At 41.3% G+C, this 72,089-nt stretch overlaps 1 protein-coding gene across 2 annotated transcripts; it reads right to left on the reverse strand.

Annotated features, from left to right (window-relative positions):
• Positions 1-12,640: 12,640 nt before the first annotated feature.
• Positions 12,641-49,450, reverse strand: LOC119514354 (phosphatidylcholine transfer protein). Of its 2 annotated transcripts, XM_037810073.1 has the most exons (6): positions 49,295-49,450; positions 22,417-22,534; positions 19,803-19,882; positions 15,989-16,160; positions 15,105-15,172; positions 12,641-13,897 (listed from the first exon to the last, which is right to left on the reverse strand). In XM_037810073.1, the coding sequence occupies exons 1-6, from the start codon at positions 49,433-49,435 to the stop codon at positions 13,832-13,834; spliced, it is 645 nt and encodes a 214-aa protein (XP_037666001.1). In that variant the 5' UTR covers positions 49,436-49,450; the 3' UTR covers positions 12,641-13,831. The 2 variants fall into 2 exon arrangements, with proteins under 2 accessions (XP_037666001.1, XP_037666002.1); XM_037810074.1 differs by lacking the exon at positions 15,105-15,172.
• Between the last annotated feature and the right edge of the window lie 22,639 nt (positions 49,451-72,089).

The following is a 72,089-nucleotide window of genomic DNA, read 5'->3' on the forward strand; positions in this document are numbered from 1 at the left end:
AGAAATAGGAACCTTCATACTTTGTTGGTGAGAATTTAAAACGGTGCATCTCCTGTAGAATACAGTTTGGTGTTCCTCAGAAAGTTAAATATAGAATTACTGTATGACCTGGAAATCCTATACACAAAATAATTGAAAACAGGGACTCAAAGAGATATTTGCATACTGATGTTCATAGTGGTATGATTCACAATTGCCAAAAGATGGAAGCAACCCAGGTGTCCATCAAGAGATGAATGGATAAACAAAATGTGGTGTATACCTATAATGGAATATTATTCAGCCATTAAAAGGAATGAAGTTCTGATACATGCAACAACACAGATGAACCGTGAAGACATCATGTTGAGTAAAATAAGCCAGACACAAAAGAACAAATATTGTATGATCTCATTGATATGAAATAATTAGAATAAACAAATTCTTGAGTCAGACATGAGAATACAAGTTACCAGAGGCTGGGGCCGGGATAGGGAATGGGAAATTACTGCTTATTTTGTTCAGCATTTCTGTTTGGAGTGATGGAAAGTTTAGTAAGAAATGGTAGCAAAGATAGCACATTGTGATATAATTAAAACCACTGAATTATATATTTGAATGAATGTGGTTAAAAGGGGAAATTTTAGGTTGTATATATGTTACTAAAATTAAAAACAACAACATGGGGTTGTACAACACAAACAGTGAACCCTAATGTAATCTATGGACTATAGTTAATAGTATAACAAAATTGTTTCATCAATTGTAACAAAGGTATCACACTAAGGCAAATTGTTAACAATTGCGAAAACTGCATATATGAGGTGTTATATGGGAACTCTATTTTTCCTCATGATTTTTCTGTAAACCTACAACTTCTCTTTACAAAATTAAAAAATACATGTAGAATAGATGTACAAATTTATATTATCAAGGAAACGAAAAACCTTTATTTGTATATGGTATGCAAACATACTTTCAACCTTACCTCATATTTGCAAACTGTTTACAAAGGACCTAAAATGGTCAGAATATAACTAGTCAATTTAAAAACAACTGTTCAATTGTAATATGCAAACTCCTCAAAATGTACACTTTATTTGCCCAGATGACTAAAATTGAAATTGACATTAATGGTATCATGAATGAATGAAAATAATAATTTAAATAACCACATACAAAACAAAAACAAAAACAAAAAAAAAAACATGGATAGAAGGATTCAGGAAGCCTTCACAGGAGGAAGGGGCATTGAACTTGGTCTTGAAGAGTATGTAAGGTTTTTGCAGGCATAGAAGGGATAAGATAGCACTGAAGACAGAGGAATTGGTACAAACAGTAGCATTAACATACAAAATCAAGGCAGGAATTTGCAATAAAGAATTTACAAGTTTGCAGCAATTACAGAGCACCTGGTTAAGATATGAATGGCACTTCCGTAACATCTATCCTATACCTGAACAAGAAGGAAACTTAGGGGTGAGAGACGAATTCCTATCCTATGACTTAATATTTGCTCAACAAAAGCATCTAATAATACATTATGGCACCTGAGTTCCTAGGGATTTTACTTTTCAATGACCAAAGGAAGAAACAGCATGAATGGGTTTTAACCAATTAATTCTGATGTGTAAGGAAGGTAATAATCAGTTATGTGAATGGTACATAAGTGAATGAAGTGATAAAAGTGGGGCAGGACATATTTTAAATTTACTAAGTGACTATGTACAAATTTTAATTTTTACAGCAACCTGGGATGAGAATACAACTACCCCCATTTTAGGGCTGAGACATTAGTGACTCATCCAGAGTTTGACACCTAGGCCATCTGCAATGCTATGGTTTTTCTATTATGTGACAATTTCCCCAGGAACGCTGAGAGAAAGAGGCTGTAGTATCCTGAAGTTCAAAAAAAGCAAGTAAAGCAATCTGAAGTCTTTAAAAGATGTGACATCTGATTCCATGGCTGAGGATTATAAAATAAATATAGCTTTTGGAGGACAGGCAAATTTTCCCCCAACATTTTATTACGAAAATTTTCAGACATACAGCAAATACCCATATATGTACCATTTATATTCCACAATTAACATTTTGCTATATTTGCTTTATCAAAATAGGCCCTTTTTTTTAAAAAAAAAGTGGAAGTCTGACTACATAATCACTATGTAGCAGTAATAATAAAAAGTATGAAAATAATTATAAAAATGTAAATAGACCATAATTTCCATGAGGTCAAAGACTTATGTTTTTTGTTCATCTCTGTGTAGCGTATGCCCAGCTTTGTTCAGTTGGCCCTTGAAAACTCTTTGTTGAATAAATGGATGACATAATCCCAGTAAGTAAAAATGAGGTGCAACTTAAGAAACTAAAAGGGTATGTATGCTCTCTGTTAAGCTAATATTTGAGGAGGAAATGTTCCATAGACAAAAGGAAACACAATTCACCAGGGACCAACATATTATCAGATTGGCAGATTGGTAAAAGACAAGAAAAATTGAACTAGCCTTTCTGCATACCCTGACACACACCCAAAAGAGGATAGAGAAGTTAAGAGTGACATGGTGAAACTCACTAGAGATTAGTGTAGTCTTTCATCTTGGTTAATGATCAATTAAACCAGTAAAGATGGGGGAGCTATTGCTTGGCAGATGTTCATATATTTAAAAGTTGGAATGTGGTGGAGAGAAACTTGATTATTATGAAACAGTAGTATAAATAAACTGTCAAAAAAGATAAACCAGACAGACTACATTAACAGAAAAAAAAAGGTGTCAATTCCAAGAAGTAATAGTTTCATTGTACTCTGAGTTTTCTTCTCACCTCTGGGAGCAATGTTATATAATAGCACTACTGAATAAACTCTAGTGTGTCTAGAGGAATAGAGGAGGGAGTTTTAGGAGATAAGGAATTAGAAAATTATTGTTTATTAGAAGCATAAAAGGAACTGGGGATATTTATCCTGAGGACAGAAATAGAATTTGATAATTACCTTCAAATACTTGAAGGGCTCACAGATACCAAAGAAAGTAGGGATAATGGTTTTAAGATGATAGATGAGCTGACTACACCTTTCATTTCTATAGCTAATCTACAGAAATGAAAGAATATGTATATAAAATATAAATATATATTCACATTTTACACATTTAAAATATAAAATATGACTATACACACATATAGACATACATCAAAACATACATAAGAATTAAAATATAAGGAGTGGAATGTAAGAATTGTTATACTTGGTGGTCCAGATATGAACAGAAAATGAATGAAATAAAATTGCAGAGAAAGCTATAGCTCAAGACTCATATGAAAGGGCTCAGTTATAAAAGATGGGAACAACAATCAAGATAATCCATGTCCAGAGGTGGTTGACCAGTTATCTCTGGTGAAAGCAGGAGGGTCTCCACTGTCTCCATCCCCACCATGCGTGCACACACACCAGAAACAGAGGAACCTGCCTTCAGATGAGTATAGTAAATGTGGGAACTTGAGACAGAGACAGGGCAGTGCCTAGGTGCTGGTGGTGACGGAGGCACCTGGAGGTGCAGGAGGTGCCCTGGAAGAGCCACAGATGACACCACAGGCTCTCCACTCCCACTGAAAATGGGGTGGAACTTGAGCCACAGCAATAGCTCTCACACAGCCTCTCAAGCAAGTAGAAAGTTGAACTTGCAATCTCAACTACATAGATGAACAAACCAAACATCCAAGAAAAGTCTATACCATGAAAAAGACAATAGATTCAATGAACAGAAGAACTTATACCCAAAGAAATAGAGTTAATAGAGCAATTAGAACAGAACTTGAGGAAAGGGACTATATATGTTCTATATTACTTTTGAGGGTAAAACGCAGACCAATAGGTAAAATTAGGAGGGAGTTAGTACAGCCTAGAGGAAGAATTTTTCAAATAATTGCATTTAGCCAACAATGGACTTTGATGGAGTATACACAAGCTGTAACCCTGACCCTATCCTATATTAATCAAATGCTCAGTTAAAGGTATAGAAGGATACAATATCAAAAGAGAGATGTAGCCAGAAAACAGCTGAGTCAGCAGACTAAAATTAATTGGCCCAATACCAGGAACAAATAAATAACCTATAATCACTGGGCCTGGCATATAGTAGCCCTCCAAAAAATTGTTTCTCAAATAAACTTGTCAAAAAAAAAAATCTTTTCACTGGTAAAATAATAGACCTAGTGTTCATTTAATTTTCATTCTAGGAGGGAAGACAGCTAATAAATTCATAGTGTAAATGCAGATAGTGATAATTTCTATGAAGAAAATCAAAGATGAGTAAGGGAATAGAGAATAATTTACAGCCAATTTTGCTCTTTTTGCTTTGTTTTGGAGGTGAAAGACTATTTTAGGTAGGGTGACATTTGAGTAGAGACCTTAATAAAGGGAGGTAGTGTATCAGTTATCTACTGCTGTGTAACAAATCAGCTTGGAACTTAGTGGCTTAAACAATAACATGTATTATCTCATCGTTTCTGTGTGTCTGGAATCCAGGCACAGTGTAGCTGGATGCTCTGTCCCAGTCTCTCAGAAGCTGCAATCAAGGTGTCCGCTGGGGCTACCGTGATCTCGGTTGACTGGGGAAGGATCTGCTTGCAATCCCATCCAGGAGGCTGTTGGCAGGATTTAGATCCTCAGGCTGTTGGACTGAGGAACTTGGTTCTTCACTTGCTGTTAGCCAGCAGCCACCCTGAGTTCCTCCCATGTGGGTCTCTCAATGCACAGCTCACAACCAGGCAGCTGGCTTCATCAGGGCAAGGGGGAGAAGAGCCAGGAAGAGAAATGTCACAGCCTGAAGGGGCTTTACCAGTCAGAAGACCAAAGAAGTTGCCAAGCATTTTCTGAAACATGAATTTTAATTGGGGCTTACTCACAGGGAAGCAGAAATCCACAGAAATCAAACGGCTTTTTTCTCGCTGGGCAGGTAATGCTTTCGTAGGGAAGTTTGCTGCACGATTGAAAGAGGACAGCAAGCCAGTTATTAGGGTTTCAGACATTCCTGAGGGTGGGAGAGCATTCTGTGACATGGGGGTGGTGCAGGAAGGAAAGATTTATAGGATGGGGCTTTGTAAATAACCACAAGAGTGATTACAACTTCGGGGCCAGGGAGCAGGTAGACTAGATTAACATTCTTGCTCTTTCGTGAGACCAAGAGTTTCTCACCTCCTGCTTACTTCCCCTTTAAAGTCACAATTTACCCTTTTTCTCTTTATTGGCTTACAAAGATGACGGATTAAACATTAGCTGCCTAGGTCATGCAGACAGCTGTGCGCCAAGGTCTGCAAGCCTGTTTTGTTCAGGCCAGGGGCTGCCACAGAAAATAAGCAAGAATGGAAGCCACAGTCCTTTATAACTTTGTCTTGGATATCCCATGATTTTTGGCTGTATTCTATTCTTTAGAAACAAGTCTCTGTCCAGCCTACATACAGGGAAGTGACTACCAGGATGGGGACCATTGGAGTCATTTTAGAAGCTGCCCACCATCTGTAGTGAACCATATGAAGATCAGGGGAAGAACATTTCAGATGGAGGGAGCTGCAAGTCCAAAGGCCAAGTCGTGTTTGAGGGCCAGAGAGAAGGCCAGTGTGGCTGGAGAGAAATAAGAAAAGGAGAAGGTGGAGCTTAAAAAGCAGGAAAGGCCAAATCCTGTATCACATGGAATTTGTAGGTCTCAGTTGTACAGATTTGATTGAGTGTGAAGAAAATCCTTTGGAGGGATTTGAGCAGAAGTAGTTAAAATAACCTTTCTTTTCTGAAATACTAGTGATATAAAATGTGTTTGTTTTGATTTTATTTTTAATGCCCTTTACGAGCAGAGCAGGGAGAAGGGTGAGCTGGAAATCCCAATCCCACGTCAGTTGTTCCATATTTTTAAGAATTCATTTATTTTACTTTTCTTAAAACTCCCAAATCTGACAAGCTTTGGATCTATAAGGTGATGATTCTAAGTCATAGCTCTTTCTAGGATTTGAGCTCCCCTGTGTTGTTTGGGGAAGAAGGATTAGTTATTTTTTAATATCTTATTTCATTTTTTTTTATTCACTGCAATCACTTGAGCTTGTTTCACTTCAACCTCTGGCAAAAGTCAAGGAAAACAAGGACCTGGGTAGAAAGCAAAGTGGTGGCTGCTCCTGACTGTGGGTGGAACCACCTAGGATCGGCTTCCCTAGCCCAAGGATCTTCAGGGGGTGGAGGCAGGCTACTTCCTCTTGGAGAACAAGCTCTGAAATTGCCAACTCCTTCTCCCTGGTTGCCTGGGTCGGTTAATCACAGCACATAGCCACCCGCTGAGCTCTTCCCTGGCCAAGCTGTTCTGCTTTGAAATTCTCCCCCGGGCCACCTCGCCCAATGATGTCAGACGGGTGAGCGCCCCGCCAACCCTCCCTCTCACAAGATGATGTGCAAGGGGAAGTGCGCGCTGTCTTTGCTCAGGAAACATCTGGCTGATCTGCTAGTCCTCCAGCGGGTCGCCGGCTGTTTTATAAGTTAGTGGAACAGAATAGGATGGGAAGACATGGAGCTTCAGCAATTACTCAACCTCGCCCGCAAGTTACAAACTAAAATGAGATGTGAGGAAACGGCCTCCCTGGCGGCCCCTCTCCAGGGACCCGGCGCCGTTGCTGCACAGTCACATTTCCGAGCTTGTAATGGAAAACGAACGCTGTTTACAAGAGCTTAAAGTAGCTGAAACGGGAACATGAGCCGAGCTGGGTAGTGGAGGGCAAAACCCTTCTTGGAAGCTTTCAGCAGTCCAGTAATTATTCAATACCAGTCCTGAAATACAGGCTCCTAAAGAAGAATATTCGCTTTCCCTTGGAAAATGAAACGCCACATTCATCAGTGAGCAGAATCCATGACCACTTAAACACAGATCCAGCCCGGCATAGGCTGTTGGACATAAAACAAAAGTGGCTGTATGTCCTCCAGCGAGCCCTAAGTACTGTTTTGTCCTGCTTGTTTCCCATGGGCTTTTTCTCAATTTATGAACCACTAGAGAGGACTGGAGTAAAAGAGATAGGAGAAAATGGATGTGGTGTGCTCGCTCCCCTCCCCCAACCTCCAGATCTATCCCTGGGGGAATACAGGTTTTCTTAACTTTCAGGATTCTGGCCTGCAAATGAAAAGGTCTTCTCTTCTAGCCCTGCTTTGCCCCATGCCTATCCCCCCACCCCCATCTCCCCACCCCCAGTTAAATCAATAGTACCTTTCTGGTGTGCAGACTTTTAGACAGAAGATATAAGTCCTCCAAAGGTGCTGAATTAGAATGGAAAAGTGAAAAAAAAATTTTTAATTATTAAAATTAATTACATAAAGCAAAAGAAAAATTACTGGGAAAATTTTCTTTTCAGCTTTAAGATTGTTTCAAATTCATTTGTTCTCAAAGTTCACTCTTCAGTAAGAATTTGGCTGGATATACAATTAAATGCAGATTTTTTTTTGCTACCCTTCTTTCCAGCATAGTGGTTGAGATCACAGGTCTTTAGAGTTGTTGCTCCACCATTCATTAATTCACTCCTTCACAAGTAGCTTTAAATTTTTTGTGTGTTCTACATATTGAGTGTTCTACATATTGAGACAAAGTTCTTTGCTGTCTGCCTTCCGCTCTCCTGCCTCCTTGCCTGGCCTCAGATGATTCCCTTTGCCTGTAACAGAAGTTCTCCCTGAGTTTTGTCAAGTTACTGTCCAAATTCATTTCATACAAATGAAAACAATAAATGCATTAAATAGCACCAAATTCTCTGCAGATGTAGTAATGCAATAGGGAAAGACTGGGTGGTTCCTTCTAGTGCAGTCACCTCTATTGCGTGATTAAACAGTGACCCACGTGACATGGGTTTCAGACACATGTGGATCAGGGAGAAGGCATTCCGGGTCGGGGAACAACTGCTACAATAGCTCTGATGCAGGAACAAGGATCACCGGGGCTGGGATGTGAGATAAAGGTGGAGAGGAAGACAGGGGCTGGAGTATGTAGGGCTTCCTAAATTAGGGCAGGGAATTTGAGGTTAATCTGATGTTATGGAAAGTGATGGAGGGTTTCTCATTACTGTAGGAAGAAATAATTGTAGGAATGTGGCAGTGAGAACCAAGAGGACCAGTTACAGGCCTTTTAAAGTGGTTCAGTGAGACAAGGAGAGTGTGGACTAAGCTGTCAGCAGTAGGGAAGGAAAGAAGTGCTTAGATTTATGTCTTGGAGGTTATGTCAGTGTGACCTGCTGATGGATTAGATTTGGGAGTGACTGGTAGGCTTATCCTGGGCAGATTACTCAACCTCTCTCAGCTTCATTTTCATCATCTGACAAAATAGCTCATGGCTCTGTGGTGAGGATGAAATGATGTAAGGCATGTGAAGGGTTCATCCTGTGCCTGGGATATAGTAAATGGTCAATAAATGTAAGCTATTATTATTTGCTATTGCTATAATTTATTTTTAAATATTTTACATATTATAAACATTTATATTTTATATATTTATTCTTTATTATATATTGTTATTTATTGTTATTACGCCAATGACACATACCTGTTTGCCTTCCCTTCTGCCTCCTTGCCTGGCCTCAGATGATTCCCTTTGCCTATGACAGAAGTTCTCCCTGAGTTTTGTCAAGTTACTGTCCAAATTCAAGACTTACTACCAATCCATTCTCTCCAAGATGTTCACTGGATTTGGAAAAACCTAATCCATGATGGTGTCAAATAAATGAAACCCAGCACCTTCAGATTGGAGAAGTTCCCACTTCTGGAAGTCATTGCTTTTGAAAGACTTGCTGAGAAAGTAGTGTTTGCAGAGGGAAAGAGAATACAGACTCTTTATCCCCAGCAAGTAAAAAAGAATCCAGGCACCAGACTGGGTGCTTTTCTTACCTCCTAGTCTTTGTTGAGATAGGAAATATTATCTCCAACTAACAGATGAAGAGCACAGGGCTCAGAGAGGCTGCATAATGTGCCTAAGGTAATGCAGCAAGTTCAATGTGATGGAATGGGAACTCGAAGCCAGGCTAGCTGACCCCAGATCTGAAGCTCTCCTATTGCTCTCTCAGTTCTTAATCCCAGTGCCTCCTTTTATTATTGTGCTGAGTGGTCAATATTGCATGATTTCTCACCTGCATCCCTTTGCTGAGAGGGTGCCTCTACCTTAATGTCCTACCTGAGGGCCAGCTCGAATGTCTCCTCCTCTATGAACCCCTGATTTTCTGGTCAAAGGGACACTCTCCCTTCGAGCTATTCATCAGCTGATATAGGCTAAGCTGCTATTTAAAAACAAAAACAAAAACAAATGCTGTGGCTTAAATAAGAAAGAAGTTTCTCTCTCTCTTAACAGTCCAGGGGTGGGAGGACTGTTTTATCATTCTTAGCCTTAGGCTTTCATCTTTGATTCCAAGGCAGTTCCTCCAGTTCTCATCACTTCCCAGCCATAGTGAAGGGGAGAAGGACCAGGTGAGTTCATGGTCTTCCTTTTAAGAGCCTGAATTGGAAGTGGCACATATTACTTATGCTCATATGCCCTTGGCCCTACTGCACTCAAGGGAGACTGGAAGGCCATGCACTCTGCTAAGACTCAATTACTTTGGAAGTAGGAGACAATAAATCCCATGGGACAGTCAGCAGTTTGTCACAAGCTCCTAAAGGATTTTGTTTCTCTCTTCTTCAGTGGTGACTACATTCTTTCCCATTATGGTAAACATTTGTGTATATATTCCATCTCCCCTATAGAATGTGAATTCCTTAATGGAAGACTCTGGGCTGTGCCATCATTATGTACCCCACTGCCTGGCACTGGGCCTCGCATTTTACATAGACAAAGAACCTCAACAGTCACTTGCAGAGCATGCTGCTTAATCCTTGCTCCATTATTTGAGTACATGTTATGTATGTCCAAATAGATCTACACAATACATACATATAAACAGATTAACAATATAAATCATTTTTCTGAAGCCCTCCCACTTTGTTGGTTCTAAACTCTGAGAACCTAAGCAAATAATGTGTCTTTAGCTTCTCAAGCAAAATATTCTTCCCTATAGTTGGGGAAGAATATGGGAAATCAATTTCTTGAGAAAGTGGACTTGCTTGCATTTTTATGCCTCTCATTTTTCTCTCCCTCTTTATGCCCCCCCCAAATGGCTCTCCTCTGATGGGCTGCATGAGGCAGTTGCCTTGTAAAGTTTGTTGTACACCAGCCTGGGCCAGAACAGAGATGCCCACCCATGGCCTTGGCCTGACCATTTTTTTTTAATCCGAGTTAAACTTCTAAGGCTGATACTCCAGTTTGAAAACTAGACCTTGGGTGTGAACTGCTCTGAATGCTGTGGATGTTTGAGAACCATGCTGAAGAATGAGTGGCTGTTAATGAATGAATAAATTTTATCAGGTCACTCCTCAGCCCAAATCCGAAATCCTTGCCCCACCTCTCAAGTCCTTTGTGATATGGCCTGACCGCCTACATCTTCGGCCATGTAAGAGACCCCTCTCCTTGGCTTTCATTATTCCAGCCACACGGGTCTTTTAGAGTTTCTCAGATATGGCGGCTCTCTTACCTGAGGGATTTTATACGAATGGTTTCTTCTGTGTGAAACTGTTTTCTCTCAGCCTTCTCCTAGCCAACTCTAACATGTTCTCCTCTAACTCTCAGACTTGATTAGTGCCCCCAGTTTTACAGCCTCAGGCACCTTTACTTGCTTTCTTTGCATCATCACCCTTTCAGCCGCTTGTTCACTGTGTCTTCCTTACCAGACTCTAAATTCCATGAGTGCAGGAACCACGTCCATCTCAGTCATCCCAGGAACCACATACCTTGCCCCTGACCAGATGGAGACCTTCAATTCTTGGTAAATATCTGTTAAGTGAATACATGTCTCGATGCATTTAAAGATAATTCCCGGAGTCGACTGGGTGGTGCTACCAGAAATGTGAGAACTGAACGGGCTCTTCCTGCTTTGTTTCTTCCAAATCCAGCTGGGAAACAAGAGGTTTGAAGGCCAGGCATTACAGATAGGGACTCTGGGTTAGGAATCCCAGCCAGAGACACAGGCCAGGACTGTCCCTGTGAAACAGGAACATTTGCAAGGGAAGTGACCCTCTGCTGGAACTCCTCTGTTCCAAGGTGGTCATTAAATTTGAATTGTTATACAGTGTGAATAATTTGCCTGTGGAAAAAATTTAGCACCGACAGTAATGCTACTTTTGTCATTAAATTTCAACTGAAATCCTGACCAATCTCAGCTGGATCCAGTACAGACTGTGCCATTTCCTTAACTTTAAAATGTAACTGTTAACCACGCCAGGAATGCAATCCCTTAACAAACAGTATCAATCCTTGATACTTTCAGGGAAAGACTGTTGGGGACCCGAAAAATGATGATTTGGGAGAATAACTGGACTTGAATCAATGTGGATTGAGCCTCTAAATCTGGACTGGTTTAGTCTTCTGGGTTAGAGTCATTTGATCAATCTTCTCTAAATCATTTATTTGCTCATTCAGATAACATTCAAGTGTCTGCTATGTACTACCCCAGGAACCATTAATCAAAGTGAAATAAATAACTGTTTCTGTCCATAAAAAGCTTATGATCTATTTAGAAAGACAGACATGGGAAAAGTAAGTGAAACAAGGTGTGGTAATATATTTACTTTCAAATTCCAAATAATACAGGCAGCCCTTATGGCAAGACATATCCTGAAGAATAGGATGCAGCCCCTGAGGTTCCAGGTCTACATTTTTTGCACCTTTGGCATCTATTATGGGCTCCAGGGTTCTCAGTTTCCAACATGACCTCCTATTTCACTGCTGTTTAGGCCTGTCTTCCACTCCAAACTACCAAGCATAAATACCAAAAAGTTGTAACTCTATAATTATAGCAAACTTTGTGACGTTTTTGGTTCTAGATGACTTACCTAGAAACCTTGTATTCTTAGTATCCTCAGAATACTTAGTAAATTATTGAACACTGTTTAAAATATGGTTTGCAAGACACTATTTCATGTTGAGTCTCTGCTCAAAGACTGTAATCTCAGGGAGTGTTTCATAAAGCGTTTACACATAAAATTTCAATTTGACCTTTCTGACATGAAGCATTTCGATTTAGTTCACCTAAAACTAAATGTTTTTCCCATTGCTTTGCTTTGTTTTGACATGTTTTTTTATTTGCTAAATAAAGTAATTAAAAAATTTCAGCTATATTACTAATAATATTTTAATGATAAATTTATGAGGTACTTGCTTGCTTGCATAATACTGTCCATATGACGACCATCACTGGAGAAGGGATAGGCACTTGGCTTAGAGGGAATCATAGGATGGTGCAGGACTTACTGGAAAGCAATGCTATCTCTTTTTGCTTGGCATGAGCCTGGGAAGATGCAGGCCTACTTAACTATTGCAATCTTTGATGCAGACGAAGACAAAGATAACTTGGAGAACAAACAGAGCTGAATTTAAATGTCATTGTTTGAGCATCTGTACCAATCCCTACCTGAGGCCACTCTGTACCTGGCCTCCCATGTAAGATCAAAATTCCCTGCTATGCTCATGCCTCCTTGAGTTGGGTTGGATTTCACTTGCAAGCAAGAGACCTGATTCATTCTCACAAAAGGAAGAAGGTATGTAAGAAGCTGCACACAGGACAAGTCTGAGTTGCTCTGTATTTATTCTGTATGGAATACACTTTTCTTCCCCATAGAGAAAACACAGAGTCTGAGGTATCCCAGTATAATAAATCCCCTCCATCTGGCATTACATCCTGAATTTCTATGCCCATTAATCAAGGTCTGCTACCTTCACACACTGGTTAAAATTTGTCCCTGAGATCATCAAAGCTGTGCCTTTGGACACAGAATATCCTGTCCTCCCCAAATTCAGGAGGAACTGTAAGAAACCGAAAGTTCTGCTGGTGGGAGAGGCACACAATTTAGGTAGGTTTCCTGAGAAAAAGTAGAGAGTCAACCAAGCCACTGATTACATTTTCCGTGGCTGTGAACTGTTATCCCTTCAATAGCCCCAAACAATCTAGAAGGGAAACTCATCTTATTGCATACAAAGCCATTTCATCGTGATGCCGTACACAAAGCATCTTTGCTTTCATCAGCTGCCAGAGCCATCTTGACGTCTCAGGTTCCAGTAAAGTGCACAGCTAGAGAGGTATGGGCAGCCTTTACCCAGTGGCATATGGGAAAGAGCAAAACCCAGACACGGGTGATCAGGAAAAATGGTATCACATTATGTGCTCAGGCAGACCTGCAATGTTTTGTCAAATGGTTTGAAATCATAGCAGCTATTGATCCCCCAAGCAGTTATTGGATTATCATCTCAAATCCCAGCCTGATCAAGTCAACACAGCATTAGGCAAATGGACGTCAGCACTGTCTTCCAGCCCTAGTGTACTGACAGCACTGAAAGGAATGCAACTTCCAGCAGCCCCTCCTGAGTTGCAAGAAATCATGTTCTGGGAAGGAGCCAGCTTGCCAGGAGCAGTCAGTCATTCTTGTGTTTTGTTGTTGTTACTCCACCCACCCATCTCCCCAAGATGGTACAATGGAATGATTGTCTTCCCTATGGAGGACTTCCCTTTTTAAAAATAAACAAGCAAAGGTTTCCCTAATCTGACCCACATTCAACAGAGGAAGAAGGCAGCTAGTCCTGGGGTGGGGTGAGTGGGAAAGGAAGCAGGCGGGTGAGCCAGGTGTCAGACAGCACTTAGGGACAACGTGCCGTAGAACGTGCAGGCCTCTGAAGACGGAAAAGTGGAGGGCAGGCTGCACATCGAGCCAGCGTGGCACTCCCAGAGACGTCATTCCAAGGATACAAGTTCCCGGCCCCCTCGCTTAGGCTTTCTTGGGGTAGTTCTGACAGGCTTTCGCTAAGTCCTTCAAGAAGTTAGGAACGCCATTCTGCAAAGGAAAAGCAACTCTTGTTTGTATGTCCTCACAGCTGATCACTCATGATGCCTCTGGATGCATCAAAAGGGAAACAAAGATGGCCCTGGGAGTATTAAAAGACAACAGGGCATGTGTCTGGATTTCAACAGACCGTTGGCAGGATAATGAGGAAAGGTGAGACGCAGGGCACAGGGGAAACTCGCCAGCAAGAGCAGCTGTTGGAAAACACTGCCTTATATTTGGGCCTTTGCTAATACAAAGCTAAGAAACTTCTGAAACACTGTGTCTTGAAAAAAAAAAGAAAACATGGGAAATGGGATGGAGCTGGGTGGTTGGATTCTTCCAAAGAAATGAGAGAAATTACTTGCTTTATAGACATTAGAAGATGGTAAAGATTTGGGAGGAGGGGTTTAGGATATATTATTATTTAGTGTTGGGCATCATGCAAGACTCTTTCCAAACATTGTGATATTTACCCGTACTCTTAGGGGAGGTAATATCCACCCATTTTTAAAAAGGAGGAAATTAAACGGCTTCCCTAAATTACACAAAGAATCAGTAGCAGAGCCAGGATTCAAAATCACATCGAATGACTCCAAAGCCTATGCACTTTTCACTCCCCCAAGCAATCTGTGGAGCCCTCCAGCCCCTAGGGAGGACTTAGATAAAGGAGGCCAAATGGTTCCCATGATGCCAGGCCCCTAAGTAGTCTCTAGTGATCAAAGCTACCACTACGGTCTCCCTCCTTAATGGGAAAAAAAAAAAAAACAAACAAAAAAACTGGAGGCCTCACTGCAGTTCTGTCTCCTTACTAGAAACAACAACAAAACTGGAGCCCTCCTCCAGGCTTGGAGATATGTCTGGTTATCTCCCAGGCAAGGTCAGTCCTGTCTTACTCCTTCATAAGTGGTGAAGGGTCCAAAGACATCACTGTTCCTACAAGGAGCAGGTGCATTGTACAGATTCCAGAATGATCCTGAGGGTCTCAGGGTATTAGCAGGGAGGGGGTGGCACCCCAAACTAGTGAGTCTTTTTCTTCTGCTTCAGCCTCAGTCCTGGGTGTTGGTAACCCCAGCTCCGACTGTAGTCACTCAACTAAGCTGCCCATAAAGGAGCCTCATTATCCTGAGACAATGCGTCCCTTCAGCCTGACAGCTCTGTGGGCTAAGTTAACATCTGTCAAACACGCTTCTCCCACCCCGGCCTCTTGGGATCTCACCTTGGCGGCCCAGTTAACGAGCCAGGACGGAACTTGGCCACCCGGGTTATCAAAGTAATACATGAAAACTAGAGGAGGAAAGAAAGGACAATTCAGAAGGAAGAAAAATGCTTGGAAAATGTAGCCACAAATCCCTGCAAACTTTGTATTCAGTCCTAGAAATATGGAGGGAGGTAGCACAGATGGACTTCTCTCTTCTGACTCGCTTATGGTGCATTTATATAAAAATAATTTTGTAAACATAGCTATAGGCACATTTTTCTGCTATTTATTAGACACATGGAAAGTGCTACACACTTGGATACAGGCCCTCATTTAATTTTCATAACAACCCTAAGGAGTTGGTGAAATTAACCCCATTTTATAGATGTCGAAACTGAGACTCAGAAGAGCTAGGCAATGACAAAGGTGACAGATCTAAGAAGCACCAGAGCTAGGTTCAGATTTTGCTGAAGTCCAAAGGCCACACACTTCCTATTACCCCATTTCCGATTACCCTATCACACCCCACTCTCTGCCTGCAGCTCTTCTCCCCAGGGCTGGACCTCAGGGCAGGTAGGTCCTGAGCCTCTCAGATGTGCTGAGTGGGAGTCCTGCCGGCCCTCGCCCATCTCCAGGCCCGGCCTATCCATAGGATCAACCTGAAGTGCACTTCTAAACCCTCCGGTTCACTTTTGAAGCTCTGATTTCATCCAGACAATGCAAAAGATGGGAATGAATGGATTGAGTCAGATTTAAAAGCTACCTCGCGCTCTAGCCAAGTTCCAGGGAGAAACTCGCGTCTCTTACTGGCTGTTGATCCTTTATCTGCTTTGCACCCAAAGCTGACTTCCGGGGGCCCCGTGAACTTGGCCTTTAAGTGGTTGCACCCTGATGTGCTTTACCTTTGCTCCCCTTCTTGCCGTCACTCTCAATTGCCAGGCTCTGCTTGTACCACTTCACCCGGATCACGCCCGGCTTCTCGGCAAACTGAGGCACAGAGGTGCTCTGGGCCAGGATCACATAGATCGTTTTCCCTTCCACGTCCAGCTCTCGCCGCTGCCGGAGGTAGATGTACTGCAGGCAAGTCAAGGCACAGAACTGGGGACGTGCAGAAAGAAAGCCCACATGCTGGAAGCAACGGGAGCTGGTTCTATGCCAGAAGAAAAGGGAGCTGGTCTGGACCTCCTGCTTGGTATCTGCTCCCTTGTTCTGTTACTTCACTTACCTGTCCTGTCTCCCTACTGCACTGCAAGGCTGTGTCTCAAATCACCTAGCATTCTCATTTGAGGACATGCACTACCTACCTGTGAATGACTCCTTGATGCTTTTAATTGCACAGGGAAACCCTTCTTCTCTTCCCCGAGGAGGCACTATGAGATGGTAGAGGATGGATCACCATGAGCTGTATGATACCTTACTCAACCTTTGTGAGACTCAGTTTCCCTATCCAGAGATAATAGTGATGACTGGAACAGAATAAGCTCTCCATAAATTGTGGTGCCATTCTTCCTTTCCTGCCCTCATCCCAAAGCTCTAATTACTGACCTCTATGCATAAGAGATGATCAATCACTGTTGACTTAGGACACATGAATATTTGGTAGGCACATGTACTCTCTGTGTTAACACGGGTTCACCAAGAATAACAAAGCCACTTCACCTCAATAAACATTCATAGAATGACCACTATATCTACGACACTAATCTAGGAGAGGTCAATTAAATCCTAAGAAACAGTAAGACTCAGTACCTACTGAGGTTTTACTATGTAATAATCATGGTGTGTTTTACATATAGCATCAACTTTGATCCTTACAAAGACCCTGTGAGTTCAGTATATATATTTCCATCTTACAGACGGCAAAATTGGGGCTCAGAGAAGTTAAGAAACTTGCTCAAGATCCCATAGTCCAGTTCAAGTGAGGGAGTCTGAATTTGAACCTAGTCTGGCTCAAAAGCCTAGTTAGAATTTCAAAGCTACACAGGTCTCAAGTCTTTAATGAGTGAATTACACTGTCAATTAATAGAATTTGCGGTGGCACACTAGAAGCAATTAAAAGCCTAACCCAATCAAAAAGTCACTCTAAGTATAACATAATTTACATATAAACCCAGTTACAGCTGGATCCCATGCCACCTTAGTGTCTCCATAGCACCCAGTTTAAACTGCATGGACCGCATGGTGTTGGGTGGTCTACTGCCCACCCTCTCTTGTGCCATCATAAGCAAAGTTCTTAAATATTTCAGGGAGGAGGTGATGCCACTTTGCCTCTGGCTTTCCTCTCTGCCAAATCTCTTACTACCTTCTCACATAAAATTTTGTTCTACTCTATCCCACAACTTGCTCAGCTCATCTGATAAATTTCACCTGAAATTAACTTGATCTATTGATTGAAATTTGGCAGAACCCTTTTGAAGGGCTTGCAGTTCTGTTGTACCATACAGCATATGGCTGGAGAACCATCAGTTCACTTAGAGAAGTGAAGGTCCTTTTCTAAGGTCACACGGCAAATCAAGGAATGTGTCCAGACTTGAACCTGGGATCTTTTACCCCCAAACTAATGTTTTCTTTCCCTAGACTATTCTCTTTTCTCAAGAATTTAACAACTCTTACTGGGGAGATCTATACACGTACATGAAGACTAAAAACTTACTACGAGATGGCATGGCATTGAGAAGCCAATGAAATAGAACTTGGAGGAGACCCAAAGGTCCACTCCTACTGAGAGTACCTACCTGACCGTGAGGTCAGAGAGGTGGGATCATGTCCTGCTCAAGGTCATATATCTGGAGACAGCTGGATCTGGTCCCAAACCTGCCTCTGCACTAGTTGAGTGAATATGAGCAAAGTTCTCAACTTCTCTTTGTCTACTTCACTAACTGTGAAATGGGATTTGTGATACCTAACTTGCAAGTCATTGGCAGGACTAGAGTAAATTACATAAAATCTAAGGGATGAAATAATCAATAATTTGTTGAAATACAAACAATATGTTGTGAAAACGATCAAGCAATGTTTGGAAATTGTGCAAAGACAAACTCTTAAAGAGCCTCTAGTTGGAGGCTAGGGCAGATATATGCACTTAGATACAGAAACACACAAACACAAACACAGGCAAAACACACAGCCACACTCTCTTTCCCCAGAGAATCATTATTTAGGAACATTTGTCTAGATGCAGAAGTGCAGAATGTCAGAGCTAGAAAATAGACAGACAAGAACCCAAGTGATATTACTGCAAAGGAGAGGCTAAGCCTACTCATAATTGTGCCTAAGAGTCACCCCCAGACAATCTCTTTGTGGCTCAGATATGGCTTCTCTCTCTCTAAGCCAACTCGGCAGGTGAACTCACTGCCTTTCCCACTACGTGGGACCTGATTCCCAGGAGTGTAAATCTCTCTGGCAACATGGGACATGACTCCCAGGGATGAGGCTGGACCTGGCATCATGGGATTGAAAAAGTCTTCTTGACCAAAAGGGGGAAGAAAAGTGAAACAAAATAAAGTTTCAGTGGCTGAGAGATTCCAAATGGAGTCGAGAGGTCACTCTGGAGGGCATTCTTATGTACTATACAGACATCCCTTTTTAGTTTTAGTGTATTGGAATAGTTAGAAGGAAATACCTAAAACTGTCAAACTGCAACCCAGTAGCCTTCATTCTTGAAGACAATTGTATAACTATGTAGCTTACACGGTATGACAGTGTGATTGTGAAGACCTTGTGACTCACATTCCCTTTATCCAGTGTAATGGACAGATGAGTAGAAAAATGGGGACAAAAATGAAAAATTAGTGGGGATGGGATGTTTTAAGTGTTCTTTTTTCCTTTTATTTTTATGTTTTTTTTTTTTTTGGAGTAATGAAAATGTTCAAAAATTGATTACGGTGTTGGATACACCAACTATATGATCAAACTGTGAACCACTGATTGTACACTGTGGACAATTGTATGGTATGTGAATATATCTCAATAAAACTGAATTAAAAAGAAAGATCCCAAGTGATTATCTAATTCAGTGGTTTTTAAACTTTTAAAAAAATGCATGAGGCCTTTTGTTAAAAGGATCTTATATGGAAACTAAATATGTGAAACACTCTGCTGCTTGATTGAAACAGACAGCGAAGGAGTTGAAATCTCACAAATCAGTCACCCCATCTCCACCCTCCCCACCCAGCCCATCTCCTTTCCACTCTCCCAGCTAGTTCTAGTGGAGCTTCTTAGAGCCTTGGAGCGCAGTTAAGCCCCCCACATTTGAGTCAGCAGCTCATTTCATACACAAGGACACTGAGGTGAAGAAACATGTACCCAGTGTTTCTGCCATTAGCCACCTATGTGCTTTTGTCACTTCACCTTCCTAGGGCCCCACTTTCTCTTCTGCAGACTGAGGAGCCATACCACATATTCATCCTTCCTTCCACATCCCCAGTTCTGTGGCTCAATAATTTCAAGCCCTAGAAAACTTCTCAGAAACAGATGACGTGCCCTCCAGTGACCACAATTGCAGAAGCTCCCATGATCAGGCCCAGGAGTCACACTCTGAGGTCTCTGAAAGCCACAAAGAAGCAATACTTTCAGCAGATATTTCTGCAAAAACCAAAGACAAGCTTGTTGGCTCCTGCCAGAAACCTAACTCTACTAATCTGCATCTGATGATGGAAAAGATGCCCCAAAAGCACTTAGAAGGATGAGGAATGGTGTGCCTTGTTGAAAGGATACATCTCTGTTGGACATTGGAAAAGGGTACTTCACTTCCCAGTAGACCACAATCTCTCCATTGCATTCTTTTTCATAGAGTTCTAAAGAAGAAAAAAGAAGTTAATGCATCTGGAAACTTCTTTGGCTTCAATTAACAAGCAGCTTAGGTATGATGACTGATAAGCCACTAACTCCTAAGGTGGAGAATTCTAGAAAATGTTGGGACAATTAATTACCAACCAATGCTTGTTACCCAGGGGCAGAGACAAGTGGATAGAAAGCCAGAGAAAAAATAAAACAGCCCAATAAAATTTGCCCATTTTACATCCCAAGCAAGATTGCTAGATAGATTGTAATGAAATAAAATCAGGCATCAAAAAGCAAATTTTCAGGAGTTCTTAGATCAGAGTTACCAGTAGATGTCACTAGAGTACCAATAGTTTTGCATTTGAGACCTTTTTTCCCCCTTTTAGATTTCTAGACAGATCACAGCTAGCCTATGACCTTGGGGAGTCACCCAGTTCAGCATCTTTAGGTGTGAAATGAAGGTTCCAGAGAAGGCACTGTTTTCCCTAAGCATCTAGAAAGTGGCAGAACTGTGGCTAAACCCATTTTTTTGCTTCTTTCTCATGTTTTTTTACACTAACAAAGCTACAGTGTCCAAATGCCCTTAATACTCCATCATGCTATTGTGTGAAAAAAGCAGCAAACTTGGGGGTGGGGACAGAGCAAAGGAATTTAGTAACAGCTAGCCCTCCAACCCTTAGCAGAGAGCAAGCTTCTATCTAATCCTTTAGAGAAGGAGTGAAGCTGTGAGGCTGCTGAAATAACCAAGAGAGCCTCTTAAGGAGAGGCTGGGCTGGGTGCGTGGGCGGGGAGGGAATACATTATTTAATTTAGCATTTGAAAGAAAATCTATTAGGGGTACACCTTAGATTGCAGTGCTTAACCAGCCCATTTGTGCCACAGGCCGAAGAAAACCCTTGAAAGGAAGGAAAGGAGCGGGGATCTGTTGTTTCTGCATGTTTAGCACTGATTCTTCCTTCTAGCACCAGCACTTCAGTTTTCCTTCAGGGAATCACCCTTCCCCTACTCCTTGACTATGTGGTTCAAGAGGACTGACTTGTGACAAGAGGATGGTATATCTGGCCAGGGTCTCAGTTTGCCACTCTAGCAAGTTTATGCCAAAAAGGGATTTAGTAAAGGCTGTTAGGGAGCTCACGGAATATCCAGGGGGGCCACAGTGAGGTTTAGAGCCTCAGGATTGTTCCAGCCAAGCCAAACTGCTGGGGCCAGTAGACCCAGACACTAGAGTGAGAGCTGCTGATGCCAAGTACCAAACATTAGAGGCTCTGCAATTGTTTCCCCCAAAGCCTGATGCAAGCATGCTGCCTGCTTCCTCATATTGCTCTTTTCCAAACTGAAGCCACAAGTGTGTCTTATGGGCAGAATCTATATCATGCGGCTGTACCGTGGCTACCCAGGGGCACTGGGATGGACAATGTCAGCCTTCTCCTTGGAGAAGTGAGCCTCACTATCCCCCTCAACAGGAACAGTACTTGAAAACACTCAATGCCCGAAGACCATGGCAAAAGTCCACAGGAAATAAGCACCTGATCCAAGCTGAGCCAATGGGAGTTGATCCTGGCTGCAACCACTGGGAAAGTGGAATTCTCATCCCCCAAGGTTATTTAAATGTTAGAAGCCTGAGTCTTCTGGTGGCCCCCTTTGCTGTGATATAAGGATCTACTGGAGAACTAAGTCAGCACAAAGAAAACAAAAGAATCCTTTTGAAATTATTTAAATTCTAGATCTAGCTATACTGGGAGCCAGAAGCTCTTGGACTTTTCAAAGCCATGAATCAATAAACTCCTTTTTCTTTTCTTAAGCTGGCTTTAGTTGCCTTTTTCTGTTGCTTGTAGCCAAGAGTCCTGAATAAAGGAAGGGCCTTTGAGATTTTTTGTACCCTTTGCTAGCTTCATAAGTCTAGATGACAGAGGGAACACTCAGCTCTCCGTTGTAAGAGTGTCCCCTATTTAAGGCCATTCATACCTCCCCATCACTTACATGGTAAAATCTAAGATCTGTACCTGGTACCATACTTGGTAATCGGGGTCCTGGATGCTCCCCTTGCCTTAGGTTTTAGATTTTGCTACCCCCAACCAACCCAGCAACACCAAACTGCTTATAGTTTTTGAACATATCATGTTGTTCCAGGCTTTCCTAACTACTCATGCAATTCCCTTAGCCTGGAAAGTTCTTAAACAACTCACATATCCACTCCCACCCCCTATACACATATATATTATTGTCTGTTTGGAAAAATTTGATTCTACTTTCCAAACAAAGTTTGGATACCACCTCCTCCAAGATGCCTTCCATGACCACCTAGCTATAGGATGACAACAGAGTCTCAGAGCCAAGCAGATCTAAGAGCCAAGTGGAGAGCAAATCTGCACACAGGCAAGGAGAAAGTCTTAGGAATAGCAAAGGTACATTGCAGCCCAGCCAAAAATTTTAAAGAAAACATGATATAGTAGAAATTAAACCTGCTCTTTCCAGGGGCTAGTATAAATAAGAATGAATTCTACTTTCTAATTGGTTCAAAAATAAATAAATGATAGGTATCACTCACCTTTAACATACTGGTCCCACTTTTTTCTATAGTCTAAGTCCATGTAGACATCTGCAAGTAGAGCTGGTGGGCAATTCTCCAGTACCCCAAAGACTTTATACTCATAAAGTCCAGTGTTCTGTAAAAACAGAACAGGTAGAAACAGCCTGTTGGTTCCCAAGTTGAGAGAAAGCTGGATTCTACAAGCTTAGGAAAAATAGCTGAGGCTGGGGTTCATGCAACACCAAACATTTCTTGAGCATCTCGTTTGTGACCCTGGGGACACGATGCTGGAAAAGCTAATGAGACCCCTGCCTACGTGACTTTTATATTGAAGTACTGGAGGAGGGACTGGCTGTGGGGACAATTCTAAGTGCTATCCAGATCATGTAAATGGCTATGAAAAGGATTGTGTGATATAGGGTGCCCTGGATGGAGGTGGGAGTGTGTACCTATGTAATCAGGCCTCTATGAGGCATAACGTTTATCAGAACATCATGTTCTAAATGTGAGGAGACTACCATGGGAAGATAAGGAAAGCCCATTCCTGGTATGGGGAAGGCCCTTAGGTATACGAAGGGGCAAGTTCAAAGAAGAGAAAGTCAGGGGGCCTGGAACACCCTGGAAGGAGAAAAAGTGGTAGGAGATGAGGTCAGAGAGACATTGGGGGCTGGATTCCCAAGTACTTTGTAAACCAAGGTGAGGGAGGGGTAAGATTTAATTCTATTTGTTATGGAAAACCAATGGACAACTTCAAATGGGAGAATGACTAGATCTGATTAACATTTCAAAAATATAATTTGTATTGCTCAGTAGAAAATAGATCATAAGGGAGCAAAAATGGAAGCAGGGAGATTGGTCACAAGACCACTGAAATAGTCCAGATAAGAGATGATGGTGATTTGAACAGGAAGGTAGCAACGGTGATTGAGAACAGTTAGCGATTTGGGGATATATTTTAGAGGTAAAAGCAACAGGAATTGCTGATGGATTGGCCCTGGGAGTAAAGGAAAACAAAGAACCAAGGATAACTCTTAGAACATGTGCTCGAACACCTGTGTAGATAAGGGATCCATGTTCTCAGATGGAGAAAACTTGGGGAGGAGGGATTTGTGAGCGAGGGGGCAATCAAGAGTTTTATTTTGGGCAAACTGAGTTTGAGATGCTCAATAAACATCCCAGTAGGGATGTCATATCGCTACTGGAGTTCTCAGAGGTTATTGTGGATAGCCACAGAACATAATGAAATCCAACATATAATTTTATGAATTCTAAGACAGCTAATTTTTCAACAACCACTTCTTTTTTATTGTATATAAAAGGGAAAGAAACACCTGCTTTAAATCACATTTGTCACTTCTGTTCACAACAAGACCATTTCTAGATTCCAAAGAACAACTAGAGTTCTCTGTTTTCGTGTTAAGCCATACCCTTTCCAAGGCCATTCTCTACTAAATTGGCCCCACCCCACATTTTGAACAATGGCAATTTAGGATTCTTGAACCTTGCTTTGCCTAAAGGCTCTGTAGTTAAGATTGAAGCAATCTCTCTTAATTTCAATGCAAAGAAAACAAACACAAACCAAGCTCTTAGATGGAATCTTGCTTCCCTGTGCTAACACAATATTATTAGCTAATCATGAACAGATGAAGCTATCTTCTCAAGGATGCCAGGAAGTTATGTGAGGTTACAGGAGAAACCTGGTGAATCTCTCTAGACAACCTGTGGCTTCACGGACTCTCCTGGCTCAGGTGGCATAACCCTGGGATTAGCACATCCCAGTTTAAGAATCTCAGATATTGTGAAAGTACCTAGCAAGGAACAGAAAGTATGATTAAACTTGAATCCATAAGGATCTTCCCGCTGTAAAAGTATGTGACTTTATACCAAGGATTTACAACCAGCAAGTGACAAACTACTAGCAGATCTGAGCCCTTTACCTGCCACGGCCACCGATGTCCCAACGGGAAGACATCAGAAGCATCATCATCTCGGTCTGATGGGAGACCTTAGGACAAACCCCTCCTCCCTCCTGCCCCCACCTGAGGCTCTCACTGCCTTCACACACACGTGTGAATACAGCTATGGTTACGTACACCCCCACAAGGCACAACTACGGCAGCGACTAACAGGCTTTGGAAGGTTGAGAAGTTGCTCCTTGTTCAGGGACATTGGGGCCTCATTTTCTATACACACAGAGTGAAAGGGACAATTGTGTATTAACATAATCATCTCTCCCAACCTTACAGAATTTGGCTTTGATTAATCTCGCTAAATCAAGACAAACTGTCTCCCAACCCAGGTTCCCTTCCCTCCTGAGAGCAGTTCCAGCCCTAGTGACCTCGGTCATACACATAAGACAGAGAAGAAAAACAAAAGCCCTGCAAGGAAGAGAAAAATGGAACGGTTATGATTTGCGTGAATACAGGAGAATGAACTATTGTGACAACTTCCTTTAAACACTCCCTTCGTGGCAGAACTGAGAAACACCAGAACCCCAGAAGAACAAAATGCTCAGTAACACCTTTCCTGGTTTATCGATAACATGTCCTTTTGATGTGCCAAACAGTCAGAGCCCAAATTTCTGGATTGAAGCACTTTCTCACCCATTATTTCTTTTAAAAAGTATTCTCAGCAAACATATTCATTTTTATTTAATCTTTAAAAAACAAAGATTTTAAAATAAATTATATAAATAATTCAAATTCATTACAGGAAAATGCCAAAAAGAATAAAGAAAATAAAAATGACATGTGACCCCATAACCCACAAATAACTACTGACAATATCTGACACATTTCTTTTAATTAAACACGTAAGTGTTATCAAATGGGAATAATATGGTATAAACAGCCTTATTATTTTAAACAATATTATATTGAGGTTATGAAGAGATCACACCTAATTTAACATTCTCCTTGATATTTCTGTTCCCAAATATTCACAATAACAGTCAGGTATATTGTATTTGAAGGGGACTTCCAATCACTTTGTCCTGCTATAAATTCTTTCAATAATACTAGTAATTGTCTCTCTAAAGACATTCCAGTTTCCAAGCATTTTTATACTCATATCTCATGTAATCCCTAACACAGTCCTGCTGTGTTATGTGAGGAGAACAAAGTTCAGGGAAGTTGACTTATTACTTGCCCAATTCCTACAGCAAGTACATGGGGCAACCACAAAGAGAAGATGAGTCTTCTGACCTTCTACTCCTTCTATACCCCGCAATCTCTCCTTATTTACTCTCTCCGCACTTTTTCTCCGTTGTTAGAAAGCTCAAGCTAATGATTACGGTAAAGAGGATCCATCACTTAGGATCTCAGCTGGAAAGGGCCTTAGACCCTTGTCTAACAGAGGTCAGTGACTTGCCAAGAGTCAACTGATGATGATGTTGGCAGCAAAGCCTGGATGAGAACATGTTCCTTCCGGTCCCCAGGCCAGCACCCCAGCTCCAGACCACCCAGGATGGATCTCCCACTGAGATTCTCCCCTGAGTCACTGGGCCTGGTGTGTTTGCCCAGAAGGCCTCCAAATGTATTTCATGAATGCTGCTTCTGGAGGGTTCGGGCAAGGAGCAGGAGAAAGGCAGGGATGGAGAGAGGAGGCACATTATCACTGTGAATGGACTAGACACGGTGCTGTCTCTCCATAGTTATTCCAGACTCCTCTCAAAATCCCTGTAGCAAGGCAATATGGCACTGTGGGCTTGGAGTCACAGCCTCGGTCGGCTTCAGGCTTTTCCACCTACCACCCTCACTCCACTCAGCTGCAAAGAGTTTCTACCTAATGGAATTAAATTAGATGATCCATCGAAAGTTCTTGCCATGATGCCCGGCACAGAATAAATGCTTAGGAAATATTAGATATCCTTTGCATTAATAAGGTAGATCTAATGAGCTCATCTTTCCAGATTGAAAACTAAGGATTCAGAACTGTAATATTATGCACCTTTTTAGGGAAACTAACATCTATGGAGCATGAGCTCTAAGCAAGGTGTGTGCTGGGTGATAAACACTCACAGTAATCCTGTGACGTAAACATCATTAGCTTCACTTTATCAATGAAGAAACAGAAGCTGGGGAGGAGGGCAGTTAGGCAATTTGCTACAGATACCATTACTTTTTCAGACATTCTGTTTTTCTGGCTAAATTGTCTAACTCAAGTTGTAACATTTCATAGTAAAGGTGACTTAATGAATGAAAAAACCCAGCCATTTCTTTCCAACTGCATTCTAGGGTTAAGATAGTCTGAGAAACACTACTGCCTATCGTACGCTTATCTGTTCTACACAGAACGAATACTGAAAGCGCTAATGTGCATTTTGTCATACTGGCATTTGACATTTACAATGCCCACATAGGAATTCCTTGTAGTCTCTTCTAACCTGGAAAAAAGCACCCCTCATTTCCTTCAATTTATGGTGTTTATCTGCATTTATATCACTAACTACAAGGCAGCCTTGACGAATCTCACACATTTCTCTAATCCTGTGAATGCACCCCTGAGCAGGCATTGAATTCTCGGCCTCTCGCAGAAGAGCTAATTTCCATTCCTCAGGTGTACAGGAAACCTCCCCATTCTATGCCCAAAGAAGCTGCCCAACCCAAGCCACTCTGTGGCAAGTAAGAGATGCGGATGGGATGAAAAGTAAGCATTTCTCACCAAAGAGAATCAGCTCTAATGGCAGAAGTCAAACCTGCAACTGCCACTTGGAAGTGGGTGGCAAGATGGTTATGAAGAAAGTTGATTAAATGTAATTTGATATTTGAGATCTCCCTAAGAAAACGTGGTAGGTTTAATCCCTAAGGATTACAGAGAGCTGGGTAAAATAATAATAACAGCTAATAATGATCAACTGTTGATTGCACACCAGGCACTGGGCTGAGTGCTTTACGTGGATTAGCTCACTGAATCCGCACATTGATAATAAGAGGTATGAACCACCAGTAAACCCATTTTTAAGAGGCTTAAAGAAGTTGTAAGAAATGTCCAGAAAAGGCAAATCTATAGAGACAGAAAATAGATTAGTCATTGCCTGGGACTAGGGATGAGAACAGGGAAGTGACTGCAATGGGCAAGAAGTTTATTTTAGGGGTGATAGAAATATTCTAAAATTAGATTGTGGTGACGGTCACACAACTCTATAAATGTACTAAAAAGCATTGAATTGTACACTTAAATGAGTTAATTTTATAGTATGTAAATTATACCTCAATAAAGCCGTGTATTAAACAAAGGTTATGAAACACACTCAAGATCACATAACTAATGTCGGCAGGACCTGGATTTAAAGCCCGTGCAAGCTGACAGTGGAGCTCATGGTCTAAGACACTGCCTCCAAAATTGTCTCTGATCTCTCCGAACACTTAACTATCATTAGACAAATAATCAGCAGTCTGGTGTGCATATAGCTACAGCTAAGGTGACCATATAATTTATCACTCCAACCAGCATGCTTTGAGAGTGAAAGAAGTGCTGTAAAAATTTTCACCAAGACAACAGGTGTAAACCATGACAGTCATGGGTATATTGGTTCATAGATTCACCCTAACTACAGCTTGTAACACAACACCATTTAATTTATAAGGGGCTTTGAAATGTACCACCTCATTGGATCCCCATACTACTTCAGCAGAACAGTAATTATTTCCAGTTTACAGATGAGGAAACTGAGACTCAGATGGGATCTTAGGCTCACGAGTCCTAAAATGAGAGACATTAGGCCTCAAGAGTATACATGCCAGATCTTTTGTGTGCAGCCTACAAACTAATGGCTTTTATGATCTTAAATGGTTATATAAGTACCTGCAAAATATCCTTCATTCTGCCTCCTGACCCACAAAGTCTAAATATTTACTATTTGGCCCTTTGTAGAAATAGTCTGCTGAACACTGCATTTTCTCCACCCCTTCTAAAACATACAACCCAGGGAAACCCTGAATTGCTACTGAGTCATATTACAACTGCATACACATATGAGAGGGATCTTTGTGTCAAACTCCAAAATACATTTATATTTTATTTTCAACCACATGGGGATTTACTGTTGAAGTTCAGACTACCCTTCAAAGTCAATCAGCCAATCCTGAGCAGAGGCTGAGTAACAGTACACAGAGAAGGTTCAGAGTCCACAAAGGAGGTGATGACAAGGCAACCGAGATGAAGGTCATGCCAAAATAATCCTCAAAGGGCCAAAGTATGCATGGCTGGTAGGTGGTTGTATCTGAGATAAACAAACTAAATTCCAATGAGGCCACGTTCTGTTTCTCATGTGACAGCCGGAGCCAGTGGAGGTACAAGGTAGGGAAGAAGAAGGCAGCACAGAACTCACTGCAGGGTTCCAAAACCAAGATCCTAGATTTGTCATGGTTTGTAATCAGCTCTTATATTGAGAAAGTCCCTTAACATCTAAGGATCTCACTTTCATCCCTTATAAAATAAAAGGGTTGTCTTTAAAAAAAAAACCTTAAGGCCCCATAATTTCTTAATCGCTACACATGGCCAGAAATTCCTTTTGCTTTCTTTGAAATTTCAGAAACAGAATTAAGAGGCATTCCCGAGTGAAGGGCTCAAATGTATTGTCCCAGAAACCCAAGGACATCTTCACCCTGTTCAATTTGTTTGCAACAGTGTGGTTTACCCTGATCCCCTTTGCTTTCAATTCCATCATTCTAGTTTAAGACTCCCACCAGCTTCATTCCTGGCCTACCCACCACCCTATGTCCTGGGCATTATCTTTCTTATTTTCATGATGACCCCAGAGGAGTGAGAGTCAGCTGCGGGCTGCATGGCAGAGGCAGCAATGAACTGAGCCTGGAAGACTGGGCTTTGTTTGCAATGTAAAAGAGCAGGGAGCAAGGGTCACTCAGGAAGGAGAAAAGGGCAACAAAAGCACAAACTGAGTGGAGCACTTTGGAGAGAGTGGAGGATCTGGGAGGCAGCACTGTTGGAGGCTGGACATACATGTGGGGCAAAACAAAAGTCAGTCCTTTCTCTTGCTGGCAGTGGTGTGCTACTGGATCGTTTGAAAGCAAAAGAAAGACATGGGAAAGCAGTGCCCTAGAAAAATGATGCTAGTGAAAGTAAGAAGCCAAAGTTGATCAAAGAGTCAGAAATATTCTTTTCTGCTATGTTCCATAGGAAATGTATGGTATATTGTTAATTAGGTTTTTATTTCTAGGAAAGGTAATAAGAAAATCATTAATGGGAAAATATGTTCTGAATTCCAAACAATTTTGTGCAACGCACCTAACACCATGCCTGGAATATGGTAGATACTTAAGAAATGTCACTAAATGTTAATCTAAAAAATATCAGGGATTCCAGTTTCAGCTCCAACATGTAAAGAGCTTGGAAGTCATCATTACTGTCTTTACAAGTAGAAAGCAGAACTAACTAAAAATTAATGACTTTTCTTGGACCCACCAGATAACTGAGGTTGCAGAGCAAACCGACACCCCAACATCTGGAGAGCAAGGTGAATCCAGAGAGTCACAACTGAGATCTGCCTTTTAGAGCAGAAACCACTGGAGCCATAAACTGGTAGAGATACTTACATGGTCATTTTGATGAACTGCAGGAGGTTGAGTGTGGAATAGTGTGAGAGTGATAAACTCCTAGGAGATGCAGTCTTGGGGGAAGGGGGACCACATTTTCATGGGATTTTCTTTGGAAACCCCCCACCAGGTTCTCATGGTGAAGAACTAAGGAAGATGCTCTGATGGCTCTAGCAGGGGGTGGGGAAGAGCTACCACTGTGAAATGCCCAGAGCTTCTCCAAAACAAAGGCCTACTCTTGGGGCAAAAGACATTGCAGAGCCTATCCCGCCTGGAGAGGGCATTTTCCTGGCTCCACCTCCCTCTAGCCTTCCAGTCTTGCCTAAAGGGAAGGGAGGAAAAACTAAGAGATATGGGTAAAGGTCACAGCCCAGGGACACAGGCCCATTTAAAAGACTGACATTTAACAGAAAGATGATAGAATGCATCCTCTCCCCTGTACCTTACTGACACAATAACAGGCTCCAGTACAACTGGATTACAGCTGAAACAGCTGCAAGACCCAGACTCTATCCAAGGAGTTTTTAAGGGAGATCAAAGACAACTGGGGAGACAAAAATAAGGACACCAGAGGAATTTGAAGACTCTCATGCCTTCAGCTACAGCAAACATGAAACATAGCACAACTCCTAGACAGATTAACATAAAGACTACTTACCTCTGCTCCTATTACCCAATATATCATGTCTCACTTTCAAAAAAAAAAATTACAAGGCATGCTAAAAGGCAAGAAATAATATACTGTTTGAATAGACAAAGCAAGCATCAGAACCAGACTCAGATATGATAAGGATTTTGGAATTATGAGCCAGGGAATTTAAAATAAGTATGATTAATATGTTAAGGACTCTAATAGAAGAAGTAGACAGCATGCAAGAACCGATAATGTAAACAGAAAGATGGTAACTCTAAGAAAGAATCCAAAGGAAACGCTAGAAATAAAAACTGCTGTAACAGAAACGAAGAATGTCTTTGATGTGCTTATCAGCAGACTGGGCAAGATAAGGAGAGAATCAGTGAATTTGAAGATATGTCAATTGAAACTATCCATCCTGAGATGAAAAGAGAAAAAAAGTGGGGAGAAAAAAAAAAAAAGAGAGAAGAAAAGAATATCCAAGAACTGTGGGACAGTTTCAAAACTTGTATTATCATGCACAAAACTGAAACACCAGAGTGTGGGGACCCAGGCCCCAGGCCCCCTCTCCTCCGTAGTGAAAGTGAGTTATTGCACGTAGCCTGCTTGACCGGGACAGACATTAAAGGTCATCAGACCTCTCCAGGGGAAAAAGAATGTACAAATGGTATCAAATGGTATCATAAACAAAGCACTGAAACTCCCCTCCCCTGATCACTGTTGATAACAAATCTCCACACCCCTGTGTCACAAGACCCTGCAGAAACTCTGTTCTCACACCATATGGAATGTCTCTGTCCTAATCCTTAGAAACTGCCCCCGGCACCCCCAACTCTTTGTGGAGTGTTAATTTCCATCTTTCCCAGCTGGCCGCCACCGTGGAACCATCTCCTGTTCATTAAACTCATGTATAATTCTTGGGGCTGAGCTGGGTTGGAATACAGAGGGAGAAGAAAGAGAGAAAAGGAGCGAAAGAAATATTTGAAGTAATAATGGCTGAGAACTTTCCAAAGTTAATGACAAACACTAAACCACCGATCTAGGAAGCTCAGAGAACAACAAACAGAACAAATACAAAAAATTATACACCTAGGCATATAATATTCAAACTGCAAAACCAAGAACAAAGAGAAAATCTTGAAGGAAGTCAGAAGAAAAAAACACTTACCTATAAAGGAACGTGAATAAGAATTACATCACACTTCATCAGAAACCATGCAAACAAGAGAGTAGAGTGAAATGTTTAAAGTGCTGAAAGAAAAAAAAATCACCAACCTAGAATTCTATATGCAGCAAAATTATCCTTTAAAAATGAAAGAGAAATAAAGACTCTCCCAGACAAAAAAAAACTGAGGGAGTTCAACACCACCAGACTTTCCCTGTAAGATACAATAAAAGTAGTTCTTCAGGAAGAAGAAAAATTATAACGCTGAGAAACCCTGATCTACACAATATGAAAATATCTGTGTTGAATGTCTTAGAGCTCTTTGATAGTATGGATTTGGTCTTATTCATCAAGTGTATTACTAAGCTTAGCACAATGCTAGGCACACAATAACATGTCCTCAAAAATTGCTTGAATGAGTATGTAAATAAGTGTTTTGGAGTTTATTCTGCATTAGGATGTATTCAGATAAACAAAAAAATAGCTATGGAAAGCATCTATCCTAAGGTAAGTGCATTCCCCAAAGCACAGCAGAATAAGGCAGCTATGTTTATCTCTAGGCTTTTCTGTGTCTTATAAACAAATTTAAATTTCTGGGCTAAAATGAAAGGTCTTATTTGCATGATTTTCCCTTTCTTACAAGAATATATTTGTTCTGGTTTGCTAAAGCTACCATTATGCAAAATACCAGAAATGGACTGGCTTTTATAAAGGGGATTTATCAGGTTACAAATTTACAGTTCTAAAAGGCCATAAGTGTCCAAACTAAGGCATCAACAAAAGGATGCGTTCACTGAAGAAAGGCCGATGGCATCCAGAACACCTCTGTCAGGCTGGGAAGGCATGTAGCTAGCGTCTGCTGATCCTTTGCTCCCAGGTTCTGGTTTCAAAATGGGTTTCTCCAAAACGTCTCTGGGCCTCTGTCTCTCTTAGTTTCTCTCTCTCCACTCTCTGCTTGGTTCTCCTGGGGCATTTCTCTCCAAACATCTGAGAGTCCTCTCTTAGCTTCTCTGGGACAAATTCTAGGCCTCATCTCTTAGCTTAGTAACTCCAAATGTCCTTCTGTCAGCATCTCCCAGCAAGTCCAAACTTCCCGGCCTGTGTGGGCTCTCAGCTCTCTTAAACGACTCCAGTGATCTAATTAAGACCCATCCAGAATGGGCAGGGGTCACCCCTCCATGGAAATGATCCAATCAAAAGGTCTTACCTACAGTTGGGTGGGTCACATCTCCATGGAAACAACCTAATCAAAAGACTAATACGTTTGCCCCCACAAGATTGCATTAAAGAGCACGGCTTTTGTGGGGGGCATAATTGATTCAAACCAGCACAATACTCATTTGAGTAATTTCCCTGATGAGTAAAAGAGCTGTCCAAAAATAATGTTCAGGAATGGTGAGCAAACTATTCCAATTCAAGAGCCTGGTGGAATTCTCCTTCCTCCCATGGGGGTTACTCTGATACCAGCAGCAGCTTGGAAGACCAGGCAAGAACCATTCTCCACTTGTCATTGCCCTGATTCACCCCTTGTTCACTGAAGGTGTTCATGACATGGTACTGTGTCCATAGATCCAGGAATGTCCAAATCCTTCTCTATCAGTCATATCTCTTCTCACAGGGCTCCCAAGATAGAATGAAAATTAGAGTTCCACTTTATTAACAGCCACACTAACATACTATAATCCCCAGTGCAGGAATCTGTAGAAAGACTGGGTGAGAGCATGAACCTTGGCTTATACCTAGAGGCAGAAGTGGGGCATCCTACTCTTCCTTCTCCCCCTTTCCCACCAAATCGAAATCTTGGGATCAGCATTCTCATACTACCTCGTACCCACATGCTCACCCTGAGAGGAGAGAAGAAGAGAAGAGAGGGAGAATTGAGGTTCTAACATATCTATCTGGTGGTACACTCTGGGGAGAAGGCAGAGGAGAGAGGATGCTCTCGTCAAGACAAGAAGTAGAATCCCATCCACATGCCATCAGCTTTTACACATGGTGACCTTGCCCACCAGTAAAAGATGGCTCCTTAAGTGTCCTGCATTTAATAATTGTCTTATTGATCCCTTGGGAGAAAGGCAGAAGGGTGAGAGAAGGGGGTGGAATAATTCTGATGTAAAAGAAGCCCATGATGCAAGTTGGATTATGATCCAACCTGGGGAATGGGAGTAGAAGCTTCTCATCTGTTCGGGTAAATCTGTTCTCATGTGAGCTAAATCTGTGCCTCTCTCCAAAAGCCCAAACTTTCTCTCAGCCTGGCTGGCTAAACTGTAGTTTTTCCAGTAATGCCAGGCTTTGAATATTTAGTAGGTCAACAGCATAAGAAAGAACAGTCCCTGGGAAAGTACAGTCTGCTCCTCACCAAACTCTTTGTTTAGAAGATCTGTTAAAGGACAAAATCACAATGTAGGCAGTCTCTTCTCCCAGTGCCAGACATTTAGATTTAAAAATTTTAAAAGTCAAGGCACAGTCAGATCTTTTCATTCCAACATTTACTTTGTCTAAATCGAAGATGTGAACCTTTGCTCATGGGGTTCACATTGCATCAGGGTGTCTGTTTGCATGGTAATGCAGCCCAGAGCTCCTGCCAGACCCAACTGCAGATCACGGGAAAGGCTGTTCTAAGTGACCTGTGGCCCTTCTCTGTCAAGGGAACTTTTCAGCCTGGCTCAGGAAACGACACTCACTCCCAAGCAGCCACTAATTTAAAGATCAGAGAGAGTGAGTCTTAACTTGGACATTTCTTTTGTTTTAAGATAATTTCTTTTTTCTTCACTCTTAACTTCCAGCTTCCATTGCTTTGTATCTCTAGGGGATTCTGCTGCCTCTGACTTTACCTCTCAGTGCAGAACCCCTGGAGCACCTGGAGCTAGGCACATGAGAGATGAGGCCCATACACCAGCGGTTCTCAAAGTTTGGTCCTTGGACCAGTGGCTTCAGCATCACCTGACAACTTGTGAGGAACACAAACTCTCATGCCCCACACTCTGAATTTTGAATTTTAACAAGCCCTGTAGGTGATTCTGATGAATTTGAGAATGACTCTGCCATAAACCCTTTCAGCTAGTCCTCTCAGCAACCAGGAAAGGTAGGCATTATCCTTGCTTTGCAAATGAAGAAGCTGAGTTTGAAAAGTGAAAAAGCAATTAACCACTAGCCTCTGACTACTCTCCAGCCTCATCTGGTTCTTCTTGGAAAAAAAATGCAAGCTCACACCTGGCTGAGGGACTTAGCACTTAAGTGTTCCCTCCACTTCTAGTTTAAAACCCAGCATGCACAACTGAATCTCTTGGGAAGCCTTCAACCTTTTCTTTAAAAATGTTCTACTAGGAAGAATTTCAGACATACAAAAAAGTAGAGAAAATAGAATAATCAATTCCCATGTTAAAGGGAAGGTCTTAAAAAGGACCCAAACTGCTCCCCAGACAAATTAAATCTGAATCTCTGTGGTAAGGCTTGCTGATGTTTTTATAGCTCCCCAGATGATTCTAATGTGCCTGATGAGAAACATGCCAGATCAATCTCTCATATCACTTATATCTCAAATGCTACTTCCCCAGGAGGACTTCTCCAGACTGTCTCATCTGAAAATATATTTTTAAAGAGTTCAACCATATATATTACCCTTGCCACCCCTACATGTCATCAGTTTCTATCCCTTTATCCCACTTATTTTTTCATAGCATTTTCACCTGACATTCATTATATACTTATGGTTTTTTTTTCTCCAATGAACAATATGGTTCATTGCTCAAGAAGGAGCAGCTCTGTCTCCCTTATTCATCACTTATCCCAGAGCCTACAGGAGCAGCAGCTCGTGGGAAGCACAGAGCAAATAGCTGCTGAGTGAACAAATGAAGGACAGAGGGGCAGACTGGGATGTGAATGCAGGACTATCTGATTCAAAAATCCATGCTACAGCCACAAACCACATGGCTGCCCTGGACAAGTTTTGATTAATCTCCAAAAAGAGAATGTAGTTCTAACCTTGAAGCAGGCTGTATATTTGGTTCTGAGTTTATCAAAGTAGACAAGTTTGTGTCTAGTTACTATTATTAGGTCTTGTGTGGCTTACTTAACAACTCTGGGTCTTGTTTCCTTTGTAAATAGGAAAATAGCCCATCCCTGCCTATCTTCCAGATTAATTTGGAGGGATAAATGAAAACTTATATGTGAAAATATTTTGTAAAGTGAAACATCATGTAAAGGTAAGTTATTCCATTAAATCATGGGGAGGAAAGTAGAGAAGGAAGAAGAGAGGAAAGAAACAAAGGGCAAAGAAAGAAGAAAAAGAAAGGAAAAGGAAAAGATGATGGCATTGGCAAAATGGTTTTGAAGAAAATTTTGTAAGCCTAAAATTTGGTGATTTAATGGAAAACAAGAACCTGAAAAAAAATTAAAATGTGTCAATCAAAATTGTCCATTTGTCCAAGGTGAATTCAGGAACATATGTGTCTATTAAACCAAAAAGTGGCAATTTTATTTTGTTTTATTTTTAAATATAATTTGTTTGTTACACTGAAAACTCTTTCAAGGGTCTCTACACTTTCAATCTTTTCAAAACATGCAACAGTAACTGTGATACAACATCATTTAGAAGATGACGACAGTTTTGTTTTTTCCCACTTTTGTTTCAAGACCTACTCAACAGGGTGTCACGTGGCCCTGGCCTCGGGGTGGTCATCTCTGATGCTGACTGTGGGAGGCAAACCAAGGGGTCAACACCACCTCAGGTGTCCCATGGTGGCAAAAGTGCTGTGCACCATCAGGTCCTTAGGGTTCCATCAGTCCAACCAATGTCCAGTAGTTCATAATTAAGCCAATTATCAGGGGATCCATGGCATGACATCTGACCCACAGTGACCCTCAACGAAGGCTGAATGAATTATATAACAAATGGCCTTTGGCTTTGTTAGTCATCTCCAAAAATGAGGAACTCACCCCTCTTAAAATAGCCCATTCCACATTTGGGGAGTTTTATTTAAAACTGGTACACTACCAGTTGACCACATGGCAGTATTGAGATGCTCTAGGGAGTCATACTCCCACAAAATCTTTAAACAACTAGCAAAAACTGGCAAAGCCATCTTCCTCAAAACCGGAAAACAGTTAAAAGATTGCAGTAAGCAGGCAAGTACTCAAACAAGAGAATGCAGCTTTAGAGACCGTGGGAGAAGCTCATGGCAACCTTGCCAGCCCTTCCCCCACCCCCTCACCAGTGCAGTATCCCATTGTAGGTCCCTGGCCCTGTTCTGGAGAGCACAGGGTAACCCCTATGCACATAATGGGATGCCTGTATGTTCGTACCAATCTATCAGGTGCAGCCCAAGAGACTGAACCAGGTAACGCCCCTCTGGCTCACCCTCTCAGAACCTGCGCCACAGGTAGTAGCAGACTATAGACAGCTAATGCAGTGTGTGAAACAATTAAGCTGTAGTGGCCTGGGGCAAAGGATTACCTGCTTAAGTCATACAATAGAGGACACAGAAAGGGGAGAAAGCCTATTTCATAGCTGGTAGATGAGGCATTTGAATTCCTGTAAGTGGGGTAATTCCTGAGGTGACAAGCAAGCACAAACCCACAACAACACACGGGCTCAGAAAAGACAGAGGACCCTGCATTGCACTTACGGCTCGGGCTGACTTCGTGATAGGAGAGCTAAACTCTGAAGGACTGCACCAGCCAATGCAGAGCCGATTTGCAAGTCCGTGAAAGACTGCTTTTTGCACTGGCTGGTTTATTTTTTTGTTAGCTCCTAGCACTCAAGGGAATCTCTATCATATTACTAGCTGGATACAGAATTAAGGAACAGACAGTTTAGGAAGTAATCCCAGAGTTCATACTTTAAAATGCCAAATCATATAGTGTCCAACGAAAGATTACAAGACAAACAAATAAGAAATGACAGTCCACCCAAAGGAACCAGATAACCCAGAAACTATCAATGAAGAAACTCAGACTTTGGATATCCAAAACAAAGACTATAAAAGAAAAAAGAATGAAAAACAGTGAAAAGAGCGTAAGGACCTGTGGGAGACCACCAAGCATATTAATATATGCATTATGGGAGTCCGAGAAGGAGACGAGAAAAAGGACCAGAAGGAATATTCAAAGAAATAATGAAAGAAATCCCAAATTGAAGGAAAGACATGAATATGCACATTCAAGAAGCCCAACAAACCCCAAACAGGATAAACTTGAAGAGAACCACAACCAAATACAAAGCAGTCAAACTGTCTAAAGCCAAGGATAAGACGGAAGTTCTGAAAGATGCAAGAGAAAAGCAACATGTCCAGGGAGACCTAATACGATTAAATGCCAATTTCTCAACAGAAACTGTGGAGGCAATAAGGCATAGGATGAAATATTTAAAGTGCTGAAAGAAAACAACTGCCAACCAAGAAGTATATATCCAGTGAGACGGTCTTTCCAAAATGAGGGAGAGATTAAGACATCTCCAGAAAAACAAAATCTGAAGGAGTTTGTATTGCTGCCTGACAAGCAATACAAAAGGGAGTTCTTCAGACTGAATGGGACATTAGACAGTGGATCAAAGCAGCACAAAGAAATAAAGACCTCCTATAACGGTAACCATACGGTTAATTATAAATGCCAGTACTATTTTATCATATTTTTTGGTATGTCTCTCCACATTTTACTCCTTACAGTAAAAATTAATGTGTATATATACAATTTGTTATAAATACAACAAAAGGAGGTGGGGCTAAGGGATATAGGAACAGTGTATGTGTATGCTATTGAAGTTAAGTTGGTTTCAAATCAAATGTGATTGTTATAGATTTAGGATGTTAAATTTAAGCCCACAGGTAACCACAAAAAAAATATGAAAAATATACACAGAGAGAAGTAAGAAGGGACTCAGATGGTACAATACAAAAAAACAAAACAAAACAAAAAACCAAACACAATAATTGAAAGTAGGCATTAATGGAAGAATTGAGGAACAGAAAAAAGTGTAAGACTTACAAAGAACAACAGCAAAATGGCAGAAGAAAGTCCTGTATTACTACTAGTTACTTTAAATGTGAATGGATTAAACTCTCCTGCCAAAAGGCAGATACTGGCAGAACAGATAAAAACACATAATCCACTGTGGTAGTCTGAAGCTGAATGGACCTCAGAAGACCATGTTCTCAAAGCTAATCCATTCCTAGAGGTGTAAACTTGTTATGAGTGGGACCTTTTAATTAGGTAATTTCAGTTGAGGTGTGCCCCAGGGGGACCTTAATCGTCTTGCTGGAGTCCTTTATAAGAGCATGAAAATTCAGAAAGGCAGACACAGAAGCTGAGAGAGAAAAGCCACAGAAACAGAGAGGAAGTCACTGAAGCCAGAAGCTGAAAGCCAAGGAACCCAGAAGAGAAGAGAAAGACCAGTAGATGCCACCACAGGCCTTGCCATCTGACAGAGAAGGCCAGGTACTGCCTTGATGCCTTGATCTGGATATTTTCATGGCCTCAGAATTGTAAAGTTGTAAACTAATAAACCCCCATTGTTAAAAGCCAGCCCATTTCCAGTGTATTGCATTTTGGCAGCATTAGCAAACTAAAACACCCATATATATGCTGCTTACAAGAGACTCACCTTAAATTCAAAGACACAAGTAGATTGACAGTGAAGGGATGGAAAAAATTACACCATGCAAGTAGTAACCAAGAAAGCTGGGTTAGCTACAGTAATATTAAATAAAATAGACTTTAAGTCAAAAACTGTTACGAGAGACAAAGAATGCCACTATATACTGATAAGGTGATCAATTCAACAAGAAGATGTAATTACAAATATATATTCACCTACTAGCAGAGCCCCAAAATATATGAAGCAAATACTGACAGATTTAATGGGAGAATCAGATGGTTCTATATTAATGGCAGGAGACTCCAATATACCACTTGCGATAATGGATAGAACAACTAGACAGAGGATCAGTAAAGAAACATAAGACTTCAGCAATATTATAAACCAAATACAGAAACTTCACCCAACAGAAGCAGAATACATATTCTTCTCTAGTGCACACAGTTCATTCTCCAGGATAGTCTATATATCTCAATAAAAAATCATAAAAGTCTCAATTAAAAAAAAAAACAGTCAAAAATATTGAAATCATACAAAGTATCTTCTCTGACCACAATGGAATGAAGCTAGAAATCAATAGCAGAGGGAGAGCTGGAAAATTCACTAGTATGTGGAAATTAAACAAGGCAGTTTTAAACAACCAATGAGCCAAAAAAAAGAAATCACAAGGGAATTAAGAAATATCTTGAGGTGAATGAAAGCTAAAACACAACATATCAAAACATACTGGATGCAGCAAAAGCAGTGTTGAGAGAGAATTTTGTAGCTCTAAAAGCTTACATTAAAAAAACAAGAAAGATTGCAAACCAGAGACCTAATCTCACAACCAGAACATCTAGAAAGAGAAGAGCAAACTAAACCCAAAGCGAGCAAAAGGAAGGGAATAAAGATTAGAGCGGAGCTAAATGAAATAGAGAATTAAAAAACAATAGAATCACAAAAACAAAAAGTTGGTTCTTTAAAAAACTCAATAAAATTGATAAACATTTAGCTAGACTGACAAAGAAAAAAAAGGACAGAGGTCCAAATAACTAAAATCATAAATGAAAGGGGGGTATTACTACCAACCACACAGAAATAAAGAGGATTATAAGAGGGTACTATGAACAACTCTACAACTACAAATTAGAGAACCTAGATGAAATGGACACATTCCTAGAAACACACAAACTACTTACACTGACTCAAGAAGACAAAGGAGATCTTAACAGACCAAAAAACAGATACAGATTGAATCAAAAACCTCCCAACAAAGAAAAGTCCAAGATCAGACAGTTCCACTGGTGAATTTTACCAAAATTCCAAGAAGAATTAACATCAATCCTGCCCAAACTCTTCAAAAACACTTCCTAACTCATTCCATGAGGTGAGCATCACCCCAAAACCAAAGGCCAGGTAAAGATACTACAGCAAAGAAAACTACAGACCAATACCCCTTATGAATATAGACGCAAAAGTCCTTAATAAACTACCAGTAAATCAAATCCAACAGCACATTAAAAGAATTATATACCATGACCAAGTGGGATTTATTCCAGGTATACAAGGGTGTTTCAACATAAGAAAATCAATCAATGTAAAACACCACAATAATAGAAAAAAGGGGAAAAAACGCACGTTCATCTCAATTGGTGCAGAAAAGTATCTGACAGAATCCAGCACCCCTTCATAACAAAACACTCAATTAGGAATAGAAGGAAATTTCCTCAACAGGATAAAAAGCATATATGAAAAATTGGTAGCTATCATCATACTCAATGGTGAAAGGCTGAAAGCATTCGTTCTAAATATTGGGAATAAGATAGAAGTATGCTCACTGTCACCACTGTTATTCTGACCAAAGCAGTTAGGCAAAAAAAAAAAAAAAAAAAAAAAGCAATAAAAAGGCATCCAAATTGGAAAGGAAGAAGTAAAACATTCCCTATCTGTAGATGACATGATCCCATATACAGAAAATCCTGAAAAACCTACAACAAAGCTACTAGAGCTAATAAATGATTCAGCAAAGTGCCATGCAAAATTCAGTATTGTTTCTACAAACTAGTAATAAACAATCTGAAGAGGAAATTAAGAAAAAAAAATCCATTAACAATAGCAACTAAAAGAATATCTAAAAATAAATTTAACCACGTACATAAAGGATTTATGCATGAAAAACTATTAAATATTGTTAAAAGAAATCAAACAAGACCTAAATAAATGGGAGGACATTCCAAGTTCATGTATTGGAAGACTAATTACTGTTCAGATGTCAATTCTACCCAAAGTGATTTACAGATCCAAAACAATCCAAATCAAAATTCCAATAGCCTTCTTTGTAGAAATGGAAAATCCAACTATCAAATTTATATAGAAGGGTAAAGGGCCCCAAATAGCCAAAACTACCTTGAAAAAGTAGAACGAAGTTGGAGAACTCATTCTTACCAATTTTAAAACTTATTAAAAAGCCACAGTAATCAAAACAGCATGATTCTGGCACAAGGACAGACATACTGACCCATGGAATCAAATTGAGAGTTTAGAAATAAACCCTCACACCTATGGCCAATTGACTTTGACAAGGGTGTCAAGTTTACTTCGTTAAGAATAGTCAGTCTCTTCAACAAATGGTGCTTGGAAAACTGGATACCCACAAGCAAAAGAATGAAGCTGGACTCCAAAAAATTAACTTACAATGGATCAAAGACCTAACTATAAGAACCCAAACGATAAAACTCATAGAAGAAAACATAAGGAAATATCATGCACATCTTGCATTAGGCCATGGGTTCTTAACACTATACATCAAAAGCACAAGCAACAAAAGAAAACACAGATAAATGGGACTTCATCAAAATTTAAAACTTTTGCACTTCAAGGGGCTTCATCATGAAAGTAAAAAGACAACCTACAGAATGGAAAAAAATATTTGGAAACCACAAATACGATAAGGTAATTTAATATCCAGCATATAAACAGAAATCCTACAATTTAACAACAAAAAGGCAAACAACCCAATTTAAAAATGGGCAAGACTCGAATAGACATTTCAGCAAAGAAGATATACAAATGGCCAAAAAGCACATGAAGACACTCAACTTTATTAGCCACTAGGCAAATGCAAATCAAAATCACAATGAGATACCATTTAACACACAGGAATGGCTATTATTAAAAAATGGAAAGCAACAAGTGTTGGAGATGATGTGGAGAAACCGGAACACTCATCCACTGTTGGTAATGTTAAATGGTACACCCACTGTGGAAATCAGTTTGGCAGTCCCACTTCCAGGTATGTACCCCCAAAAATTGAAAGCAGGGATTTAGAGAACCCACTAATGTTCCTAGTGGCATTATTCACAATTGTCAAAAATGGAAGGAACTCAAGCATCCATCCACAGATGAATGGATAAACAAAAGGTGGTATATATACACAATGACATATTATTCAGCTGCAAAAAGGCATGACGTTCTGATACTTGTGAAATCAATGAACCTTGATATTATGTTGAACAAAATAAACCAGGGACACTCGGGCAAGATGGCGGCATAGAGAGGAGTGGAAGCTAAGTAGTCCCCCTGGAACACCTACAAAAAACCAGAAACAACTAGTAAATAATCCAGAATAACTGTGGGGGGACAAACAAGACCATCCATTCATCATACACCAACCTGAATTGGGAGGAATGCCCGAGAACACAGCATAAAATCTATAAGTAAAACCTGCGGAACCAGGTCGGGAGACCCCCTCCCCCATAGCCCGAGCTGCAGAGCCGCATGGTGTCACAGAGAAGCTCTCTCCCAGCAAGCGAATACAGCTCAGCTGAGCTCCAATTGGGGTTTTAAGCAGCGAGTGTGAACTGCTCACTACAGGTACGTATCCCCCAAAAACAGACAGAGGCTTTGGGTGACGACTGACCTGGGAGAGCCGGAGGGTTGCCTTGGAATGGGTCTGAAGGGGACTATCTGTTTCTTTTTTGGCTCAGTGGAGAAAGCCCCAGTCATTTTCAGTTTCCAGGGCTGTGACTCTGGGAAGGGTGGAGACACCACAAGCAGAGAGAGTGAGACCACTGAAATGCTAATGACCTCCACCTGGGGGGTCTGTCTTCTCTAGGAGGAAAGGGGTGGGGCCCTTTCCATTCAGAACCAGACCCCAGAGCCTGGGGGAACACGGCCATACCTCCTCACACCAGTCAAGAATTATAGGCTAACAGGCGTCACCTGCTGGGCAGAAAAGCACAGTGACCCGAGGCATCAAAGGGTGGAGCAATTTTCTAAGACACACCCTCAGGGAAACCAGATACTGAATATTTCTTCCCTCTGGGACCTGAGCCTGTTCTGGTCTGGGAAAACCTGATTTGGATAACCAAGGAAACCATGCCTAGACAACAGAAAATTACAACCTACACTAAGAAAAACAAAGTTATGGCCCAGTCAAAGGAACAAACGTACACTTCAACTGAGATACAGGAATTTAAACAACTAATGCTAAATCAATTCAAAAAGTTTAGAGAAGATATTGCAAAAGAGATAGAGGCTGTAAAGGAAGCACTGGACATGTATATGGCAGAAATCAAAAGTTCAAAAAACTTACTAGTAGAATCTACGGAAACGAAAGGCACAACACAAGAGATGAAAGACACAATGGAAACATACAACAGCAGATCTCAACAGGCAGAAGAAAACACTCAGGAACTGGAGAACAAGACACCTGAAAGCCTACACGCAAAGGAGCAGATGGAGAAAAGAATGAAAAAATATGAGCAACATCTCCGGGAACTCAAGGATGAAACAAAGTACAATAATGTACGTATCACTGGTGTCCCAGAAGGAGAAGAGAAGGGAAAGGGGGCAGAAGCAATAATAGAGGAAATAATTAATGAAAATTTCCCATCTCTTATGAAAGACATAAAATTACAGATCCAAGAAGCGCAGCGTACTCCAAACAGAAGAGATATGAATAGGCCTACGCCAAGACACTTAATAATCAGATTATCAAATGTCAAAGACAAAGAGAGAATCCTGAAAGCAGCAAGAGAAAAGCAATCCATTACATACAAAGGAAGCTTAATAAGACTATGTGCGGATCTCTCAGCAAAAACCATGGAGGCAAGAAGGAAGTGGTGTGATATATTTAAGATACTGAAAGAGAAAAACCACCAACCAAGAATCCTGTATCCAGCAAAGCTGTCCTTCAAATATGAGGGAGAGCTCAAAATATTTTCTGACAAACAGACAATGAGAGACTTTGTGAACAAGACACCTGCCCTACAGGAAATACTAAAGGGAGCACTACAGGGTGATAGAAGACAGGAGTGTGTGGTTTGGAACACAATTTTGGGAGATGGTAGCACAACAATGTAAGTACACTGAACAAAGGTAACTATGAATATGGTTGAGAGAGGAAGATGGGGAGCATGTGAGACACCACAAGAAAGGAGGAAAGATAACGACTGGGACCATGTAACTTGGTGAAATCTAGAGTATTCAACAATTGTGATAAAATGTACAAATATGTTCTTTTACGAGGGAGAACAAGCAAATGTCAACCTTGCAAGGTGTTAAAAATGGGGAGGCATTGGGGGAGGGATGCAATCAGCATAAACTAGAGACTGTAACTAATAGAATCATTGTATTATGCTTCCTTTAATGTAACAAAGATGATATACCAAGGTGAATGCAGATAAGAGGGGGAGATAGGGGAGGCATGTTAGACACTTGACATTGGTGGTATTGTCTGATTCTTTATTCTACTTTGATTTAAGGTTATTTTTCCTTTTGCTGCTTCCTAGCTGTCATTTTTTTGTTTCCTCTTTCTTTTGCCTCTCTACCTTCTATGACTCTCCCTCCTGCCTTGTGGAAGAAATGTAGATGCTCTTGCTTAGTATGAGCAGAATGTTCAATTAGGATGAACTTAAATGTTTGGAAACGAACAGGGGTGTTGGTAGCAAGATGTGAGAATAACTAACAGCGCTGAATGGTGTGTGAATGAGGTGGAAAGGGGAAGCTCAGAGTCATATATGTCACCAGAAGGAAAGTTGGAGGTCAAAAGATGGAAATGTATAAAACTGAATCCTATGGTGGGCAATGTCCATGATCAACTGTACAAATACTAGAAATCACTTCATGAACCAGAACAAATGTATGACAATACAATTAGAAGTTAATAATAGAGGGGCATATAGGGAAGAACTATATACCTATTACAAACTATATACTACAGTTAGTAGTATCTCAACATTTTTTCATAAACAGTAACAAATGTACTATATCAATACTAGGAGTCAACAATTGAGGGGGGTTGGTTAGGGATAGGGGAGGTTTAGAGTTTCCTTTTCTTTTTTTCTCTTTTCATCTTTCACTTTATTTCTTGTCTGGAGTAATGAAAAGTTTCTAAAAATTGAACAAAAATTAAGTGTGATGGATGCACAGCTGTATGAGGGTACCCAGGGGCAAGTGATTGCACACTTTGGATCTTTGGATAATTGTATGGTATCTGAACAATCTCAATAAAAATGAAAAAATATATATAAATAAATAAATAAATAAAAAATAAACCAGAGAGCAAAGGACAAATATTACATGATCTTAATGATATGAAATAATTAGTATAAGCAAATTCAGAGTCAGAAACAAGACAGGTTACCAGGGGCTGGGGTGGAGATACAGAATGGGGAGTGCATGCTTAATTGACACAGGATTTTTGATTGCGTTGATGGAAAATTTTGGTAATGGCTGGTGGTGATGGTAGCGTAACACTGGGAATGTTATTAACACCACTGCATTACATATTTGAATGTGGTTAAAACATATATACAACCTAAAATTTTAGACTTTTAATTGAAGCAGGATCACAGAAGTAAGGGGGATATAGAAGAAAATTGGCCCAATGGCAGAAAAAAAAAAAAAAAAAAAAAAGAGCAATGTGAAGCTTACATAAGAAATCAAACTAGAAAGAAGTAACAGGTAGTTGAGGAACAATGGATATAAAATGATAGCAGACTGAAATATTTTTGAGCAACTACTAATTGCAATGCATCCCAGACATAGAGGAAGATGAATGGGCTGCAAAAGGGAGATTTGACTTAACATAGGAGGATGTAGGTTCCAATTCTAGCTCTAAAACTGACTAGCATTGTGTTTCTCTCTCTGAGTCTGTCTTCACTTTGTAAAACAGGAGGTTTGCTCCAGGAAACTCTAAGGTCTTTTCCAGTTCTGGCTTCTATGAATTTATGATGATGGGAAAGATGAGGACATATGAGCTCCTTGTGGTCAAGGATCTAATCTGTTTCCTTCTTTATTGATGATTATTGAGTTTCCAGCTTGACACATATTACACACTCAATAAACATGCTGTGTTCACTCAAAAATAAACAAAGGAGCACAGTGGCAGCCCTTAGGGAGCATGTCATTTAATAGAGAGCATTTGACCTTAAAAATAGATAGAATTTATGACTAATTGATTTACCTGTTCATTATGCAAATACGTACTGGTTCGTGTGATGGTTACTTTCTCAGAGGCACAGGAGGACTTAGTCAGGCAGTGAATATTGGATAAGGAAAGGCGCAAAAGCCAAAAACCAAGAGGCCCATGGGGGAGGTGGAATGGTCTGGGTTGGTTGGAGGACAGGATGTGTGAATGAGTCATAGAAGATAAACGTGGAAACATGAATTGGGGCTAAACTGGCTCAGGAAAGCCCACCCAGGAGCATTTGCCTTCTGTTTAGACAGGCAATACAGGACCATGTTTAAAAGCACAGGTCTAGAGCCAGACAACTGGGTTCCCAAACCAGTTTGATCTTGATCAACTAACTTAACCCTTCCATGTAGGAAAAAGGTACCATATTATAATAATAGTATATTATCATAGGTTTGATGGGAGGGTTGAATAAGTCAATACCTGCAAAGCTCTTACATAGTGCCTAGAATGTAAGAAAGCATGCAGTAAGTGTTAGCTATAAATATTGTTATTATTAATTCTGCAGTCATTAGTGCCACTGACAGGGCAGTGATAAGACCACAGCCTCTCCTTCAGGTGTTTGATTGGGCTGTAATGTGTAGGATGGAGGGGAGGACACAAGAGGTGGAAGGCCAAGAAACTAGTTAAGAGGTCACCGCAATTCAAGGTGAGAGGTAAGAACACCCAAAGTGGCAAAGGTAAAGTAAAGAAAAGGCAAGGGAAATGGGTCAGATGCCAGATATATCTGAGCAATTGAATTAACAAAACTTGGCAAATGCCCTTTTGGTGGCTGGTAAGGAAAAATGGAATACTCAGAGAGAAGATAAAAGGATTGTGTCTAAAAAATGTCCATTTTCCCAGTCCACTGTCTGTTGAAGTTACACTAGGAAATAAATTCTGCTTGTCCTAGTCCGTGAGCTTCTTATTCATCCTGTTATATGTCCTGGTACACAGCAGGCATTCAGTGTTTGTTGAGTGAATAATCGCCAACATTACTGAAACACAAATGCAGTAGAAGGGGGCACCTTTCTCTGGACGCATTTGAGAACACTTAGAGAAAATAAAAAAATATCTCCTTGAAATCCTTTTTAGGCACACCATGAGGCTGAGGAAAATCGTCAGGTAATTATTGTCCCTGAAGAAGCAGGGGCCTAGAGCAGAACTTCACATTGTGAATATATTATAGATGCTTCTTACCCAAATTCAGCTACATATCAAGTCAACTAATACCCACTAAAATGAAACAACTTTTTATACAGAGAAAAGCAAATACGACCTCTCACCAACTTCCAGTATTTGCTCTGTTCTGGATTACAAAGGGCCTGCTCTGCTAATTTCTAAACATTCAAATTAGCATGTTCCACAGTCCAAGTCTTTACAGAGGAAATTTCCTCCATCTTCATAATATCAATATTCACCATTTAGAGTAGCGTTCCTTAATCTTGACATTTTTGAAATTTTGGGCCAGATAATTCTATTTTTTTGTTTGTTTTGTTTTGTTTTTTTTCCTTGTGGGTGGGGGGCTGTACTGTCCATGGTAGAGCTCACAAAATTTTCACACACATTGATACATTTGATTTGAACCTCTCAACAACAACCCTCTGAGGAGGCAGGGCAAAGTCTAAGGACAAGAATGCTTGTTTTCTGTTTTAAAGTGTAAAGAGCTATAAAACGTGACTGTGAAAAAAAGCACTGATAACATCCATGTCAAGATCATGAAAACTCTAATCCTACCTCTACCACCAGCTTTGCTCGGCCTTAGGGCCCCTCCCTGCTCCAACCCTACAATGCCCTGGCCCTATGCCACCAAACTTCTATTTCACTTACGTTACCTGAAAGTGATGTTTAACCTACTTGCCATGCTGCTACAATCACCCAAAGCAATGAATGGCAGCAATGCCTGCCACCTGGAAGGCTACCTGGGTCCCAAAGTCCTCCTGACACTGGCTTAATAACCAACTCCATTCCTACTACCCCTTTAGCTGTCATTCTGGCTGAAGCTGCAGACTAAAGTTATTAAGTGAAAACCTACAAGGAAAGTCAATCACTAAAATGACTGAAGATCACAGTAAGTCGATTTTTGGAAACCCCCCACACTATCCACCTTGCACATCCAATCTCTGAAAAGTCGTGTCTCTTTTCCACTTATAACCAAGCCCTAGAATATCGCCCCACCTCCACACCCTGGCAGCCACTCGGGACGGGGAAACCATGTACCCTGCACGCCACCATGTGCATGGGCCTAGGACCCAGCAGACCCACGTTTTAATTGTATCATTAACTTCCAATAAACCACTTCCCCCATCGGGCCTCAGCCCTGAGGCTGAATTCGGATGACCTCCCAACTCCGCTAGATCTGCAGAGTGCAAAGTCCGCCCAAGACACCGCCCCCTCCCAGGGTCCAGAAGACCCGCCCCGGTCCCTTCGCAGCTGCAGGGTGGCATGCCCGGCAGAGAGGTTTGTCCCGCGCGCTGCAGCCCCGGCGGTCCTCCAGCGGGCCGGCCGCTACCTGATCCAGCAGCCGGTAAATGCTGATGCCCGAGGTCTCCAGCAGCAGCTCCCAGTCGGCCCCCGCCAGCGCGGGCTGCTGGAGCTCGGCGCACACCTCCCGGAACTGCTCCTCCGAGAAGCCATCCGCCGCCTGCGCCATCCTTCCGCAGCCACAGCTCCTCCACCCGGAGGGGAGGCCAGAGACAGGGTCCTTGTGGGCCCGGAGGCGGGGCGAGAGGGTGGCCTCTACGTGATTGGCGAAGGACAGAAGGGAGGCGGGCCTTGAGGAGGCGGGCCCGGGAAGCTTAGACCTAGAAAAGTGGGCGGAGCTAAGCAAAGGGTGGGGAGGCTGGAAAAGAGGTGAAACTAGAGAAAATTTGGACTTTGCCTGGGGAAGAAAATGGAGCTGGGAAAGTGAGGAGAGGAGGCTTCTAGAGGAAAGAGAAAAGAAAGAGGGAGGAAGACAGATGTCACCTCAAAAACACCTCCTCAGTAGCCCATCTCTTCCCCCTTAGACCTTACAAACGCTGCTTGGGTGGTTCCCTTTGCCTTCTTTGAAGAAGGTGGGGAAAGTCTCTGAGAGGTTTGGTAGACTTGGGAGGAAAGGTGAGCAGAGCAGAAATACTTGAAAATCTTCTAAGGATCAGTTGTTAAAACTGTATCTCAATATAGTTTATTTTCATTATGCATTTTAAAACGTTATTCTTAGAAGGCATCCATGTGATTCACCAGTCAAAGGGGTCCATGGCACAGAAAGGGTTCAGAAACCTGATTCAGGCCGGGGTGGGATATCTAAAAGGAAGAAGGGGAAGTTCTCGCAATGGATCAACAAGGTGGTTTGCCATCCTGTAGTGTGGACAATGATCTGAAAGGTATCCTTGTATCCACCTATGACTTCTGCAGCTTACACAATTTAGATCTTTGTGCAACTCAAAGATCTTTTTGCTCCTTTAAACAATGCAGGTATTACTGTATTTTCCATGAGCAGATGGTTCTTGACTTTGATTAAGTAGGTAGTTTAAACACCAAAACAATGTAATCCAGATAGGTGCCAAAAAACTCTGGAAATCCATGTTTCCTAATCTGTAAAATAGGGTAACAATTGTGCTACTAGTTAGGGTTGAGAATGGAATAAATAAAATAATGGACATGGAAGGTTTTGCACAGTGCCTATCTGAAAGTTAATGTTCAATAAAAATTTCCACTTGTTCAACATCACTATTGAAATGTTTCTCCTGTATTGAAAGAAAGTCTTGAATTTGATGGCAAACTCCAGGTTTATTTGCAAGCAGGAAAATAAGATCACATTTATCAGGTTGCTTAGACACAGTGTGTATGGAAAGTTTCTGCTTTATTCAACCCAAAAATGGTGATATTTTCCTACACTAAATATACAAAATATATACTTTCCTACTGTGTTTTAATGCCTTGTAAGTTATCCATTCTTTGTAAAAAAACTATTTTATTTAAACTAAAATTGAATTGCTTAAAAAAGCATTACCTCAAAAATCATTGTCTATGAAGTATTTTCCAATATCTTCAAGGACTCCCATTATAAAGTTGTGCTTTTGTGAAGCTGCATTATTGCTATATAGCAATAGATTAATGAAGACAAGCATGTGTGTATAAATGGCATCACGCAAGATATAATATATAGCAGGGGATTCAAATTGTGTTTATTGCATGTGTTTAAAAAATGTGTTTACCTACTAACCCGAGAAGGTAAATACTTACGTATTTGGGTATGCTGAAATTTATACACGTGTTTATTTTATTACAGTTAGTAAGGACAGAATCACGTTAAGAAATAGTTTCTATTTTGTGGTATCTCAGTGGCCTAGAAAAGGCTTGAAAAGAGGTTTAGAAAGGACTGTTTTCCTCTGGAACCTGCGTTAATAGGCCAGAATGTTTATTTCGTGGAAAACACTCTTCCAGAGGAACTTCTGACCACATGTCAGCCTAAGCTCCCAACCTCAAACATAGAAATCATGGATAAAAGATAGCAAAAACTGGTTTTAAATACATACTTTAGCTGCAAAGAAAGAAAGGGTACATTCCAGATTTCAGAAAGAGAAGAGAGGCTGAAAGCTAGAGGTACTGTTTTTAGAAGGGATTAGTATACCTCACCCGAGCCTCTTCTACCCCCATATTTCTCTGTAAAGGAACTCGCATTAGAGAAATATTTTGGCCTCACTCAGTCACTGATTCACTCCTCTAGAGAAGACGGGTGATTTAAATGACAGATGAATTTGTGAGAAGTGACTATAGGGCAAGGCCAGATTAATCGTTTCTGGTTCCCCTTTTTCGTACCTGCCTCCTCATCGAAAGTGTGCATGCTCACCTACCATAGTAAACTCAAGGGACAATCTCTGCCACTAGAATTGAGGTTTTCTAATGCTACCTGTGCCTGGAGGGCAAATTTAATTATGGGCACAGAGTGGGGTAAATATAAAATCCTAGCCCTGTTCTGGAAACAACTTTACTGTAATAAAGGCAGTATGCTGAAATCCATTGTGTGACGTCAACGTCTATCTCTAAATTGATTCAGAACCTGGTGGGGAAGAGAGGAGTATTATATTTAGGGCTTCCTAAAACCCCAAAAGATGTAAATTCTAAGTCTGGGGCTCTAGCAGTCATGCACAAACAGAAAATATGGCACTGGGCCACAGGAGATGGGTACACTAGACAAGAGACCCCTTCATAAAGCCTGGATCTTTCAAGAGCTGCCCCTTCCATTAAAGGAAACCAGAAAATCACCAGCCACCACCACAGAAGATGCAGGCACAATGTATGAATTACAAAGACCTGAGGAAAGAAACCTCCATGTGAGAAAATTAGCAGGTGTACAAACAGGATAATCAGAACTAAAGAACTACAGATAACCCAGACCAATATGAAAAAAATTACTTAATATGTACATATAATAAAGAAATAAAAGAACTCTAGAAGCCGTAATAAAATAATAGAGCACTAAAGAAAAAATAAGTGAATTTGAAAAAGAATCAAATAGAACATGTACAAATGGAAAATATAGCCATGAAAATTCAAAATGAAATGTAAAATGGTTGCTCTGCCACAGTTCAAGAGAGAGAACAGAATAAAAAGATGGCTATGAGGAAATTCACCAGAAAGCAGCACAGAGATATAAAGAGATGGAAAATGTCAAAGAGCAATTAAAAGCTATGAAGGATAGATTGTAAAGGTCAAACATGTCTGATTGGAATTCCAAAAGAAGAGAATAAAGAGATTAAAAGATAAGGTGAATGGATGGGGAGGAACTAGACAAAAGAACATATAAAGACAAAATGGAATTAAAATACTGAATAGCAAAATCCTAGAAGATGGGACCCTAAGATCAGAGTTTTGTTTGGGAGGTAGGTAAGAAATGTTGATTAATTTTAATCAGCAGTGTGTGTAAAAATGTAAGAGTATTGTCATAAATATCAAATTTTTTATGTGCTGCCCTGGCTTAGCCACTTGCCTCAGTGCTGACCTTTGGATTAGTTAATAAGCAGCTTTCCAATCCTTGGGGCATAAACTCCCCAAAGTCCACACCCACATCTGCAGCCACAACCCACATCACCCACATACCTCACCCAGAACCCACAGCTGGTCCCACACGATAAGCTAACCATCCCCACTGTCCTCAAACCCCCAGTCCCTTTCCCTTTTTGTGCTCATATGTTTTAAACCAAACAATCCTTGACTCCCACAGGACATCTAACCTCCACCCTGGACCACGATAAAGGAGCAAGCTCGCGGGTCCCTCTCTTCTCCTTGTGTGCTCCCCGCCAGCTGGCTGAGCCACCCCAGCCTGTGTGCTTCCAGTGGACCTCTCATGGCAGCCTTGTCTGTCTGGGACCTGTGAATAACAAAACTATCTTTTCTCTTGTGTTATGGCCTCAGTCTCCCATTGTGTCACACCTGACCTCCACCAAGACCCAAATTTTAAATCCAGCTTAACTGATTCGAAACAAGTCATGCACGAGCAGGGTGTGTGGTCACAGCCATGGGAAACAAGCTATGCCTTTTGGCTGCACTTGGCTTTCTGACTGGCTCTCCCAGAGGGCTAATACTATCCGGGAAGGGTCCATGGCTTACTGACCTATGCCCCCACGGCTTTTCACTGCTCTCTGATGCCTCTGCCGGGTATTGCCTAAGCTTCCCACCCCAAGTGGGCTGTCCTATAAATCGGATCCTTCCCAGGAGCCACAAACAGGCTGCCCAGCAAGGGGAAAACCCTGTGGTTTCTGGTGCTCCCCAGAATGCAAATGACTGTTGGGTGACACTGATGCTGAGCAACACTGGCTACATAATGAAGGTCTTGTGGTTCCCACAATAAGAGCCCTCAAGACAGGAGATGGACACACCCTGCCCAGAGCTGTGACTCCCAGAAGGGCAGCTAAGGCTAAACACATGTGGGCTGAGAGGGACAGTGCTCGACCTTTCTATGCCTGAACCACAGCAGCTGGGAGATGGGGGAGGCTCCAACCATTGTGTCAGCGGACCGTCACGCATCCTGCCACCATCATCTGGTGAAAACAGACACAACCCCCATGAGGTCAATTGGGGTTCCTATGAGTCTGGTTGGGGAAACCACAAATCTTCCCCATCACATGCGTAAGGTCAAGCAGGGCCCCAAAAGGGAGCTCATATTGAAAACTAAAACTCAAAATTTTACTTGACTGGATATTCAAACCATTCTTAAAGATTCTGTTCAAGAGGACAAGGAGAAAGGGCCTGATTGGCTGCTGAGGTCCAAGTTGCCACTCTCATCCCCTCAAAATGAGGCAACTGGACAGTATCACTAAAGATTCTGAGCCCCACCCCTATTAACTTAAATATGTACAGCATAAAAAAAGACACACCCATCCATAGCCCCTATTACTGCCAAGGACAATGCCCACTGGCAAACAATTAATGAGGCCTGATTGACACTTAAAAGAACAAGATGATGCAAAGGGCGTAGCATTTCTTTGAGTATTCAGACAGAAGATACCTGGTGTTCATCTCCAGCACTGCAGAGGCCCCCTTTGACATTGAATCCATGGGCAATTTTCTTATACATTACCCTCTCCCAACGTCTTACCAGGCAGCCTTGCTCAAACTTATTGGCATCTGTGCCAGGCTATGGACTGGGTGGAACTATTGGCAGGATGTGGGGGAAATTCACATCAGAGTCACCGATCAATACTGGCTTATGAGGCCCAAGCAGCCACCCTCCTGGGGATCATGTCACTCCTCCCCCTGAAAGCTCTTGTCTCCTCTTCCTGCTTTTCAAGGGCCCAGTCCCCCGGCCCTCTGGGAGTTGTGACTTGGAACAATTTTTATTAAACAGCTATCCCTAGTGGTGGCACCTTTCTTCTCACTTTCTCCCCTATAGGACCTGGAGCTTTAACACACCACCTGAAATAAGATCAAATGTGGGATCCCTTGATGGGCCATGCCAAATGGGACAGCCCCCCGAACTGACCCTGCCAATCAAGGTGAATGACATGTAGTATTTCCTGAAACAAGGTTCTGTGAGGCTCTGGTCTATAATCCAAAATCTCCTCAAAGAGGGAGTCATTAGATTTATCATCTCCCCATCCAATAGCCCTATTTGGCCAGTTCTTAAAGCCTCCACCAGTGAAGAGAGAGTAACCATCAATGACACCAACCTTAATGTACAAATCCTGTCTATCAAAGCTCCGATTCCTAACATCAACTACTTAATAAAAATACCTTCAGGATCATGGGTAATTGCTTTGCTGCTGTGACTGACTGACTTGCCAACACGTTTTACTCAGTGCCAATAACGAAAAAAAAAAAAAAATTTTAACCACTGCCTCCAAAACTTTAACAAATGGTCTTTAAAAACCAGTAAATACTGGTACTATATAGCTGACCTCCAATTAAGGGGCAACTCCAAACAAGGTCTCCAAGAAGACCTAGCCACACTCACACAGCATTTACAAAACGATGCTGGGCAGTAGCACCCCTAAAGGCAGCCAAACTCTGTAAAATTCCCAGGCATCATTTGGTCTTCTAAGGACAGATTCCCTTTACCATCAAACACAAGCCACTTCAGACACTAAGATATGCACAACGCCTATTAGGATTGTTCACATTCTGGAGGTAAGCCATCCCACATTTCACACTCTCATTACAGCCCATGTACAAAATCACACACACGTCTGCTGCTTTCCAGTGGGAAGAGCCCCAACAATGTGCCCTCGAATTGGCACAACAGGCCATTTCCCAAGTCATGCCCTTTGTATCACTGGGAACATATTTTAGATTAGGGGCCTTGGCTACCTCCAATTATGTCTCTTGGAGTCCTTGGCTAAGCATGGTAAACAAAGACTACCCAAGGGGTTTTTGGACTAGGAGGCTACCCTTGTCTGCCGCCCAATATATCCCATGAAAATGGCAAACACTGGCTGCTTATTGGGCTCCGAAATAGAGGTGCTTACAGGGTCACAGTCAGTCAGTCTGTGCATGCAGATTCACATAATGCCATGGGTTAGAGATAATTCCCAACAGGAGCTCAGCATGGCCACTGAAGCCTCACAGGTAAAGTGGAAATGGTACCTACAGGAGAAGGCTAAACCTGACACACGGGACCTTTCCAAATTGCAGGAGGATGTGGCTTCACCCATGCTCAACTCCGTGCCCACAGATCCTGAGACGCTGGCAATGACACCCCTCACTGCCCCCTCCTCTAGCCAAGTGGGGAGCCCTATGGGACCAACTATCTGACATGGAAAGGGAGTTGTTATATCTCACCAATGGCAATGCTATCATTTTACATAACATAGCTCACTGGAGGGCCAGAGCATATCAACCAGCCTCAAACACCCCACTTACCCAAGATGGCTATTTGAGGTCTGCATAGTTGGCAGAGCTGGAAGTGATCCAGTTAGCCAGCCCTCCAGGATGCTCTGAGTGCCAGTTGTCCAATCTCCAAGTCTTCACTGATTCTTGGGCAGTGTCCAAAGTGCAGGTAGGGGTATCAGGCCAGTGGAAACAAAATAATTTTCTTATACAAGGAAGACCCTTTTGGGGGGTTCCACATTTGGAAGAAACCCACAGCCTCTCTCATTTCCACACACACTCAACTCACCACACTGGAGTCACTCTTTAATGAGCTGCCGATAAACTACCTAACATTCATTCCTACACAGCATGTCTAGTGGGTTTCTAAGGGATCACTCACTTAGGCCCCCCAAGCTTCCCCTACCATCTGACTTTCTGGGCCCATAGCACTTCAGGCCTCAGAGGCTCCTCTACCCCGGCTGAGTGGGCACATATAAAGGATTGCCTCTAGGCCAACAGTTACTAAAGGCTCTGATTTGGGGTCCTTAACTGAACATTGGCATCCCAAAGATGGAGTTACATTCCATGGGGGTGGAGGGGTAAACCCTTCTCCTTTTGCATATTAATTACAAAGGACAATTTTCCATCACTGCTAGAGCCACAGGAAGTGGAAATAATAGCTTCCAAACCAAGCATTGGGTCACCTTTAGAGGTTGACCAAAAGCTACACCTGGTAAATGCCATCACATTTAAAAATGACCTCCTTTTACCCTGCCATGAGAGCCCATTACCCATACAAGGCACAACACCCATGCCGGCAAACACCAGCCACAAAGCAAGCCCTGAGAGAAAGCATTATGCAATCTCTTAGCAAGGAAGAAACAACACCAAGTCTGGCTGTCGTGACACAAGGAGCAGCCCAAGAAGCTGGTGCTCGCTGACTGGCTCAATGTCTATGTTCACTCTGGCTCTGGGTTTTTTTTTTTCTGGTTGCATGGGTCGTAGGCTTACTTGCCACCCATAAGTTCTCACCATGCAGGCCTAGGAATGCTCAAATACTTCTCGGCTAAAATTATACCTAGGGATGGGACAGGGAAGATTGTGGTTGTTGCAACCCAAAGCTATCCAGCCATCCTTTGGTTTGGGTCCACTGTCACCAATACTTAAGTGATTCTAAACCAGGCACCTAAGTAAGATTCTCATACAACACCAGTGGCCTCATGAGTATTATCAAATCAAACCTGTATGGCTAATTGTCCTCTACCCCAGGCTGCTGAACATACTGTTCTAAGACAAGAGCTTAGATCACAAAGAGGGCCTACAAAGAATTAACACCCAATTGGCATCTAGTGTGGACAAAATATATTTTCCCTGTGGAGGGAAGTTCAGGGGGCTTGCGGGAACATGCAACCAAAGTCTGTGCTAGGTGCATCTTAGACAACCCAATAAAAGTCATGGAGCTCTGTGAGGACAACTGTTTTACAAAAACCTACAGAGATACCATGACTAGAGCTGTGCAATGCTATTTAAGAGCTCATTACAAAACCCCCCATCTTTTATGGATTGCTACTTGGGAGGGATTCCCATCCCTCATAGGTCACCCACTTAGATGACATCGTCCAGCTCATGTATTTGCCAGTGGAGACAACAGCAGCCAAGACCACCATGGAGGGCCACCCACTGCCATTCCTTTCACCCTGACAACCCAGAGCCATCCCTAGGTTGGAGACAACTAATGAACCCGGACACTGCCTTGAGAAATGAGAAGAAAAACTGTCAGAATACTTCCTGGCTAAAATGGCAGACTGCCTAACCATGGTCCACTCTTCCTTATGCGTGAGTCAGACCCCCTCTCCCTCAATGATAAAGCTGCCTTGCACTCTGTCGCCCCCTACTGGCCAGCTCACTGCCATATCTTCAATATCACACAGCAAGGACAACCTTCCAACATCTAGAGGCCCACATGTTTGCCCTCAGTTCCTTTGCCTAAGCTCCCATCCCACTATGTGCTAGTAAAGACTAACGCAACAATAGATTCCATAGCCCAGGTGGTCTCAGATATCTGCCTAGCCTTAGATTACCTCTTGGCCAAAAAAAAGGGGGTGTCTGTGCGATAAAAAACACCTCTGACTGCTTGGATATTAATAATTCGGGGTGGAACAAAATCAACTTACGAGAGATGGCTTGAGAGATCAAGGTGTTTCACAGCATAACCAAGATTTTTAAAGAAACACCTCGGACCCTAAAAAACTTCCTACATTTCCTCCTAGCTATCCCCTAAAGACTTCCAGCTCTTGATTTTACGATTTATTGGCATTTTTCTAATAACCAATATCGTCAAGCGCCTTATGTGCTGTCTCAATAACGCTATGCCCCTAGCAGTAAATACATCAGCCACTCAAAATGACACAATCCTCCAAATAAATGATGGAGAGGCATCAAGGGATAGATTGTCATAATTGTCACATTGTTTTGTGTGCTGCCTCGGCAGCCACCTTACTTTGGCTTAGCCACTTGCTCAGCACTGACCTTTGACCTAGTTAGTAAGCAGCTTTCTGGCTCCGGGGCATGAACTCCCCCAGAGCCCACACCCGCATCTGCAGCTACTACCCAGATCACCCACCCACCTCAGCCAAAACCCACAGCTGGTCCCAAATTATAAGCTAACATCCCAGATGCCCTCGGAACCCCAGTCCCTTTCCCTTTTCATGTGCATTTGCCTTAAACTAAACAATCCTTGACTCCCACTGGAAATCTAACCTCCACCCCTATACTGCAATAAAGGCACAAGCCTAGGGTCCCTCTTCCTCTGCTTATGCACTTCCCACCTACTCATTGTGCTTCCCGTGGACCCCTCATGGTACCCTTGTCTCTCTGGGACCCGTGAGTAACAAACTCTCTTTTCTCATGCACTGTGGCTTGGTTTCCCACCTGACCTCCACCCGGACCAAAATTGAAAATCCAATTTAGCTAATTCAAAGCTCAATGAATACAGGAGCTTGGGTAAGATGGCAGCATAGAGAGGAGTAGAAGCTAAGTAGTCCCCCTGGAACAACTAAAAAAAAACAATCCAGAATAACTGCGGGGGGACAAACGAGACCGTCCACTCATCATACAACAACCTGAATTGGGAGGAATGCCCAAGATCACAGCATAAAATCTGTAAGTAAAACCTGTGGATCCAAGTCACGAGACCCCCTCCCCCAGAGCCCGAGCTGCAAAGCCTCCTGGTGTCAGAGAGAAGCTCTCTCCCAGCAAGCAAATATAGCTCAGCTGAGCTCCAACTGGGGTTTTAAGTAGCGAGTATGAACTGCTCACTACAGGTACAAATTCCCAAAAAACAGACAGAGGCTTTGGGTGACAACTGACCTTGGAGAGCTGGAGGGTCGCCTTGGACTAGGTCTGAAGGGGACTATCTGTTTCTTTTTTGGCTTAGTGGAGAAAGCCCCAGTCATTTTCAGTTTCCAGGGCTGTGACTTAGAGAAGGGTGGAGACAGCACAAGCAGAGAGAGCGAGACCATTGAAATGCTAATGACCTCCCCCTAGGGGGTCTATCTTCTCTAAGAGGAAAGGGGTGGGGCCCTTTCCATTCAGAACCAGACCCCAGAGCCTGGGGGAACACGGCCATACCTCCTCACACCAGTCAAGAATTATAGGCTAACAGGCGTCACCTGCTGGGCAGAAAAGAACAGTGACCTGAGGCATCAAAGGGTGGAGCAATTTTCTAAGACACACCCTCAGGGAAACCAGATACTGAATATTTCTTCCCTCTGGGACCTGAGCCTGTTCTGGTCTGGGAAAACCTGATTTGGATAACCAAGGAAACCATGCCTAGACAACAGAAAATTACAACCTACACTAAGAAAAACAAAGTTATGGCCCAGTCAAAGGAACAAACGTACACTTCAACTGAGATACAGGAATTTAAACAACTAATGCTAAATCAATTCAAAAAGTTTAGAGAAGATATTGCAAAAGAGGTAGAGGCTGTAAAGAAAACACTGGGCATACATAAGGCAGAAATCGAAAGTTCAAAAAAACAAGTAGTAGAATCTATGGAAATGAAAGGCACAACACAAGATGAAAGACACAATGGAAACATACAACAGCAGATCTCAAGAGGCAGAAGAAAACACTCAGGAACTGGAGAACAAAACACCTGAAAGCCTACACGCAAAGGAGCAGATGGAGAAAAGAATGAAAAAATAAGAGCAAAGTCTGCGGGAACTTAAGAATGAAACAAAGTAGAATAATGTACATATCATTGGTGTCCCAGAAGGAGAAGAGAAGGGAAAAGGGGCAGAAGCAATAATAGAGGAAATAATTAATGAAAATTCCCCATCTCTTGTTGGGGACGATTAAGGTAGCATGTATAAATTCCACCCTCAGCGATGCCGGAGATATGCAACATGGCCGCTAGGGCTGATGCAATAACGGCTTAAGTTGCCCTCAGCCTTCTTTACGGAAGTGATAGCCGTTCACGCCTAAGATTCGCGCCTGGAGTGCTAGCTTTACAATCTGCCTTCTACCCCAGCAACAGTAGCTGCCAATCCTGTGCTAGCCTTACATCTGCCATCCGCCCTAGCAACAGCAGCCACCAATCCTAGACCGCCACCCGCCCTTGCTAGCCACTCCCCCTCTCTCCTAGAGTATATATGCTCTGCCCCTTCAATAAAGATTTGCAGCTTGATCAGAAACCTGTCTTGCTGTCATTCCTCATGTCTCTTGTCCCATACCATTCCTCCCTCACAGGACTCGGAGGCTTACGTTGAACATCCCGCAGGCCGGGACAATCTCTTATGAAAGACATAAAATTACAGATCCAAGAAGCACAGTGTACTGTAAACAGAAGAGATCTGAATAGGACTATGCCAAGACACTTTAATAATCAGATTATCAAATGTCAAAGACAAAGAGAATCCTGAAAGCAGCAAGAGAAAAGCGATCCATTATATGCAAAGGAAGCTTAATAAGACTATGTGCGGATCTCTCAGCAGAAACCATGGAGGCAAGAAGGAAGTGGTGTGATATATTTAAGATACTGAAGGAGGAAAACCACCAACCAAGAATCCTATATCCAGTGAAGCTGTCCCTCAAATATGAGGGAGAGCTCAACATATTTTCTGACAAACAGACAATGATAGACTTTGTGAGCAAGACATCCACCCTATAGGAAATACTAAAGGGAGCACTACAGAGTGATAGAAGACAGGAGTGTGTGGTTTGGAACACAATTTTGGGAGATGGTAGCACAACAATGTAAGTACACTGAACAAAGATAACTATGAATACGGTTGAGAGAGGAAGGTGGGGAGCATGTGAGACACCAGAAGAAAGGAGGAAAGATAAAGACTGGGACTGTGTAACTTGATGAAATCTAGAGTATTCAACAATTGTGATAAAATATACAAATGTGTTCTTTTACGAGGGAGAACAAGCAAATGTCAACCTTGCAAGGTGTTAAAAATGGGGAGGCGTTGGGGGAGGGATGCAATCAATGTAAGTTAGAGACCATAACTAACAGAATCATTGTATTATGCTTCCTTTAATGTAACAAAGGCAATATACCAAGGTAAATGCAGATAAGAGGAGGGGATAGGGAAGGCACTTCAATGTTAGACACTTGACATTGGTGGTGTTGTCTGACTCTTTACCCTACTTTGATTTAAGGTTACTTTTCCTTTTGCTGCTTCCTAGCTGTCATTTTTTTTTCCTCTTTCTTTTGCCTCTCTACCTTCTTTGACTCTCCCTCCTGCCTTGTGGAAGAAATGTAGATGCTCTTATATAGGTAGTGGTGAAGGTGGTGAACGCATAAATATATGACCATACAGAGAACCATCGATTATTTACTTAGGATGGAGTGTATGGTGAGTGAACAAAACCAAATTAAAAAAAAAAAAATGGGTTGATGACAAAACCTAGAGGGCAATATACTGAGTGAAATAAGCCAGAAACATAAGGACAATTATTGCAGGGTCTCACTGATAGGAACTAATTATAATATGTAAACTCATAGACATGAAATATAAGGTACCAAGATATAGGATGAGGCTTAAGAATGGTGAGCGGTTGCTTAGTATGAGCAGAATGTTCAATTAGGATGAACTTAAATGTTTGGAAATGAACAGACATGTTGGTAGCAAGATGTGAGAATAACTAACAGTGCTGAGTGGTGTGTGAATGAGGTGGAAAGGGGAAGCTCAGAGTCATATATGTCACCAGAAGGAAAGTTGGAAGTCAAAAGATGGGAATGTATAAAACTGAATCCTATGGTAGGCAATGTCCATGATCAGCTGTACAAATACCAGAAATCGCTTCCATGAACCGAACAAATGTATGACAATACAATTAGAAGTTAGTAATAGAGGGGCATATAGGGAAGAAATATATACCTATTGCAAACTATATACTACAGTTAGTAGTATTTCAACATTTTTTCATAAACAGTAACAAATGTACTATACAAACACTATGAGTCAACAATTGAGGGGGGTTGGTAGGGATAGAGGATGATTCGAGTTTCCTTTTCTTTTTTTCTTTTTTCATCTTTCACTTTATTTCTTGTCTGGAGTAATGAAAAGTTTCTAAAAATTGAACAAAAATTAAGTGTGGTGATGGATGCACAGCTGTATAAGGGTACCCAGGGGCAAGTGATTGTACACTTTGGATCTTTGGATAATTGTATGGTATCTGAACATTCCCAATAAAAATTAAAAAGAAAAAAACTCAATGAATACAAAGAGAAACTACCCAATGACAATGGGCAAAAGATTTAAGCAGTCACTTAACCAAGGAAGATATACTGATGGCAAACACACACATGGAAAGTTGCCCAATATCATTAGTCATTAGGGCAATACAAATTAAAAGCACAAGAAGATACCATTATGCATATATTAGAACAGCTAAAATTAAAATGTTGTTCAAAGCAAGTGTTCTCAAGATGTGGAAGAACTAGAATTCTCATACATTGCTGGGGGTAATGTAAATGGTGCACCACTTTGGAAAATTAACCATTTCCTAAAAAGTTAAACACACACCTACATACAAAGCAGCCATTCCAATTCTGGATATTTACCCATTATCCATACTCAGTGACTTGTTCACAAATATTCGTAGAAGCTTTATTTTCAATAGCACAAACTGGAAGCAACCCAAATGTCTTTTGATGAGTGAATTTATACAAAAATTGTGGTATATCCATCAGTAAAATACTACTCAGCAACAAATATGTAAATGATTACAATGTGCGTATATGCGTGTGTGTCCATGTACACAGGCACACCTCAGAAATGTTGTGGGTTCAGTTCCAGACCACAGCAATAAAGTGAGTATCAAAATAAGTGAGTCACATAATTTTTTTGGTTTCCCAGTGCATATAAAAGGTACGTTTACACTATACTGTAGAGTATTAGGTGTCCAGTAGCATTATGTCTAAAAAAATAATGTACATGCTTGATTAAAATGTGACACAGAGACATGATGTGAGCACATGCTGTTGGAAAAATAGCGCCGATAGTCTTGCTCAATGCAGGGTGCCACAAATCTTCATTTGTGAAAAATCACAATATCTAAGCACAATAAAGCAAAGCTCAATAAAATAAGGTATGCCTGTGTGTGTATATATGTAATATATGTGTGTATGTACATGCATATGTGTGTGTGTGTATTTCCTAGCTTGCTATTCATTGAAATGACCTTGTGGCCTAGAAGCATTGGTAGCCTCGTAGCAATGAGCACACCTAGTGACCAGGTATTTTGGCATCTACATATTATTCTGTACTAAAAGCTTCTTGGATGAAAGATAGATTCTAGGCCTAGGGCATGTAAAGTGAGTCTAGGACATCTCATGCCAGAGAGTAAGGAAGTGCTCAAAGACTAGCAGAGTCATATAAAAAAGGTTGCTAAATTTAAGTACCATGGAAACTACAAAGAAACTATTGGGGGATATGCAAACTCATAGAAATTAGAGTACAGGCTGCCAGGGGTGGAGGTCAGGGCAGATGGGGAGATAATGCATAATAGGTATAGGGTTTCTATCTGGGGAGATGGGAAAGGTTTAGTAACGGAAGGTGGTAAGGGCACCGCAATATTGTGAATGTGATTAATCCCATTGAATGGTATGCTTGGAGTCATTGAGATGGGAAAGTTTATGTTATAAATATGTTCCCATAATCACAAAAAAAGAAAGAGAAACTAAAGAGACAATGACAATCAAATGCAATACATGATCCTAGGTAGGATCTAGCAAGGGAGGAGAAAAGATTCAAAGAGACATTACTGGAACTTATGAAAAACTTGGAATACAGACTTTAAGCTTTACATCAATATTAACTTTCTTGAACTTGATAACTGCACTTAAGGTGGTTACATAAGTCAGTATACTTGTTTGTAGGAAATAAACATGGCAGTATTAAGTGTTCAAGGAGCATGATATATACAACCTACATTAAGGTGTTCAGAAAATGGATAGACAGATGATAACATTATATGGCAAATGTAGCAAAATGTTAAAATTAGCGAATCTGGATATTTAGCGGGGTAAGGATATGTTGGAATTCTCTGTGTGTTATTTGTATTATTTTTATAACTTTCCTGTAAATTTGAAAGTATTTCAAAATAAAAACAAAAAAAAAATCTATGTGTCCATCATGATACTCAGAAAATCTATGTGTCCATTATGATACTCAAAAAAATAAAATAAAAAAAAAATAAAAAAGGAGAGAGAGAGGGCGGAGGGGAAGTTGTGATTAGATTTGCAGAAGAATACCAAACAATTCATACAGAAGAAATGCAAAAATAGGAAATCCCAATTTTCCACCCCCTGTGTAATAATTGATATATTCAGGCATGATCATTGATGATGTTACAAGTATTGGGTTGTTGGGAAATAGAATATTCACCTGATCTGAAAGTGTCACCATAGATTATTTACTACATACAGAGGGGAAAGTATAACATAATGATGGTCACAAACCCTAACCAAGAGTTCAATAGAATAGCATCACCAATAGTGAGACAAATGACATTGTAAGTTTCCTGAAGTGACAAGTTTACATAATCTATGGGGCATTTTTGCTAAATGTTAATCTGATTCATGAGAAATCAACCAGACAAATCCAGAATGTGAAACATTCCTCCAGATGACTGACCTGGAATCTTAGAAAACAAACCAACAAAACCCAATCTCAAGAAAGACAAATGACAACAACAAAAAAGACTCAAGAGAAGTAGCAGAGATGCATAAACCTTCATTAGATCATGGACTACGAAAAAGCTTTTAAAAGCCATTTCTGGGATAATAGGGGAAATTTGCATATGGACTATTTTTAGATGTAGAATATTCTAACTTTTCAGGTATAAAAATGGTATGGTAGTTTAATAGAATGTTCTTATTCTTAGGAAATACATTCTGATTTATTTAGGAGTGGAGTAGCGTGAAACCTGCAATTTACATTCAAATGCTTCAGAAAAAAATATTGATTGATATATAGACAGAAAAGCAATGATGACAATATATAAACAATGGATGTATTTGGGTGAAAGGTAACCATATTTCATTGTCCTATTCCTTGAACTTTTATGTGTGTTTAAAATATTTCAAACTAAAAATAGAGGGTAGGGGGTGGAAATCCAGCCATATGTGTCTGGAAGAGAAATAACTAAAATATAATTTCTACAGAAAATGTGAAGGTGAAAACATGGAAAATATACACAAGTAAACCCTAAACAAAAGAAAGCTGGTGTGGCTTTGAAAAATCAGACAAAGTAGGCTTTAAGGCAAAAATAAAAATTAAATTATAGAAGCTCAGAAATTAATGATAAAAGGGTTATCATCTTTAATTTATTCTTATTTTTTATTCATGTTTGATAAATATTTATTGATCACTGATAAATATTTGTCAAACAAGTGAGTAAATGAGTAAATAAATAAAAGAATAAAACATAATATCAGAATCCTTCTTCGGTGTGAATTTTTATGTTTTATGGCTGTAACAGCTAGTGGAATACAAAGATGTATCACATGCATTGCTTGGACTGCAGTACAGAACACATGAACAGGAACAATTACAACAGAGAGATTATTTGCTGTGTGTCATATATTATCTAGTCCACCACTTTTATTTTCCACATGAGGGAATTGAGGCTCAAGGAGAAACTACTAAAGGTAATAACTTGGTTATTCAGTTAGTCAAAACATCTTGTCACAGATCCATAAAGACTTTGGATCCCTAGTTTATTTAACCCACCAATATAAATAAAATAAGAACACCCAAATCAGGTATTAGGAAAAACGAGTTTTTAATTTTGTCTGTTAATACATCTACTTTAACTGAAACTTATTAAATGAAATTGAAATAGAAAACTAGGTTTGTTTGAATCACGGAAGGAATCAGGGAATAAAGTCATCACCCTATCCCCAACCCCTTCCTTCCAGTAAGGGAATTCCAGAGAAGAGCTGGATGTATTGTGTTACTATGTCCCTTCCGCTTCCCTGATTAATCATTGCAGGGGATCTGAGTTCAGCCCTGGGAAGTCTCAGCCCAGAGTCTCGAGTTTCACATCGGCTGTCATCCCCAGACGGCAGTGTTGCACTGTCACATTAATCAGCATAAATTATCAGTGCCTTTTCTCTGAACACCTGGAATCCTCTCGTTATCGGGGAGGTCTCAAGTTTGGGTCAGAAGCCTAGCCTGCGTCTTTCCCTGGGAATGCAAACTATCATCTGAGTGACTTGAGCAGACTTGATTTAGACCAGTTCCACCAGGGGAAAAGAACTCAGTCGGGTCTGCTCTCCTCACTATCTCATCGGGATTATGTGTCCATGAGGACAAACTCAGATTTGTTCCAAAGTTTAAAACCTTACAGTGATATTCCTTTCTTTCTCTCACATGCCATATCTAAGTTTGCTGCAATTTTTTTGTTCACTTCTATTGTTCCCACACAGCTTTCTGCCTGCACCGCCGGCCCTAGCCCTAAGCTACCGTCACTGCTGCCAACTCAGGGGTCTTCAAACTGATCTCCACCTGGAGCCTGCTCTGCACACCACAGAGAGAGAGCTGTTTTAAAATGTTTTATATGTTGGAACTGCCCACCTCACCAAATTCTTTGTTAGTTCCATTAGTTCTTAAGTTGGTCTTTTCAGTTTTCTAGATAGCCAATCGTATTGTCTAGAAAAAAAGAAGATAAATTTGCCACAGCTTTTCCAAAAGCTATTCCAATTTTTTCTTCTCATGTTATTATACGGGTTGGAACAGTGGTTTTCAAGATGTCTGAGGACGTGCCTTTGGCACAACTGAGGGAGCGAGAGTAAACCACCCCACCCCCCATCCTTGTTTCACAAATAAGAGCTCAGCTTTTGTTGGGTTTCTATATTGGGCTCTGCAGAAGAGTTTATGAGAGGAAAAAAGTTCTATTGCAAAAGTAGATCTATAAACTACTAAAGAAGAGTTTATGAGAGGCAAAAAGTTCTATTGCAAAAGTAGACTTATAAACTACTAAATTAGAACTTCTGGAACAATGTAAACAGTGGTGTCACAATCAGTCATCCTTGTCTTTTCTAAAACTACCATTTATTGACTGTTTAATTTGTGTCAGGGACTATGAACCCTGCTTAATGGTACATCATCTCAAGCCCTATGAGTTTTGTGTCAATATTTTCTTTTAACAGATGGTTTAAAAAGATGAAGTGACATGTCCATAGTTACACAGAAAGTAAATATTACAAACAGGATTTAAATCCAGATCTTTCTAATCTGAGCCATTTCTTATAATTACTAAGCCAAATAAGGTTATTTATGTGGGAGCTCTTAAGTGTTTTCTCTTTCAGTAGTTTGAAGGAGGACAAATTATGTTTTTCAAAAATAGCCACAACAATTTCTCTCATCTCACATAAACTTTTATGATGTGACTTGATACTCCCTCACCGAGAGGTAGAGCCTATATCCCCTCACCTTGAATCTGGGTAGGCTTCTGTGATGCTCTGTGATGCTCTGTGACTTCAAAGACTCAGACAGAGAAGACAATAAAACTTCCCTTTTCTCTTGATTCTCTCTCGGAATCCAGACACCATGACATGAGGAAGCTCAAGCAGTCTGGGAAGAGGCTCACTTGGAGAGGATCCAAGGCCCCTGGCTGACAGTTCTGTTGAGCTCCCACTGACTTGCCAGCCATATGAGTCATCTTAAAGTGGGTCCTCCAGCCCACTGCCCCCCACCTCTCACCACCAATGAGCTGCCCCAGGAGAGATGAGCTGTCCCTCAGAGCCAGCCCAAATTGCAGATTCACAAGTAAAAATAAATAATGGTTGTTCTTTCAAACCATTAAGTTTTGGGGTGTTTTGTCATGCAGCAATAGATAGCTAAAACAAAAGGTATACATTCTGCTTGTTTACCTTTCAAAAGAAGGAAAAGTAGAAATAAAGAAAGAAAAGAAGGGAAAAGAAAACATTAAAAAAAAACAAAAAACAGTCTAAGTGGTTTATGGAGCATGGCCAAGTTAAAGCATCTCACAGCCAGGCCTGTATGTCTGGATATACTGATTTCACTATGCTGCTTCTCTAATACTCCAGAAATCTTCAGCCATCTGAACAACACCTGGCCTCACCAAAGAGTCAATCTATATGAGCAATATTTAATACCAATACAAATAAAGGAACTGGGGGGCCTCCTTTTTCTTTTCTTTTTTTCTTTTTAACAGGAGTTGACTTTATACAACTATCATCTCTGGTTCTTGGATTAATTATTCTAGATTTGGTGGTTTCCAAGTGCCATTTCTGGAGACAGGCTTCCAAAATGTGAAAAAATAAAAGCAATGTGGTAAATTTATACCCTTCCTAAATTTATTATTATCCTAAAATACTCTCTATTTTGAAATATAATCATGGTCCTATGTCAGTTCAAACCCCCTCTTCCCACCTCCTCCCTCATATTTAGACCTTTACTGAATTGAGTAATTCTAACCATCAAGGAACTGCTGTTTTTGACAAGTAATGAGCAATCCAAAACTCTCAATCGGGCAAGCCTCACAACGACCCCTCTATGAGATCTTTGGGTAAGCAGCAGGCAGATGCATCCATGTTGCCAATTCTCCTATATTCTCAAATACAAAAATTTTAGTGGTTAGTGAGTTGTGCAAATCTTCTCAACAGCAATCTTTTTCCAAACAAATCCAGGTAATTGACATAAGAAGTTTTTTTTAAAGAAATTGTAAGAAAATTGTGTTTTATTCTGAATAGAGCTATTTTCAATTTATATGGAAACAATTTGTCTCTTGGAGGTTAAAAAAAAAGCTGTTCATCATCATCATCACTCTAAACCTTGTGTTACTGTGTAAACAGATACTCAGAACTCACTCTTTTTTTAAAAGCAACATCTATCATCTTTCAGATGAAACATCCCCAAAACCTATCCTAAAAGGAAATCATGTTAAGGGTAGAGAAAAGAGAAGATCAAGAAGTCTGGTAAAGGTAGGAAAATAAGGATTAGCTGTGTGGCACTAAAAGAATAGCAGAATGGTTCAGAACAGCTTTTGAGCTGGTCTGAGACTGCAAAAAGAATAGCAATGAGGGAGTCGTTACCCTCTTTAGCTTTCCACATTCTCAAGTTTAAAATTAAAGAGCTAGACTAGATGATTTCCAAGCCCCCTTCCAGCCCTAAAAGTATGTGCATTGGGGACATTTTGACTCATTTGTGGAGACTCTTGCAATCTGTAAGTGACTTTGCAGCCTACACATTCGGGGCATGAAATGTTTAACAGGAAAGCCCTGCTCACCTGCAGTTAGAAGGGGGCTCCTGGTGGCACAAGGAGTATCAGAGTCCACGTTTCCATGCAGCAGGTCCTCGTTTCCATGCAGTGGGGTCCTCTTCCCCTGAACTCAATCTGGAAACTAATCATTTGTACTAAAAGGAGAGAAGGAGATATTAAACCACCCCACCACAGAGCTGGGAGAACCCAGAGGCAGCAGTGATGGAATGGCTAGAAAAGGAAGACGTAAAGGAGACACGGGGAGTGAGGGTGGGGTTAGGTTAGAGAAGGAGAGAGAGAAAAACCCTTTATGAAGGTAATAAATAACCGGTGAGGCATGAGTAGATATCAGAGGAAACAACCACCTTTATGTAGAGTGGATGAGACTTCCTAATCACATTGTGAAATCTGAGCCATCACAGATGCATAATTAGCAGATGCTAACTCCCTGCCACTGACACCAAGGCTCAGGAGACAAGGAAGCAGCCACCCCAGTGCACCGAGCAGAAAGGAACCATTGCAGGTTAGGGTGACAACAGTGGGATTGGCAGCCCCTCAAGAACAAGAAAATCAGCCAGGCCTGGGGCAGACAGGGATCCCTTTGGACTGGCTGTGTCTTTACCGAAGCTGTTTTACTTTGCCAGAGCTGCTGTATCAAAGTCCAGTTGGCTTAAACAACTGGAATTTATTTTCTCACAGTTTGGGAGGCTAGACTTCCAAAATCAAGGTGCCAGCAAGATCATGCTGTCTCTGAAGTCTGTGGCATCCCGGTGCTGGCAATCCCTAACTTAGTGTCTGTGTTCTAGTTTGCTAATGCTACTGGAATGCAAAACACCAGAGATGGATTGGCTTTTATAAAAGGGGGTTTATTTGGTTACACAGTTACAGTATTAAGGCCATAAAGTATCCAAGGTAACACATCAACAATCAGGTACCTTCACTGGAGGATGGCCAATGGTGTCCAGAAAACCTCTGTTAGCTGGGAAGGCATGTGGTTGGTGTCTGCTCCAAAGTTCTGGTTTCAAAATGGCTTTCTCCCAGGATGTTCCTCTCTAGGCTGAAGTTCCTCAAAAATGTCACTCTTAGTTGCTCTTGGGGTGTTTGTCCTCTCTCAGCTTCTCTGGAGCAAGAGTCTGCTTTCAACAGCTGTCTTCAAACTGTCATCTGCAGCTACTCTCTCAGCTTCTGTGCATTCTTCAAAGTGTCCCTCTTGGCTGTAGCTCCTCTGCAAAATGTCACTCTCAGCTGCACTGAGTTCCTTCTGTTTGTCAGCTCATTTATATGGCTCCAGTGATTTAATTTAGACCCACCCTGAAGGGTGGGGTAACACTTTCATGGAAATTATCCAATCAAAGTGATCACCCACAGTTGGGTGGGTCGTATCTCCATGGAAACATCCAATCAATTACAATCTAATCAACACTGATAAATCTGCCCACACAAGATTACATCAAAGATAATGGCATTTGGGGGGACATAATACATTCAAACCAGCACAGTCTGCTTCATCACATGGCTACCTCTCTCCCAGTCTGTCCAATTTCCTCTGCTTGTAAGGACTCCAGTGATATTGGATTAAGTCCCACTTTGATTCAGTTTGGCCTCCTTTTAACTAATAACATCTTCAAAGATCCTGTTTACAAATGGTTTCATAGCCACAGGACTGGGGGTTAGGACTGGAACATGTCCTTGTGGGGGACATGATTCGATCTAAAACAAGAGCTTATGGATCTATACCTGGGATAGGGATTAGAGTGTTTATGCTTTAGGGTATCCATGCTGTGCTGTACACAATTATGCTTATGATGTTTATTCAGTCAATTACGTTGCTCTCATTACATACTGGGAATTCAGTCATTTTCAAGAAGGCTTCTTTTATTTTTAATGTTCCAAATTAAAGGAACACTCCAGTGATTGCTATAGTTGAATACTGTGCTTGGGTGGACCTGAACTTTCGATGGTGTCCAAGACTATGTGCCTAGAGAATGCACACAATGTGAGCAACATTCTTTAGGGCATATGGCCCTAACCAGGCTTCCTCCTGCACATAGCACTTTCACATGCCCACAGAGGCAACGTTGGTGGTATTATTATCCCTGCCTTCCAAATGAGGGAAACCAAGGCACAATGTTTTAAGTGGTAGAACCAGTCAAGATTTGCAAAATCTAGGTGTTCTAACAGGCAGTACCTCAATAAAGTTTTATCAAGAAATATGAATTACCCGCCTTCTATGCTGGGGGTGCTATGCTTTGATACAGGGGATGCAAAGA

Source organism: Choloepus didactylus, chromosome 18 (genome assembly GCF_015220235.1).
Source record: "Choloepus didactylus isolate mChoDid1 chromosome 18, mChoDid1.pri, whole genome shotgun sequence".
Classification (NCBI taxonomy): Eukaryota; Metazoa; Chordata; class Mammalia; order Pilosa; family Megalonychidae; genus Choloepus; species Choloepus didactylus.

Coding starts and splice junctions, on each gene's coding strand:
- LOC119514354 (XM_037810073.1), bottom strand. CDS start 49,435: ATGGCGCAGGCGGCGGATGGCTTCTCGGAGGAGCAGTTCCGGGAGGTG. Junction 15,173..15,988: donor CGGCAAGAAGGGGAGCAAAG/GTAAAGCACATC, acceptor TTCCTCCTCTAG/TTTTCATGTATTACTTTGAT. Junction 13,898..15,104: donor TCGTTAACTGGGCCGCCAAG/GTGAGATCCCAA, acceptor TTTCCTTTGCAG/AATGGCGTTCCTAACTTCTT.